This window comes from Pseudophryne corroboree, chromosome 9, assembly GCF_028390025.1.
Source record: "Pseudophryne corroboree isolate aPseCor3 chromosome 9, aPseCor3.hap2, whole genome shotgun sequence".
NCBI lineage: Eukaryota > Metazoa > Chordata > Amphibia > Anura > Myobatrachidae > Pseudophryne > Pseudophryne corroboree.
In genome coordinates this window covers 419627391-419699479 of record NC_086452.1, presented here as the reverse complement: position 1 = coordinate 419699479, position 72089 = coordinate 419627391, and the positions used below count along the sequence as shown (strand labels likewise).

The 72089-nt window shown below is 50.1% G+C and overlaps 1 protein-coding gene across 1 annotated transcript; it reads left to right on the top strand.

The window, feature by feature from the left end:
* Window positions 1-34839: 34839 nt before the first annotated feature.
* LOC134957100 (kelch-like protein 10) lies at window positions 34840-55616 on the top strand. The gene is made up of 5 exons (XM_063938838.1): window positions 34840-35081; window positions 41044-41533; window positions 42808-43425; window positions 51140-51289; window positions 55191-55616. Exons 1-5 carry the CDS (start codon window positions 34936-34938, stop codon window positions 55488-55490), a joined length of 1704 nt encoding a protein of 567 aa, XP_063794908.1. The 5' UTR covers window positions 34840-34935; the 3' UTR covers window positions 55491-55616.
* The last annotated feature ends 16473 nt before the right edge of the window (window positions 55617-72089 follow it).

Here is a 72089-nt window from a genome sequence, read left to right as displayed (position 1 = left end):
CCAGAAATGGAAGAAACTAAGACTGTCTTGGTTCGGCAGGATTAACGTTGTCAAAATGAACGCCCTCCCTAGGATATTATTCTTTCTCCAGACCCTTCCGATACACATCCCCCTACTTTGGCTCCGAGACGTCCAGAATCTTATTCGCGCGTTTGTTTGGGGACGTAAGACACCTAGGTTTAAACACGACATTTTATTTAGGAGAAAACATCAAGGGGGGCAACAACTCCCACATATTTCTAACTACTACCACGCAGTACATTTGAATAGGATTCTGGAATGGACGCGTGCTAAAGACCGAAAACAATGGGTCCTGCTAGAGGAGGGCTGTCTTCCACATTATATTGAAATAGCACCTTGGCTTCCTACCCTTCCGAAGGTTACACACCCCACGGTCTCCCCCACGCTTAAATTATGGGCCACGCTGAGATCCCAGAACCATATATCCTCCAAATGGTCCCCCCTAACCTCCCTTCTCCATAACTCCGAATTTGCTCCAGGTCTTCACGGGACAGCTTTTGCTCCATGGGCGGAAGCCGGGATTTTTAGAGTCGGTCAGCTGGTGAGCTCGGGTAGGGTGCGCTCCTTTTCAGATGTTCAGTCTTCTTGGAACCTTCATAGTGCTGAGTTTTGGAGGTTCCGGCAGGTTCATCATTTCATATCATCTTCTAAGAACCTCCCTGACATAACTAGGGATCTCACTGGGTTTGAAAGACTATGCACTTCTCCTAGTTCTCCCACACATACTATCTCGCAAATCTATGCGCTTATCATGGAAAACCTTTTCCCGCAACCTCCTACCTTCATAGCTTCCTGGGAGAGAGAATTGGCAGGGCTACCCACGCAGATTAACTGGGATTCCGTATTCAACAACGCCCAGGCGAGTTCTCTATGCCTATCGACATTAGAGACCCTCTATAAACTTATATATAGGTGGTATAGGACTCCTCTTGTTCTCAATAAAATGTTTCCCTCTCTCTCGAATCTGTGTTGGAGATGTAAAAATGCCCCAGGGAGTTTTATACACATTTGGTGGGACTGCCCTCTTATAACTCCATTTTGGGCAGAGGTATTCGAGTGTTCCGAACAGATAGTGGGCGATGAGATCCCGAAAGACCCGGGTTTTTGGCTCCTCAATCACACCACCGCACAAACACACTCCTATAAACACTCCCTGTTGAGACATCTTAGCAACGCAGCAAAAGCGATTGTTCCAATTCTTTGGAGATCCATCTCACCACCCTCGATTAAATTATGGTTCACAAAGATCGATTACTTTTTAGATATGGAAGACCTTGTCTCCTTCTCATCTGGGAAAACCGTTAACTTTACAGCTATCTGGTTTCCCTGGTACGATTTTAAGGACTCACCTTTGTATCGATCCTACATGGTGACATAACCCACCTCATATTCATATTCATACTTATATTCAAATTCATATTCCGATTATGATATCTTTCTAATATGTCTCAGACCCTTAATTGAGGGAGAACCCCCCTCCGTCCCCCAAACAAGCCGTCCCAGACACTCACCCCTGACTCTACTTGTTCTAAATTTCCCCCTCTTTTCTTTCTTCTTTCTTCTCTTCTCTCTCTTTCCCATTTTCCTATGCTGTTTTGTTAAAATGTTCCTCATTTATAAGTTCGGATGTTGTAAGCAAAGCAGACAAGTTATTTTCATACTTTGGGCGCTCTATGTGTAGCGTGCTGATATGCAATGTTTTTTGTCCCCCCCTTCTTTTTTTGGAAAAGTATTGCTGTAATGTTTTGTCTGCTGCTTTAATTAATAAAAAACAGTTTACACAAAAAAAAGAATAATAAAACAGACAGAAAGTGCTAAAAAAAAAAAACATAGCATTCAAAACCACAGGATGAGAAACGGGATGTAATCAATTTGCCGGGTATCGGGATCCCGTCAGTCAGGATATAGACGCCAGAATCCCGACAGCCGACAATACCAACAGCCGTAATCCTGGCGCCCAGGGACTAATTCCACTCGTGGGTATCCACGACACTCATAGAGTGAGAATAGAACCTGTGGCCAGCGCAGCGAGCCCGCAAGGGGACTCTTAGCACTCGCCCCGCTGCCGGCATTCCGTTATTCTTACGTTACAAAACACTTGAGTTCAAACTGATGTCTGTCAACATGATAACTGCCTCTGGTCAGGGCTATTGTCTAGTGAGTTTCTGATGAGTTTTCAGTAAGTTTCTGGCAAGTTTTTCCTTTCTTACCTGCCACAAATCACTGAAACGTGGTTGATTTTCATACTACAGGCCAAGTAAGAGTTATGGCCCTCATTCCGAGTTGTTCGCTCGCTAGCCGCTTTTAGCAGCAGTGCACACGCTAAGCCGCCGCCCTCTGGGAGTGAATCTTAGCTTAGCTGAATTGCGAACGAAGTATTCGCAATATTGCGAAAATACTTTTCTTAGCAGTTTCTGAGTAGCTCGAGACTTACTCTTCCAGTGCGATCAGTTCAGTGCTTGTCGTTCCTGGTTTGACGTCACAAACACACCCAGCGTTCGCCCAGACACTCCTCTGTTTCTCCTGCCACTCCCGCGTTTTTCCCAGAAACGGCAGCGTTTTTTCACACACACCCATAAAACGGTCAGTTTCCGCCCAGAAACACCCACTTCCTGTCAATCACACTCCGATCACCAGAACGAAGAAAAAACCTCGTAATGCCGTGAGTAAAATACCAAACTTCTTAGCAAATTTACTTGATGCAGCCGCAGTGCGAACATTGCGCATGCGCAGTTAGTGGAAAATCGCACCGATGCGAAGAAAAATAACGAGCGAACAACTCGGAATGAGGGCCTATATTCTGTCCACTTTTACCTCAAAGTCATCTGATGTAATAGAAGCTGATTTTGAGGCTTGAAGTGGTCCTGGAGAGGTTGGGGAACTCAGCACCCGCGCGCCGAAGGCACTCACTGCAAATAAGGGGGCGCGGCCTCAATAGGAAGGCCACACAACAGTACCAATTCAAAATAACGCCTCACAATCTTATTCACATTGCCCCACATATTAGTGCCTTTTTACACACACAATTCCCACAGTAGAAGTAGTGCGCCCCCCCCCCCCCCCCCCCCCAGAGCTATAGGGATTTTTAGAATGTGTTTAAATTTAGATGAAATGTGCAATATAGCAGAATATGTTGAACAACCTTTGCTCATCTCTCTTTTGTCTTCCATCCGCCTTGCCCCACATAGCGCTGATGGGAGCCGCGCCTCTGAGGGGAGGGGACTCGGAGTGAAGAGTCTGAAGACCCGGCCAGTGGGATCGTGCTGACAGTCAGTGCCCCGTCCTGTGCTGTCACCTAGCTTGCCGCTGCCTGTCAGCTGTTGACAGGCGCAGAAAGCAGCGGAGCGCGGGGTGAGCTCCTATTGAGCCTGGCGCCTGCAGCACTTAGTGCCGGGGAGGAGGAGGTGTGGACGTCGCTGCTGACATGTCTCTGTCAGGTCTTTGGATGGGATCAGGGTGCAGCTGGGAGTGCAGGGCTCTATTTGGTGTCACCCCATTGAAGGTTTACACCCGGGTGGGGGCTGCACCCCCCGCACCCCCCTTATGACGCCACTGCTTCCATGTGTCCTATCTGCTTTCTTTGTCTGTCACTCTCCTCATGTGTCCATATCTTCATCCTAGCCTAGGTATCCCTTACTCCCTATATGCTCTCCTTTGTGTCTGATCATCTAAATCTTTCTTTCCTTTACTTACCCCCTACACCTCTCACTGCCTGTGCCTCACTCCCCCATCTCACCCCCTGTACCTCTCATCCCCTCCCCATCTTACCCCCTGTTCCTCTCACTCCTCCATCTCACCCTGGCGCCTCTCACTCCCCCATTTCACCTCCTGTTCCTCTCACTCCCCCATCTCACCCTGGCGCCTCTCACTCCCCCATCTCACCCCCTGCACCTCTCACTCCCTGTGACCCTTTCAGCCTCTGCTTCTATCTCACCCCTGTGCCTCTCACTCTCCGATCTCACCCCCTGCTCCTCTCACACCCCCATGTCACCCCCTGCTCCTCTCACAATCCCATCTCACCCCCCCCATCCTACCCCCTGCTGCTCTCACTCTCCCATCTCACCCCCTGCATGTCTCACTCTCCCATCTCACCCCCTGCTCCTCTCTCTCCGATCTCACCGCCTGCTCCTCTCACACTCCCATGTCACCCCCTGCTCCCCTCACTCTCTCATCTCACCCCCTGCTCCTCTCACTCCCCCATCTTACCCCCTGCTGCTCTCACTCTCCCATCTCACCCCCTGCTTGTCTCACTCCCCCATCTTACCCCCTGCTGCTCTCACTCCCCCATCTCACCCCCTGCACCTCTCACTCTCCCATCTCATCCCCTGCTCCTGTCACTCTCCCATCTCATCCCCTGCTCCACTCTCACCACTACCTCCCAATCTTACCCCCGCTTCTCTCATCATTCCCCCCACCTATCTCACCCCCTGCTTCTCTCATCATCCCCATGCCGTCTCACCCCCTGCATCTCTCATCATCCCCCTGCCGTCTCACCCCCTGCTTCCCTCATCATCCCGCCTGCCATCTCACCCCTTGCTTCTATCATCATCCCCCTGCCGTCTCACCCCCTGCTTCTCTTATCATCTCCCTGCCATCTCACCCCCTACTTCTCCTCACCCCCTGCCGTCTCACCCCCTGCTTCTCTCATCATCTCCCTGCCATCTCACCCCCTGCCATCTCACCCCCTGCTTCTCTCATAATTTCCCTGCCATCTCACCCCCTGCTTCTCTCATCATCCCCCCTGCCGTCTCACCCACTGTCTCTCATCAGCCCCCTACCTGCTCACCCCCTGCTTCTCTCATCATCCCCCTGCCATCTCACCCCCTGCATCTCTCATCATCCCCCTGCCATCTCACCCCCTGCATCTCTCATCATCCCCCTAACGTCTCACCACCTGCTTCTCTCATCATCCCCCTGCCGTCTCACCCCCTGCTTCTCTCATCATCCCCCTGCCATCTCACCACCTGCTTCTCTCATCATCCCCCTGCTGTCTCACCCCCTGCTTCTCTCATCATCCCCATGCCGTCTCACCCACTATCTCTCATCAGCCCCCTACCTGCTCACCCCCTGCTTCTCTCATCATCCCCCTGCCATCTCACCCCCTGCATCTCTCATCATCCCTCTGCCGTCTCACCACCTGCTTCTCTCATCATCCCCCTGCCGTCTCACCCCCTGCTTCTCTAATCATCCCCCTGCCGTCTCACCCCCTGCTTCTCTCATCATCCCCATGCCGTCTCACCCCCTGCTTCTCTCATCATCCCCCTGCTATCTAACCCCCTACTTTTCTCATCATCCCCCTGCCATCTCACTCCCTGCATCTCTCATCATCCCCCTGCCATCTCACCACCTGCTTCTCTCATCATCCCTCTGCCGTCTCACCCCCTACTTCTCTCATCATCCCCCTGCCATCTCACCCCCTATCTCTCATCATCCCCCTGCCATCTCACCCCCTGCATCTCTCATCATCCCCCTGCCGTCTCACCCCCTGCTTTTCTCATCATCCCCCTGCCGTCTCACCCCCAGCTGCTCTCATCAACCCCCTGCCATCTCACCCCCTGCTTCTCTCATCATCCCCCTGCCGTCTCACCCCCCGCTTCTCTCATCATCCCCCTGCCATCTCACCCCCTGCTTCTCTCATCATCCCCCTGCCGTCTAACCACCTGCTTCTCTCATCATCCCCCTGCCGTCTCACCCCCTGCTTCTCTCATCATCCCCCTGCCGTCTCACCCCCTGCTTCTCTCATCATCCCCATGCCGTCTCACACCCTGCTTCTCTCATCATCCCCCTGCTATCTAACCCCCTACTTTTCTCATCATCCCCCTGCCATCTCACCCCCTGCATCTCTCATCATCCCCTGCCATCTCACCACCTGCTTCTCTCATCATCCCTCTGCCGTCTCACCCCCTACTTCTCTCATCATCCCCCTGCCATCTCACCCCCTATCTCTCATCATCCCCCTGCCATCTCACCACCTGCATCTCTCATCATCCCCCTGCCGTCTCACCCCCTGCTTTTCTCATTATCCCCCTGCCGTCTCACCCCCAGCTGCTCTCATCAACCCCCTGCCGTCTCACCCCCTGCTTCTCTCATCATCCCCCTGCCGTCTCACCCCCCGCTTCTCTCATCATCCCCCTGCCATCTCACCCCCTGCTTCTCTCATCATCCCCCTGCCGTCTCACCACCTGCTTCTCTCATCATCCCCCTGCCGTCTCACCCCTGCTTCTCTCATCATCCCCCTGTCGTCTCGCCCCCTGCTTCTCTCATCATCCCCCTGCCATCTCACCCCCTATCTCTCATCATCCCCCTGCCATCTCACCCCCTGCATCTCTCATCATCTCCCTGCCATCTCACCACCTGCTTCTCTCATCATCCCCCTGCCGTCTCACCCCCTGCTTCTCTCATCATCCCCCCTGCGTCTCACCCACTATCTCTCATCAGCCCCCTACCTGCTCACCCCCTGCTTCTCTCATCATCCCCCTGCCATCTCACCCCTGCATCTCTCATCATCCCCCTGCCATCTCACCACCTGCTTCTCTCATTATCCCCCTGCTGTCTCACCCCCTGCTTCTCTCATCATCCCCCTGCCGTCTCACCCCCCTGCTTCTCTCATCATCCCCCTGCCGTCTCACCCCCTGCTTCTCTCATCATCCCCCCTGCCATCTCACCCACTATCTCTCATCAGCCCCCTACCTGCTCACCCCCTGCTTCTCTAATCATCCCCCTGCCATCTCACCTCCTGCATCTCTCATCATCCCCCTGCCATCTTACCACCTGCTTCTCTCATCATCCCCCTGCCGTCTCACCACCTGCTTCTCTCATCATCCCCATGCCATCTGACCCCCTGCTTCTCTCATCTCCCTGCCATCTCACCACCTGCTTCTCCCATCATCCCCCTGCCGTCTCACCACCTGCTTCTCTCATCATCCCCCTGCCGTCTCACCCCCTACTTCTCTCATCATCCCCATGCCGTATCACCCCGTGCTTCTCTCATCATCCCCCTGCCATCTCAATCCCTATCTCTCATCATCCCCCTGCCATCTCACCCCCTGCTTCTCTCATCATCTCCCTGCCATCTCACCACCTGCTTCTCTCATCATCCCCATGCCGTCTCACCCAACTGCTTCTCTCATCATCCCCATGCCATCTCACCCCCTGCTTCTCTCATCATCCCCCTGCCGTCTCACCCCCTGCTTCTCTCATCATCCCCCTGCCGTCTCACCCCTGCTTCTCTCATCATCCCCCTGTCGTCTCGCCCCCTGCTTCTCTCATCATCCCCCTGCCATCTCACCCCCTATCTCTCATCATCCCCCTGCCATCTCACCCCCTGCATCTCTCATCATCTCCCTGCCATCTCACCACCTGCTTCTCTCATCATCCCCCTGCCGTCTCACCCCCTGCTTCTCTCATCATCCCCCCTGCGTCTCACCCACTATCTCTCATCAGCCCCCTACCTGCTCACCCCCTGCTTCTCTCATCATCCCCCTGCCATCTCACCCCTGCATCTCTCATCATCCCCCTGCCATCTCACCACCTGCTTCTCTCATTATCCCCCTGCTGTCTCACCCCCTGCTTCTCTCATCATCCCCCTGCCGTCTCACCCACCTGCTTCTCTCATCATCCCCCTGCCGTCTCACCCCCTGCTTCTCTCATCATCCCCCCTGCCATCTCACCCACTATCTCTCATCAGCCCCCTACCTGCTCACCCCCTGCTTCTCTAATCATCCCCCTGCCATCTCACCTCCTGCATCTCTCATCATCCCCCTGCCATCTTACCACCTGCTTCTCTCATCATCCCCCTGCCGTCTCACCACCTGCTTCTCTCATCATCCCCATGCCATCTGACCCCCTGCTTCTCTCATCTCCCTGCCATCTCACCACCTGCTTCTCCCATCATCCCCCTGCCGTCTCACCACCTGCTTCTCTCATCATCCCCCTGCCGTCTCACCCCCTACTTCTCTCATCATCCCCATGCCGTCTCACCCCCTGCTTCTCTCATCATCCCCCTGCCATCTCAATCCCTATCTCTCATCATCCCCCTGCCATCTCACCCCCTGCTTCTCTCATCATCTCCCTGCCATCTCACCACCTGCTTCTCTCATCATCCCCATGCCGTCTCACCCAACTGCTTCTCTCATCATCCCCATGCCGTCTCACCCCCTGCTTCTCTCATCATCCCCCTGCCGTCTCACCCAACTGCTTCTTTCATCATCCCCCCTGCCGTCTCACCCCCTGCCGCCAGACCCCCTGCTTTTCTCATGATCCCTCCTGCCGTCTCACCCCCTGCTTTTCTCATCATCCCCCTGCCATCTCACCCCCTGCTTCTCTCATCATCCCCCTGCCATCTCACCCCCTGCATCTCTCATCATCCCCCTGCCGTCTCACCACCTGCTTCTCTCATCATCCACCTGCCGTCTCACCCCCTGCTTCTCTCATCATCCCCCTGTCGTCTCACCCCCTGCTTCTCTCATCATCCCCCTGCCATCTCACCCCCTATCTCTCATCATCCCCCTGCCATCTCACCCCCCTGCATCTCTCATCATCTCCCTGCCATCTCACCCAACTGCTTCTCTCATCATCCCCCTGCCGTCTCACCCCCTGCTTCTCTCATCATCCCCCTGCCATCTCACCCCTTGCTTCTCTCATCATCCCCATGCCGTCTCACCCCCTGCTTCTCTCATCATCCCCCTGCCATCTCACCCCCTATCTCTCATCACCCCCCTGCCATCTCACCCCCTGCATCTCTCATCATCCCCCTGCCGTCTCACCACCTGCTTCTCTCATCATCCCCCTGCCGTCTCACCCCCCTGCTTCTCTCATCATCTCCCTGCCGTCTCACCCCCTATCTCTCATCACCCCCCTGCCATCTCACCCCCTGCATCTCTCATCATCCCCCTGCCGTCTCACCACCTGCTTCTCTCATCAGCCCCCTACCTGCTCACCCCCTGCTTCTCTCATCATCCCCCTGCCATCTCACCCCCTGCATCTCTCATCATCCCCCTGCCATCTCACCCCCTGCATCTCTCATCATCCCCCTAACGTCTCACCACCTGCTTCTCTCATCATCCCCCTGCCGTCTCACCCCCTGCTTCTCTCATCATCCCCCTGCCATCTCACCACCTGCTTCTCTCATCATCCCCCTGCTGTCTCACCCCCTGCTTCTCTCATCATCCCCATGCCGTCTCACCCACTATCTCTCATCAGCCCCCTACCTGCTCACCCCCTGCTTCTCTCATCATCCCCCTGCCATCTCACCCCCTGCATCTCTCATCATCCCTCTGCCGTCTCACCACCTGCTTCTCTCATCATCCCCCTGCCGTCTCACCCCCTGCTTCTCTAATCATCCCCCTGCCGTCTCACCCCATGCTTCTCTCGTCATCCCCATGCCGTCTCACCCCCTGCTTCTCTCATCATCCCCCTGCTATCTAACCCCCTACTTTTCTCATCATCCCCCTGCCATCTCACCCCCTGCATCTCTCATCATCCCCCTGCCATCTCACCACCTGCTTCTCTCATCATCCCTCTGCCGTCTCACCCCCTACTTCTCTCATCATCCCCCTGCCATCTCACCCCCTATCTCTCATCATCCCCCTGCCATCTCACCCCCTGCATCTCTCATCATCCCCCTGCCGTCTCACCCCCTGCTTTTCTCATCATCCCCCTGCCGTCTCACCCCCAGCTGCTCTCATCAACCCCCTGCCGTCTCACCCCCTGCTTCTCTCATCATCCCCCTGCCGTCTCACCCCCCGCTTCTCTCATCATCCCCCTGCCATCTCACCCCCTGCTTCTCTCATCATCCCCCTGCCGTCTAACCACCTGCTTCTCTCATCATCCCCCTGCCGTCTCACCCCCCGCTTCTCTCATCATCCCCCTGCCGTCTCACCCCCTGCTTCTCTCATCATCCCCATGCCGTCTCACCCCCTGCTTCTCTCATCATCCCCCTGCTATCTAACCCCCTACTTTTCTCATCATCCCCCTGCCATCTCACCCCCTGCATCTCTCATCATCCCCTGCCATCTCACCACCTGCTTCTCTCATCATCCCTCTGCCGTCTCACCCCCTACTTCTCTCATCATCCCCCTGCCATCTCACCCCCTATCTCTCATCATCCCCCTGCCATCTCACCCCCTGCATCTCTCATCATCCCCCTGCCGTCTCACCCCCTGCTTTTCTCATCATCCCCCTGCCGTCTCACCCCCAGCTGCTCTCATCAACCCCCTGCCGTCTCACCCCCTGCTTCTCTCATCATCCCCCCGCCGTCTCACCCCCCGCTTCTCTCATCATCCCCCTGCCATCTCACCCCCTGCTTCTCTCATCATCCCCCTGCCGTCTCACCACCTGCTTCTCTCATCATCCCCCTGCCGTCTCACCCCTGCTTCTCTCATCATCCCCCTGTCGTCTCGCCCCCTGCTTCTCTCATCATCCCCCTGCCATCTCACCCCCTATCTCTCATCATCCCCCTGCCATCTCACCCCCTGCATCTCTCATCATCTCCCTGCCATCTCACCACCTGCTTCTCTCATCATCCCCCTGCCGTCTCACCCCCTGCTTCTCTCATCATCCCCCCTGCGTCTCACCCACTATCTCTCATCAGCCCCCTACCTGCTCACCCCCTGCTTCTCTCATCATCAACCTGCCATCTCACCCCTGCATCTCTCATCATCCCCCTGCCATCTCACCACCTGCTTCTCTCATTATCCCCCTGCTGTCTCACCCCCTGCTTCTCTCATCATCCCCCTGCCGTCTCACCCCCCTGCTTCTCTCATCATCCCCCTGCCGTCTCACCCCCTGCTTCTCTTATCATCCCCCCTGCCATCTCACCCACTATCTCTCATCAGCCCCCTACCTGCTCACCCCCTGCTTCTCTAATCATCCCCCTGCCATCTCACCTCCTGCATCTCTCATCATCCCCCTGCCATCTTACCACCTGCTTCTCTCATCATCCCCCTGCCGTCTCACCACCTGCTTCTCTCATCATCCCCATGCCATCTGACCCCCTGCTTCTCTCATCTCCCTGCCATCTCACCACCTGCTTCTCCCATCATCCCCCTGCCGTCTCACCACCTGCTTCTCTCATCATCCCCCTGCCGTCTCACCCCCTACTTCTCTCATCATCCCCATGCCGTCTCACCCCCTGCTTCTCTCATCATCCCCCTGCCATCTCAATCCCTATCTCTCATCATCCCCCTGCCATCTCACCCCCTGCTTCTCTCATCATCTCCCTGCCATCTCACCACCTGCTTCTCTCATCATCCCCATGCCGTCTCACCCAACTGCTTCTCTCATCATCCCCATGCCGTCTCACCCCCTGCTTCTCTCATCATCCCCCTGCCGTCTCACCCCCTGCTTCTCTCATCATCCCCCTGCCGTCTCACCCCTGCTTCTCTCATCATCCCCCTGTCGTCTCGCCCCCTGCTTCTCTCATCATCCCCCTGCCATCTCACCCCCTATCTCTCATCATCCCCCTGCCATCTCACCCCCTGCATCTCTCATCATCTCCCTGCCATCTCACCACCTGCTTCTCTCATCATCCCCCTGCCGTCTCACCCCCTGCTTCTCTCATCATCCCCCCTGCGTCTCACCCACTATCTCTCATCAGCCCCCTACCTGCTCACCCCCTGCTTCTCTCATCATCCCCCTGCCATCTCACCCCTGCATCTCTCATCATCCCCCTGCCATCTCACCACCTGCTTCTCTCATTATCCCCCTGCTGTCTCACCCCCTGCTTCTCTCATCATCCCCCTGCCGTCTCACCCCCCTGCTTCTCTCATCATCCCCTTTCCGTCTCACCCCCTGCTTCTCTCATCATCCCCCCTGCCATCTCACCCACTATCTCTCATCAGCCCCCTACCTGCTCACCCCCTGCTTCTCTAATCATCCCCCTGCCATCTCACCTCCTGCATCTCTCATCATCCCCCTGCCATCTTACCACCTGCTTCTCTCATCATCCCCCTGCCGTCTCACCACCTGCTTCTCTCATCATCCCCATGCCATCTGACCCCCTGCTTCTCTCATCTCCCTGCCATCTCACCACCTGCTTCTCCCATCATCCCCCTGCCGTCTCACCACCTGCTTCTCTCATCATCCCCCTGCCGTCTCACCCCCTACTTCTCTCATCATCCCCATGCCGTCTCACCCCCTGCTTCTCTCATCATCCCCCTGCCATCTCAATCCCTATCTCTCATCATCCCCCTGCCATCTCACCCCCTGCTTCTCTCATCATCTCCCTGCCATCTCACCACCTGCTTCTCTCATCATCCCCATGCCGTCTCACCCAACTGCTTCTCTCATCATCCCCATGCCGTCTCACCCCCTGCTTCTCTCATCATCCCCCTGCCGTCTCACCCAACTGCTTCTTTCATCATCCCCCCTGCCGTCTCACCCCCTGCCGCCCGACCCCCTGCTTTTCTCATGATCCCTCCTGCCGTCTCACCCCCTGCTTTTCTCATCATCCCCCTGCCGTCTCACCCCCTGCTTCTCTCATCATCCCCCTGCCATCTCACCCCCTGCATCTCTCATCATCCCCCTGCCGTCTCACCACCTGCTTCTCTCATCATCCACCTGCCGTCTCACCCCCTGCTTCTCTCATCATCCCCCCTGTCGTCTCACCCCCTGCTTCTCTCATCATCCCCCTGCCATCTCACCCCCTATCTCTCATCATCCCCCTGCCATCTCACCCCCTGCATCTCTCATCATCTCCCTGCCATCTCACCCAACTGCTTCTCTCATCATCCCCCTGCCCGTCTCACCCCTGCTTCTCTCATCATCCCCCTGCCATCTCACCCCTTGCTTCTCTCATCATCCCCATGCCGTCTCACCCCCTGCTTCTCTCATCATCCCCCTGCCATCTCACCCCCTATCTCTCATCACCCCCCTGCCATCTCACCCCCTGCATCTCTCATCATCCCCCTGCCGTCTCACCACCTGCTTCTCTCATCATCCCCCTGCCGTCTCACCCCCTGCTTCTCTCATCATCTCCCTGCCGTCTCACCCCCTATCTCTCATCACCCCCCTGCCATCTCACCCCCTGCATCTCTCATCATCCCCTGCCGTCTCACCACCTGCTTCTCTCATCATCCCCCTGCTGTCTCACCCCCCGCTTCTCACATCATCCCCCTGCCGTCTCACCCCCTGCTTCTCTCATCATCCCGCCTGCCGTCTCACCCACTATCTCTCATCAGCCCCCTACCTGCTCACCCCCTGCTTCTCTCATCATCCCCCTGCCATCTCACCCCCTGCATCTCTCATCATCCCCCTGCCGTCTCACCACCTGCTTCTCTCATTATCCCCCTGCCCGTCTCACCCACTGCTTCTCTCATCATCCCCCTGCCGTCTCACCACCTGCTTCTCTCATCATCCCCCTGCTGTCTCACCCCCTGCTTCTCTCATCATCCCCCTGCCGTCTCACCCCCTGCTTCTCTCATCATCCCCGTGCCGTCTCAACCCCCGCTTCTCACATCATCCCCCTGCCGTCTCACCCTCTGCTTCTCTCATCATCCCCCCTGCCGTCTCACCCACTATCTCTCATCAGCCCCCTACCCGCTCGCCCCCTGCATTTCTCATCATCCACCTGCCATCTCACCACCTGCATCTCTCATCATCCCCCTGCCGTCTCACCACCTGCTTCTCTTATTATCCCCTGCCGTCTCACCCCCTGCATCTCTTATCATCTCCCTGCCATCTCACCCCCTACTTCTCCTCACCCCCTGCTTCTCTCATCATTTCCCTGCCATCTGACCCGCTGCTTCTCTCATCATCCCCCCTGCCGTCTCACCCACTATCTCTCATCAGCCCCCTACCTGCTCACCCCCTGCTTCTCTCATCATCCCCCTGCCATCTCACCCCCTGCATCTCTCATCATCCCCCTGCCGTCTCACCCCCTACTTCTCTCATCATACCCCCTGCCGTCTCACCCACTATCTCTCATCATCCCCCTGCCGTCTCACCCCCTGCTTCTCTCATCATCCCCCTGCCGTCTCACCCCCTGCATCTCTCATCATTCCCCTGCCATCTCACACCCTACTTTTCTCATCATCCCCCCTGCCATCTCACCCCCTGCTTCTCTAATCATCCCCCTGCCATCTCACCCCCTGCATCTCTCATGATCTCCCTGCAGTCTCACCCCCTGCTTCTCTCATCATCCCCCTGCCGTCTCACCACCTGCTTCTCTCATCATCCCCCTGCCGTCTCACCCCCTGCTTCTCTCATCATCCCTCTGCCATCTTACCACCTGCTTCTCTCATCATCCCCCTGCCATCTCAATCCCTATCTCTCATCATCCCCCTGCCGTCTCACCCCCTGCTTCTCTCATCATCCCTCTGCCATCTTACCACCTGCTTCTCTCATCATCGCCCTGCCCGTCTCACCCCCTGCTTCTCTCATCATCCCCCCTGCCGTCTCACCCCCTGCTTCTCTCATCATCCCCCTGCCATCTTACCACCTGCTTCTCTCATCATCCCCCTGCCATCTCACCCCCTGCTTCTCTCATCATCCCCCTGCCGTCTCACCACCTGCTTCTCTCATCATCCCCCTGCCGTCTCACCCCCTGCTTCTCTCATCATCTCCCTGCCATCTCAATCCCTATCTCTCATCATCCCCCTGCCATCTCACCCCTTGCATCTCTCATCATCCCCCTGCCATCTCAATCCCTATCGCTCATCATCCCCCTGCCGTCTCACCCCCTGCTTCTCTCATCATCCCCCTGCCGTCTCACCCCCTGCTTCTCTCATCATCCCCCTGCCATCTTACCACCTGCTTCTCTCATCATCCCTCTGCCATCTCACCACCTGCTTCTCTCATCATCTCCCTGCCATCTCACCACCTGCTTCTCTCATCATCCCCCCTGCCGTCTCACCCCCTGCCGCCCCACCCCCTGCTTTTCTCATGATACCTCCTGCCGTCTTACCCCCTGCTTCTCTCATCATCCCCCTGCCATCTCACCCCCTGCATCTCTCATCATCCCCCTGCCGTCTCACCACCTGCTTCTCTCATCATCCCCCTGCCGTCTCACCCCCTGCTTCTCTCATCATCCCCCTGCCATCTCACCCCCTATCTCTCATCATCCCCCTGCCATCTCACCCCCTGCATCTCTCATCATCCCCCTGCCGTCTCACCACCTGCTTCTCTCATCATCCCCCTGCCATCTCATCCCCTGCTTCTCTCATCATCCCCCCTGCCGTCTCACCCCCTGCTTCTCTCATTATCCCCCTGCCGTCTCACCCCCTGCTTCTCTCATCATCCCCCTGCCATCTCACCCCCTATCTCTCATCATCCCCCTGCCATCTCACCCCCTGCATCTCTCATCATCCCCCTGCCATCTCACCACCTGCTTCTCTCATCATCCCCCTGCTGTCTCACCCCCTGCTTCTCTCATCATCCCCCTGCTCCTCTCATCATCACCCTGCTTCTCTCATCATCCCCATGCCTTCTCACCCCCTGCTTCTCTCATCATCTCCATGCCGTCTCACCACCTGCTTCTCTCATCATCCCCCTGCCGTCTCACCCCCTGCTTCTCTCATTATCCCCCTGCCGTCTCACCCCCTGCTTCTCTCATTATCCCCCTGCTGTCTCACCCCCTGCTTCTCTCATCATCCCCCTGACGTCTCACCCCCTGCTTCTCTCATCATCCCCCTGCCGTCTCACCCCCTGCTTCTCTCATCATCCCCCTGCTATCTAACCCCCTACTTTTCTCATCATCCCCCTGCCGTCTCACCCCCTGCTTCTCTCATTATCCCCCTGCTGTCTCACCCCCTGCTTCTCTCATCATCCCCTGACGTCTCACCCCCTGCTTCTCTCATCATCCCCCTGCCGTCTCACCCCCTGCTTCTCTCGTCATCCCCCCTGCCGTCTCACCCACTATCTCTCATCAGCCCCCTACCTGCTCACCCCCGGCTTCTCTCATCATCCCCCTGCTGTCTCACCCCCTGCTTCTCTCATCATCCCCCTGCCATCTCACCCCCTGCATCTCTCATCATCCCCTGCCGTCTCACCACCTGCTTCTCTCATTATCCCCCTGCCGTCTCACCCCCTGCTTTCTCTCATCATCCCCTGCCGTCTCACCACCTGCTTCTCTCATCATCCCCCTGCTGTCTCACCCCCTGCTTCTCTCATCATCCCCCTGCCGTCTCACCCCCTGCTTCTCTCATCATCCCCCTGCCGTCTCACCCCCCTGCTTCTCTCGTCATCCCCCTTGCCGTCTCACCCACTATCTCTCATCAGCCCCCTACCTGCTCACCCCCTGTTTCTCTCATCATCCCCCTGCTGTCTCACCCCTGCTTCTCTCATCATCCCCCTGCCATCTCACCACCTGCATCTCTCATCATCCCCATGCCGTCTCACCACCTGCTTCTCTCATTATCCCCCTGCCGTCTCACCCCCTGCTTCTCTCATCCTCCCGCTGCCGTCACCCCCCCCTGCTCTCTCATCATCCCCCTGCCGTCTCACCCCCTGCTTCTCTCATCATCCCCCCTGCCGTCTCACCCACTATCTCTCATCAGCCCCCTACCTGCTCACCCCCTGCTTCTCTCATCATCCCCCTGCCATCTCACCCCCTGCTTCTCTAATCATCCCCCTGCCATCTCACCCCCTGCATCTCTCATGATCTCCCTGCAGTCTCACCCCCTGCTTCTCTCATCATCCCCCTGCCGTCTCACCACCTGCTTCTCTCATCATCCCCCTGCCGTCTCACCCCCTGCTTCTCTCATCATCCCTCTGCCATCTTACCACCTGCTTCTCTCATCATCCCCCTGCCATCTCAAACCCTATCTCTCATCATCCCCCTGCCGTCTCACCCCCTGCTTCTCTCATCATCCCTCTGCCATCTTACCACCTGCTTCTCTCATCATCCCCCTGCCGTCTCACCCCCTGCTTCTCTCATCATCCCCTGCCGTCTCACCCCCTGCTTCTCTCATCATCCCCCTGCCATCTTACCACCTGCTTCTCTCATCATCCCCCTGCCATCTCACCCCCCTGCTTCTCTCATCATCCCCCTGCCGTCTCACCACCTGCTTCTCTCATCATCCCCTGCCGTCTCACCCCCTGCTTCTCTCATCATCTCCCTGCCATCCTCAATCCCTATCTCTCATCATCCCCCTGCCATCTCACCCCTTGCATCTCTCATCATCCCCCCTGCCATCTCAATCCCTATCTCTCATCATCCCCCTGCCGTCTCACCCCCTGCTTCTCTCATCATCCCCCTGCCGTCTCACCCCCTGCTTCTCTCATCATCCCCCTGCCATCTTACCACCTGCTTCTCTCATCATCCCTCTGCCATCTCACCACCTGCTTCTCTCATCATCTCCCTGCCATCTCACCACCTGCTTCTCTCATCATCCCCCCTGCCGTCTCACCCCCTGCCGCCCCACCCCCTGCTTTTCCTCATGATCCCTCCTGCCGTCTTACCCCCTGCTTCTCTCATCATCCCCCTGCCATCTCACCCCCTGCATCTCTCATCATCCCCCTGCCGTCTCACCACCTGCTTCTCTCATCATCCCCCTGCCGTCTCACCCCCCGCTTCTCTCATCATCCCCCTGCCATCTCACACCCTATCTCTCATCATCCCCCTGCCATCTCACCCCCTGCATCTCTCATCATCCCCCTGCCGTCTCACCACCTGCTTCTCTCATCATCCCCCTGCCATCTCATCCCCTGCTTCTCTCATCATCCCCCCTGCCGTCTCACCCCCTGCTTCTCTCATCATCCCCTGCCGTCTCACCCCCTGCTTCTCTCATCATCCCCCTGCCATCTCACCCCCTATCTCTCATCATCCCCCTGCCATCTCACCCCCCTGCATCTCTCATCATCCCCCTGCCATCTCACCACCTGCTTCTCATCATCCCCCTGCTTCTCTCATCATCCCCCTGCTCCTCTCATCATCCCCCTGCTTCTCTCATCCCCATGCCTTCTCACCCCCTGCTTCTCTCATCATCTCCATGCCGTCTCACCACCTGCTTCTCTCATCATCCCCCTGCCGTCTCACCCCCTGCTTCTCTCATTATCCCCCTGCCGTCTCACCCCCTGCTTCTCTCATTATCCCCCTGCTGTCTCACCCCCCTGCTTCTCTCATCATCCCCCTGACGTCTCACCCCCTGCTTCTCTCATCATCCCCCTGCCGTCTCACCCCCTGCTTCTCTCATCATCCCCCTGCTATCTAACCCCCTACTTTTCTCATCATCCCCCTGCCGTCTCACCCCCTGCTTCTCTCATTATCCCCCTGCTGTCTCACCCCCTGCTTCTCTCATCATCCCCCTGACGTCTCACCCCCTGCTTCTCTCATCATCCCCCTGCCGTCTCACCCCCTGCTTCTCTCGTCATCCCCCCTGCCGTCTCACCCACTATCTCTCATCGGCCCCCTACCTGCTCACCCCCTGCTTCTCTCATCATCCCCCTGCTGTCTCACCCCCTGCTTCTCTCATCATCCCCCTGCCATCTCACCCCCTGCATCTCTCATCATCCCCCTGCCGTCTCACCACCTGCTTCTCTCATTATCCCCCTGCCGTCTCACCCCCTGCTTCTCTCATCATCCCCCTGCCGTCTCACCACCTGCTTCTCTCATCATCCCCTGCTGTCTCACCCCCTGCTTCTCTCATCATCCCCCTGCCGTCTCACCCCCTGCTTCTCTCATCATCCCCTGCCGTCTCACCCCCTGCTTCTCTCGTCATCCCCCCTGCCGTCTCACCCCACTATCTCTCATCAGCCCCCTACCTGCTCACCCCCTGCTCTCTCATCATCCCCCTGCTGTCTCACCCCCCCTGCTTCTCTCATCATCCCCCTGCCATCTCACCACCTGCATCTCTCATCATCCCCCTGCCGTCTCACCACCTGCTTCTCTCATTATCCCCCTGCCGTCTCACCCCCTGCTTCTCTCATCCTCCCGCTGCCGTCACCCCCCCCTGCTTCTCTCATCATCCCCCTGCCGTCTCACCCCCTGCTTCTCTCATCATCCCCCCTGCCGTCTCACCCACTATCTCTCATCAGCCCCCTACCTGCTCACCCACTGCTTCTCTCATCATCCCCCTGCCATCTCACCCCCTGCATCTCTCATCTTCCCCCTGCCGTCTCACCCCCTTCTTCTCTCATCATCCCCCTGCCATCTTACCCCCTGCTTCTCTCATCATCCCCCCTGCCGTCTCACCCACTATCTCTCATCAGCCCCCTACCTGCTCACCCACTGCTTCTCTCATCATCCCCCTGCCGTCTCACCCCCTGCTTCTCTCATTATCCCCCTGCTGTCTCACCCCCTGCTTCTCTCATCATCCCCCTGACGTCTCACCCCCTGCTCTCTTCATCATCCCCCTGCCGTCTCACCCCCTGCTTCTCTCATCATCCCCCTGCTATCTAACCCCCTACTTTTCTCATCATCCCCCTGCCGTCTCACCCCCTGCTTCTCTCATTATCCCCCTGCTGTCTCACCCCCTGCTTCTCTCATCATCCCCCTGACGTCTCACCCCCTGCTTCTCTCATCATCCCCCTGCCGTCTCACCCCCTGCTTCTCTCGTCATCCCCCCTGCCGTCTCACCCACTATCTCTCATCAGCCCCCTACCTGCTCACCCCCTGCTTCTCTCATCATCCCCCTGCTGTCTCACCCCCTGCTTCTCTCATCATCCCCCTGCCATCTCACCCCCTGCATCTCTCATCATCCCCCTGCCGTCTCACCACCTGCTTCTCTCATTATCCCCCTGCCGTCTCACCCCCTGCTTCTCTCATCATCCCCCTGCCGTCTCACCACCTGCTTCTCTCATCATCCCCCTGCTGTCTCACCCCCTGCTTCTCTCATCATCCCCCTGCCGTCTCACCCCCTGCTTCTCTCATCATCCCCCTGCCGTCTCACCCCCTGCTTCTCTCGTCATCCCCCCTGCCGTCTCACCCACTATCTGTCATCAGCCCCCTACCTGCTCACCCCCTGCTTCTCTCATCATCCCCCTGCTGTCTCACCCCCTGCTTCTCTCATCATCCCCCTGCCATCTCACCACCTGCATCTCTCATCATCCCCCTGCCGTCTCACCACCTGCTTCTCTCATTATCCCCCTGCCGTCTCACCCCCTGCTTCTCTCATCCTCCCGCTGCCGTCACCCCCCCTGCTTCTCTCATCATCCCCCTGCCGTCTCACCCCCTGCTTCTCTCATCATCCCCCCTGCCGTCTCACCCACTATCTCTCATCAGCCCCCTACCTGCTCACCCACTGCTTCTCTCATCATCCCCCTGCCATCTCACCCCCTGCATCTCTCATCATCCCCCTGCCGTCTCACCCCCTTCTTCTCTCATCATCCCCCTGCCATCTTACCACCTGCTTCTCTCATCATCCCCCTGACGTCTCACCACCTGCTTCTCTCATCATCCCCATGCCGTCTCACCCCTGCTTCTCTCATCATCTCCCTGTCATCTCACCACCTGCTTCTCTCATCATCCCCCTGTCGTCTCACCACCTGCTTCTCTCATCATCCCCCTGCCGTCTCACCCCCTACTTCTCTCATCATCCCCATGCCGTCTCACCCCCTGCTTCTCTCATCATCCCCCTGCCGTCTCACCCAACTGCTTCTCTCATCATCCCCATGCCGTTTCACCCCCTGCTTCTCTCATCATCCCCCTGCCATCTCAATCCCTATCTCTCATCATCCCCCTGCCATCTCACCACCTGCTTCTCTCATCATCCCCCTGCCGTCTCACCCAACTGCTTCTCTCATCATCCCCATGCCGTTTCACCCCCTGCTTCTCTCATCATCCCCCTGCCGTCTCACCCAACTGCTTCTTTCATCATCCCCCCTGCAGTCTCACCCCCTGCCGTCCGACCCCCTGATTTTCTCATGATCCCCCCTGCCGTCTCACCCCCTGCTTTTCTCATCATCCCCCTGCCGTCTCACCCCCTGCTTCTCTCATCATCCCCCTGCCGTCTCACCCCCTGCTTCTCTCATCATCCCCCTGCCGTCTCACCCCCTGCTTCTCTCGTCATCCCCCCTGCCGTCTCACCCACTATCTCTCATCAGCCCCCTACCTGCTCACCCCCTGCTTCTCTCATCATCCCCCTGCTGTTTCACCCCCTGCTTCTCTCATCATCCCCCTGCCATCTCACCACCTGCATCTCTCATCATCCCCCTGCCGTCTCACCACCTGCTTCTCTCATTATCCCCCTGCCGTCTCACCCCCTGCTTCTCTCATCCTCCCACTGCCGTCACCCCCCCTGCTTCTATCATCATCCCCCTGCCGTCTCACCCCCTGCTTCTCTCATCATCCCCCCTGCCGTCTCACCCACTATCTCTCATCAGCCCCCTACCTGCTCACCCACTGCTTCTCTCATCATCCCCCTGCCATCTCACCCCCTGCATCTCTCATCATCCCCCTGCCGTCTCACCCCCTTCTTCTCTCATCATCCCCCTGCCATCTTACCACCTGCTTCTCTCATCATCCCCCTGACGTCTCACCACCTGCTTCTCTCATCATCCCCATGCCGTCTCACCCCTGCTTCTCTCATCATCTCCCTGTCATCTCACCACCTGCTTCTCTCATCATCCCCCTGCCGTCTCACCACCTGCTTCTCTCATCATCCCCCTGCCGTCTCACCCCCTACTTCTCTCATCATCCCCATGCCGTCTCACCCCCTGCTTCTCTCATCATCCCCCTGCCGTCTAACCCAACTGCTTCTCTCATCATCCCCATGCCGTTTCACCCCCTGCTTCTCTCATCATCCCCCTGCCATCTCAATCCCTATCTCTCATCATCCCCCTGCCATCTCACCACCTGCTTCTCTCATCATCCCCCTGCCGTCTCACCCAACTGCTTCTCTCATCATCCCCATGCCGTTTCACCCCCTGCTTCTCTCATCATCCCCCTGCCGTCTCACCCAACTGCTTCTTTCATCATCCCCCCTGCCGTCTCACCCCCTGCCGTCCGACCCCCTGATTTTCTCATGATCCCCCCTGCCGTCTCACCCCCTGCTTTTCTCATCATCCCCCTGCCGTCTCACCCCCTGCTTCTCTCATCATCTCCCTGCCATCTCACCCCCTGCTTCTCTCATCATCCCCCTGCCGTCTCACCCCCTATCTCTTATCTTCCCCTGCCTTCTCACCCTCTGCTTCTCTCATCATCCCCCCTGCCGTCTAACCCCCTGCTTCCCTCATCATCCCCCTGCTTCTCTCATCATCCCCCTGCCATCTCACCGCCTGCTTCTCTCATCATCTTCCCGCCGTCTCACCCCCTGCTTCCCCCATCATTCCCCCTGCTGGCTCACCTCCGGCATCTCTCATCATCCCTTCCGCCTATCTCGCCTCCGGCTTTTTCATCATTCCCCCCGGCCCCGCCATCTCATCCCCTGCTGCTCTCATCCTCCCCCACATCCTACCGCCCCGCCCCGCCATCCTCCGTCGTCGGGGCCTGGAGCATCAGGTCGCGGCTGTTGGCAGCGGGCGCCAGATAATCCTGACTCACATCCACGGATCGGCTGCCTGGCAGTGCTGCTGCCTCAAATTCAAAAGAAGGGACCGCTCTTTTGAAGCAATCACGGATCGCAGGCCATCAGCCAATGAAGAGCTGTCACTTGGCAGCTTCTCATTGGCTGGTGGTCCACGAGCCATGATTGGCTCAGAAGCTGGTCCCACTTGCAGAGATTGGCTGGCAGCTGCTTTTGCTGCTTCCAACTTTACAAGGGACCTAAAGCATTTACTTGTTGGTGGCTGGGCGGAGGAGGAACTGGTTCCGCCTTCAATTAGAAGTGGCGGTACTCAGATCTGCCCCGTTCCGGCCCACTTTAAACCCTGGTAATTGGCATTATGGATGTTTGGCATAATGTGTAAGGGGAATTACAGTATGTGGCATAATGTGGCCAAGTCCCTATTGTCATGTAGGCACTTCCCTAGTTTTGTGTGACCACGCCCCCTCATGACACATGACTACGTTTTTACTATCAGTACCACTAAGAAAAAATTTCTACTTGCACCACTGGTAATACGTGTAACTTGTAACTAGTGAAGAGTGATTCTGGCAGATGTCTTGAGCAGGATCGGCTCCAGAGGTGGGGCTGCAGGTCAGTTAAAATTTTAAATTTTGGGAGAAACACCAACTGCCAGTGAGTCAGTTTGAAATGGCAGTTGGTGTGGCTCCAATATTTGAAATTTGAACTGACCTGCAGCCCAACCTCTGGAGCCGCCACTGAGTGTAACTATAGTTACATTGTATTACATACATCGACTTGAAACTCTCAACAGTAAAAATCTGTAGTTTTTCAAAATCAGAGGCTATTACATTTACTCCCAAGCATTAAAATTGTCTTCAATTACAGTTGGCGGCTTTAAGTGCAAATTCTCCAAAATGTCATTGTGATTTCTGGAGAATTTAAGCACCAAGAAAATTCACAACGTATTATGGCCCTCATTCCGAGTTGATCGCTCGCAAGGCGATTTTAGCAGAGTTGCTCACGCTAAGCCGCCGCCTACTGGGAGTGAATCTTAGCTTCTTAAAATTGCGAACGAAGTATTCGCAATATTGCGATTACACACCTCGTAGCAGTTTCTGAGTAGCTTCAGACTTACTCGGCATCTGCGATCAGTTCAGTGCTTGTCGTTCCTGGTTTGACGTCACAAACACTCCCAGCGTTCGCCCAGACACTCCTCCGTTTCTCCGGCCACTCCTGCGTTTTTTCCGGAAACGGTAGCGTTTTTTCCCACACGCCCATAAAACGGCCTGTTTCCGCCCAGTAACACACATTTCCTGTCAATCACATTACGATCGCCAGAACGATGAAAAAGCCGTGAGTAAAATTACTAAGTGCATAGCAGATTTACTTGGCGCAGTCGCAGTGCGAACATTGCGCATGCGCACTAAGCGGAAAATCGCTGCGATGCGATGAAATTTACAGAGCGAACAACTCGGAATGAGGGCCAATATTCCACTTTAGGCATAGGCACTGTCCTTTCGGCTCGGATCCACAAAATGTGGGTGGGTTCGGATTTCTGGAGAACCGAACCGCTCATCTCTAACTAAAAAAATTATTCAATTCCTATGAGCTAATCGGTGTCTTCTATACTAGCCACATAATTTATCTTAGAACTTTAACTAATACCTAATATAAGCTTAACGTACTAAAAATAAAGACACATACACATAACTGTGGCAGAAATTGGTCAGCTAGTTATGATGTAATCAATTATACCTGTATGGTGGCAAAGAAAGGACGGCCAGAACTGAGCAAACAAAACAAAAAACCCCACTAGCAACAGGGAATGGAGGGTGGGAAATCGAAACACTGCATAAATTATTTATTTATTACCAGTATTTATATAGTGCACACATATTCTGCAGCACTTTACAGAGAATAGTTGGCCATTTATATCAGTCCCAGCCCCTTAGTTGAGCTTACACTCTATATTCCCTATCCCATGTACACACACGCTAGGGATAATTTTGCTGGGAGTCAGTTATCCTACCAGTATATTTTTGGATAGTGGGAGGAAACTGGAGTACCCAGAGGACCCCCATACAAATACATGGAGAATATACAAACTCCACACAGTTAGGGTCAATGTGAGAAGTGAACCGATGACCTCAGTGCTGTGAGGCAGTAATGCTAACCATTACACTGTCCGTGCTGCCCATCACCTAACCTACCTCCTACCATCTACCATAGGCTGGCACTACCATGTGACCGGCACCAGGGCCAGCCCTCATCCTTGTGGTTTAATTCACATCAGGCCTTCAGTTCTTCTATTGTACCGGTACTGGCAGGGCCGGTGCAAGGTCTCTCTGCAGCCTAGGCAAGGCTTCAGCCTAATGCCCGATAACCTGCAAACCCCACCACCACCACCACCACCTCTCGGAGGGGAGATGCAGGTGGCCACTAGGTGAGCTGGGGTGAATTGCATCTTTATACATATACAGATAAAAGGGACAGCACTCAAGGACTTTTAAAGTGAAAAAAAAAATATTGTAAACAAAGTCACAAAATTTTGTAACTTTGTTCACAATGTACTTTCACTTCAAAACCTTGAGTGACGACCATCTTTCTGCCTATGTACTGTATACAATCTAGCTGGCATGTTAGGAATCATATAGTACACTGAGGCAAATGTCATATTTTTGCTGAGTGCCGTTATACTGTAAGCTCATTATTGTGTTGCATCCCCCTATGTTTAAGTTCATTACTGACTCCCCCCTTCCTCCATGTGTACTGTATTGTGCCCCAGTGACTGTGTTTTTCCTATTATGCTGTTCACAAGTGCAAACCACCCATCGGGTTGTAAGATCTGCACTGTCTGTGGTCCCACAGAAACCCCCATGGGTTACTTACCGAAAAGTTGCTTTCTTGTTTTCTCTTGTAATTGACATGGTTGCCCTTACAGGCGGCAGCAACAGCATTACAGCAACTACAGACTGCTGGAGAGCTAGGATCCAGGGGCGTACAGCCTAATAGCGGGGGCTGCACCTGATTAGACCTACCGCAGCAGCAGCCAGCACAGTGTAAAAGGAGGAAACCGCATACAGAGACATCCTTAATTTTTTTCTAGATTACTTCAGTGGCTCCCTCCAGTAGCGGGTGAAATCTGCCTAATGGTAGAGCCGGCCCTGGGTACTGGTATTTACTATGACCACTATTAAGCTACATCTCCCGGCATAAATCAAGTGCACATGCTAACGATTTCTCCCGACATCACACTGGCACATATATCACTGTTTTCTCCTTGCGCTGCATCTACTCAGTTTTAGCACCTCAGTTAAATAGGTTTATACGGACATAGTTGCCTACCCTGCCTCATTCTACAGGAGACTCCCTGAAATAGTAGCAATCTCCCTGACTCCCTGAATAGTCCAGCAAGCTCCCTGATTGCACCTTACACCCATTTTGTAGCTGTTATATTCTTGGAGAAAAAAAGAATTCAGAGATATATACATTCAAATGGGATCATCAGTTTCCTTTCCCTTCATTGGTTATAAGGCACAGTGATCCCTATGGCTACTAGAGATGAGCGGGTTCGGTTTCTCTGAATCCGAACCCGCCAGAACTTCATGTTTTTTTTTACGGGTCCGAGCGACTCGGATCTTCCCGCCTTGCTCGGTTAACCCGAGCGCGCCCGAACGTCATCATGACGCTGTCGGATTCTCGCGAGGCTCGGATTCTATCGCGAGACTCGGATTCTATATAAGGAGCCGCGCGTCGCCGCCATTTTCACACGTGCATTGAGATTGATAGGGAGAGGACGTGGCTGGCGTCCTCTCCGTTTAGACACTTGATTTACTAATTTTGGGGAGCATTAGGAGTACTCAGTAGTGTACAGTGCAGAGTTTTGCTGATAGTGACCAGTGACCACCACTTTTATTTATAATCCGTTCTCTGCCTGAAAAAAGCGATACACAGCACACAGTGACTCAGTCACATACCATATCTGTGTGCACTGCTCAGGCTCAGGCCAGTGTGCTGCATCATCTATATATATTATATATCTGTCTGACTGCTCAGCTCACACAGCTTATAATTGTGGGGGAGACTGGGGAGCACTACTGCAGTGCCAGTTATAGGTTATAGCAGGAGCCAGGAGTACATAATATAATCCGTTCTCTGCCTGAAAAAAGCGATACACAGCACACAGTGACTCAGTCACATACCATATCTGTGTGCACTGCTCAGGCTCAGGCCAGTGTGCTGCATCATCTATTATCTATATATAATATTATATATATCTGTCTGACTGCTCAGCTCACACAGCTTATAATTGTGGGGGAGACTGGGGAGCACTACTGCAGTGCCAGTTATAGGTTATAGCAGGAGCCAGGAGTACATAATATTATATTAAAATTAAACAGTGCACACTTTTGCTGCAGGAGTGCCACTGCCAGTGTGACTAGTGACCAGTGACCTGACCACCAGTATATAATATTAGTAGTATACTATCTCTTTATCAACCAGTCTATATTAGCAGCAGACACAGTACAGTGCGGTAGTTCACGGCTGTGGCTACCTCTGTGTCGGCACTCGGCAGCCCGTCCATAATTGTATATACCAGTGACCTAACCGTGGTTTTTTTTTCTTTCTTTATACATACATACTAGTTACGAGTATACTATCTCTTTATCAACCAGTCTATATATTAGCAGCAGACACAGTACAGTGCGGTAGTTCACGGCTGTGGCTACCTCTGTGTCGGCACTCGGCAGCCCGTCCATAATTGTATATACCACCTAACCGTGGTTTTTTTTTCTTTCTTTATACATACATACTAGTTACGAGTATACTATCTCTTTATCAACCAGTCTATATATTAGCAGCAGACACAGTACAGTGCGGTAGTTCACGGCTGTGGCTACCTCTGTGTCGGCACTCGGCAGCCCGTCCATAATTGTATATACCACCTAACCGTGGTTTTTTTTTCTTTCTTTATACATACATACTAGTTACGAGTATACTATCTCTTTATCAACCAGTCTATATATTAGCAGCAGACACAGTACAGTAGTTCACGGCTGTGGCTACCTCTGTGTCGGCACTCGGCAGCCCGTCCATAATTGTATATACCACCTAACCGTGTTTTTTTTTTCTTTCTTTATACATACATACTAGTTACGAGTATACTATCTCTTTATCAACCAGTCTATATATTAGCAGCAGACACAGTACAGTAGTTCACGGCTGTGGCTACCTCTGTGTCGGCACTCGGCAGCCCGTCCATAATTGTATATACCACCTAACCGTGGTTTTTTTTTCTTTCTTTATACATACATACTAGTTACGAGTATACTATCTCTTTATCAACCAGTCTATATATTAGCAGCAGACACAGTACAGTAGTTCACGGCTGTGGCTACCTCTGTGTCGGCACTCGGCAGCCCGTCCATAATTGTATATACCACCTAACCGTGGTTTTTTTTTCTTTCTTTATACATACATACTAGTTACGAGTATACTATCTCTTTATCAACCAGTCTATATATTAGCAGCAGACACAGTACAGTGCGGTAGTTCACGGCTGTGGCTACCTCTGTGTCGGCACTCGGCAGCCCGTCCATAATTGTATATACCACCTAACCGTGGTTTTTTTTTCTTTCTTTATACATACATACTAGTTACGAGTATACTATCTCTTTATCAACCAGTCTATATATTAGCAGCAGACACAGTACAGTGCGGTAGTTCACGGCTGTGGCTACCTCTGTGTCGGCACTCGGCAGCCCGTCCATAATTGTATACTAGTATCCAATCCATCCATCTCCATTGTTTACCTGAGGTGCCTTTTAGTTGTGCCTATTAAAATATGGAGAACAAAAATGTTGAGGTTCCAAAATTAGGGAAAGATCAAGATCCACTTCCACCTCGTGCTGAAGCTGCTGCCACTAGTCATGGCCGAGACGATGAAATGCCAGCAACGTCGTCTGCCAAGGCCGATGCCCAATGGCATAGTACAGAGCATGTCAAAACCAAAACACCAAATATCAGTAAAAAAAGGACTCCAAAACCTAAAATAAAATTGTCGGAGGAGAAGCGTAAACTTGCCAATATGCCATTTACCACACGGAGTGGCAAGGAACGGCTGAGGCCCTGGCCTATGTTCATGGCTAGTGGTTCAGCTTCACATGAGGATGGAAGCACTCAGCCTCTCGCTAGAAAACTGAAAAGACTCAAGCTGGCAAAAGCACCGCAAAGAACTGTGCGTTCTTTGAAATCCCAAATCCACAAGGAGAGTCCAATTGTGTCGGTTGCGATGCCTGACCTTCCCAACACTGGACGTGAAGAGCATGCGCCTTCCACCATTTGCACGCCCCCTGCAAGTGCTGGAAGGAGCACCCGCAGTCCAGTTCCTGATAGTCAGATTGAAGATGTCAGTGTTGAAGTACACCAGGATGAGGAGGATATGGGTGTTGCTGGCGCTGGGGAGGAAATTGACCAGGAGGATTCTGATGGTGAGGTGGTTTGTTTAAGTCAGGCACCCGGGGAGACACCTGTTGTCCGTGGGAGGAATATGGCCGTTGACATGCCAGGTGAAAATACCAAAAAAATCAGCTCTTCGGTGTGGAGGTATTTCACCAGAAATGCGGACAACAGGTGTCAAGCCGTGTGTTCCCTTTGTCAAGCTGTAATAAGTAGGGGTAAGGACGTTAACCACCTCGGAACATCCTCCCTTATACGTCACCTGCAGCGCATTCATAATAAGTCAGTGACAAGTTCAAAAACTTTGGGTGACAGCGGAAGCAGTCCACTGACCAGTAAATCCCTTCCTCTTGTAACCAAGCTCACGCAAACCACCCCACCAACTCCCTCAGTGTCAATTTCCTCCTTCCCCAGGAATGCCAATAGTCCTGCAGGCCATGTCACTGGCAAGTCTGACGAGTCCTCTCCTGCCTGGGATTCCTCCGATGCATCCTTGCGTGTAACGCCTACTGCTGCTGGCGCTGCTGTTGTTGCCGCTGGGAGTCGATGGTCATCCCAGAGGGGAAGTCGTAAGCCCACTTGTACTACTTCCAGTAAGCAATTGACTGTTCAACAGTCCTTTGCGAGGAAGATGAAATATCACAGCAGTCATCCTACTGCAAAGCGGATAACTGAGTCCTTGACAACTATGTTGGTGTTAGACGTGCGTCCGGTATCCGCCGTTAGTTCACAGGGAACTAGACAATTTATTGAGGCAGTGTGCCCCCGTTACCAAATACCATCTAGGTTCCACTTCTCTAGGCAGGCGATACCGAGAATGTACACGGACGTCAGAAAAAGACTCACCAGTCTCCTAAAAAATGCAGTTGTACCCAATGTCCACTTAACCACGGACATGTGGACAAGTGGAGCAGGGCAGGGTCAGGACTATATGACTGTGACAGCCCACTGGGTAGATGTATGGACTCCCGCCGCAAGAACAGCAGCGGCGGCACCAGTAGCAGCATCTCGCAAACGCCAACTCTTTCCTAGGCAGGCTACGCTTTGTATCACCGCTTTCCAGAATACGCACACAGCTGAAAACCTCTTACGGCAACTGAGGAAGATCATCGCGGAATGGCTTTACCCCAATTGGACTCTCCTGTGGATTTGTGGCATCGGACAACGCCAGCAATATTGTGTGTGCATTAAATATGGGCAAATTCCAGCACGTCCCATGTTTTGCACATACCTTGAATTTGGTGGTGCAGAATTTTTTAAAAAACGACAGGGGCGTGCAAGAGATGCTGTCGGTGGCCAGAAAAATTGCGGGACACTTTCGGCGTACAGGCACCACGTACAGAAGACTGGAGCACCACCAAAAACTACTGAACCTGCCCTGCCATCATCTGAAGCAAGAAGTGGTAACGAGGTGGAATTCAACCCTCTATATGCTTCAGAGGTTGGAGGAGCAGCAAAAGGCCATTCAAGCCTATACAATTGAGCACGATATAGTAGGTGGAATGCACCTGTCTCAAGTGCAGTGGAGAATGATTTCAACGTTGTGCAAGGTTCTGATGCCCTTTGAACTTGCCACACGTGAAGTCAGTTCAGACACTGCCAGCCTGAGTCAGGTCATTCCCCTCATCAGGCTTTTGCAGAAGAAGCTGGAGGCATTGAAGGAGGAGCTAACACGGAGCGATTCCGCTAGGCATGTGGGACTTGTGGATGCAGCCCTTAATTTGCTTAACAAGGATTCACGGGTGGTCAATCTGTTGAAATCAGAGCACTACATTTTGGCCACCGTGCTCGATCCTAGATTTAAAGCCTACCTTGGATCTCTCTTTCCGGCAGACACAGGTCTGCTGGGGTTGAAAGACCTGCTGGTGACAAAATTGTCAAGTCAAGCGGAACGCGACCTGTCAACATCTCCTCCTTCACATTCTCCCGCAACTGGGGGTGCGAGGAAAAGGCTCAGAATTCCGAGCCCACCCGCTGGCGGTGATGCAGGGCAGTCTGGAGCGACTGCTGATGCTGACATCTGGTCCGGACTGAAGGACCTGACAACGATTACGGACATGTCGTCTACTGTCACTGCATATGATTCTCTCAACATTGATAGAATGGTGGAGGATTATATGAGTGACCGCATCCAAGTAGGCACGTCACACAGTCCGTACTTATACTGGCAGGAAAAAGAGGCAATTTGGAGGCCCTTGCACAAACTGGCTTTATTCTACCTAAGTTGCCCTCCCACAAGTGTGTACTCCGAAAGAGTGTTTAGTGCCGCCGCTCACCTTGTCAGCAATCGGCGTACGAGGTTACATCCAGAAAATGTGGAGAAGATGATGTTCATTAAAATGAATTATAATCAATTCCTCCGCGGAGACATTGACCAGCAGCAATTGCCTCCACAAAGTACACAGGGAGCTGAGATGGTGGATTCCAGTGGGGACGAATTGATCATCTGTGAGGAGGGGGATGTACACGGTGATATATCGGAGGGTGAAGATGAGGTGGACATCTTGCCTCTGTAGAGCCAGTTTGTGCAAGGAGAGATTAATTGCTTCTTTTTTGGGGGGGGTCCAAACCAACCCGTCATATCAGTCACAGTCGTGTGGCAGACCCTGTCACTGAAATGATGGGTTGGTTAAAGTGTGCATGTCCTGTTTTGTTTATACAACATAAGGGTGGGTGGGAGGGCCCAAGGACAATTCCATCTTGCACCTCTTTTTTCTTTTCTTTTTCTTTGCATCATGTGCTGATTGGGGAGGGGTTTTTGGAAGGGACATCCTGCGTGACACTGCAGTGCCACTCCTAGATGGGCCCGGTGTTTGTGTCGGCCACTAGGGTCGCTAATCTTACTCACACAGTCAGCTACCTCATTGCGCCTCTTTTTTTCTTTGCGTCATGTGCTGTTTGGGGAGGGTTTTTTGGAAGGGACATCCTGCGTGACACTGCAGTGCCACTCCTAGATGGGCCCGGTGTTTGTGTTGGCCACTAGGGTCGCTAATCTTACTCACACAGTCAGCTACCTCATTGCGCCTCTTTTTTTCTTTGCGTCATGTGCTGTTTGGGGAGGGTTTTTTGGAAGGGACATCCTGCGTGACACTGCAGTGCCACTCCTAGATGGGCCCGGTGTTTGTGTCGGCCACTAGGGTCGCTAATCTTACTCACACAGTCAGCTACCTCATTGCGCCTCTTTTTTTCTTTGCGTCATGTGCTGTTTGGGGAGGGTTTTTTGGAAGGGACATCCTGCGTGACACTGCAGTGCCACTCCTAGATGGGCCCGGTGTTTGTGTCGGCCACTAGGGTCGCTAATCTTACTCACACAGCTACCTCATTGCGCCTCTTTTTTTCTTTGCGTCATGTGCTGTTTGGGGAGGGTTTTTTGGAAGGGCCATCCTGCGTGACACTGCAGTGCCACTCCTAGATGGGCCCGGTGTTTGTGTCGGCCACTAGGGTCGCTAATCTTACTCACACAGCTACCTCATTGCGCCTCTTTTTTTCTTTGCGTCATGTGCTGTTTGGGGAGGGTTTTTTGGAAGGGACATCCTGCGTGACACTGCAGTGCCACTCCTAGATGGGCCCGGTGTTTGTGTCGGCCACTAGGGTCGCTTATCTTACTCACACAGCGACCTCGGTGCAAATTTTAGGACTAAAAATAATATTGTGAGGTGTGAGGTATTCAGAATAGACTGAAAATGAGTGTAAATTATGGTTTTTGAGGTTAATAATACTTTGGGATCAAAATGACCCCCAAATTCTATGATTTAAGCTGTTTTTTAGTGTTTTTGGAAAAAAACACCCGAATCCAAAACACACCCGAATCCGACAAAAAAAATTCGGTGAGGTTTTGCCAAAACGCGTTCGAACCCAAAACACGGCCGCGGAACCGAACCCAAAACCAAAACACAAAACCCGAAAAATTTCAGGCGCTCATCTCTAATGGCTACATGCATTTTAAAGAAGGTTTCACGTGGCCACTTACAGTATATGGAACCTCTTGTAAGACACAATACACAAACAAATCCTGAAAAATATCAGTGTCTTTTCTTCAACAAGTAGCTCTTACTAACTGTGGGGCTCACCTATCTTTGGACAGTTTCATTCATTCCTCTTTGCAGCACCTCTCAAGCTCTATCAGGTTGGATGGGAAGCGTCGTGCACAGACATTTTCAGATCTCTCCAGAGATGTTCAATCGGATTCAAGTCTGGGCTCTGGCTGGGCCACTCAAGGACATTCACAGAGTTGTCCTGAAGCCACTCCTTTGATATCTTGACTGTGTGCTTAGGGTCGTTGTCTTGCTGAAAGATGAACCGTCACCCTAGTCTGAGGTCAAGAGTGCTTTGGAGTATATTTTCATCCAGGATATCTCTGTACATTGCTGCATTCATCTTTCCCTCTATCCTGACTAGTCTCCCATTTCCTGCCACTGAAATCATCCCCAGAGCATGATGCTGCCATCACCATGCTTCACTGTAGGGATGGTATTGGCCTGGTGATGAGCGGTGACTGGTTTCCTCCAAACATGATGCTTGGCATTCACGCCAAAGAGTTCAATCTTTGTCTCATCAGACCAGAAAATTCTGTTTCTCATGGTCTGAGAGTCCTTCGGGTGCATTTTAGCAAACTCCAGGCGGGCTGCCATGTGCTTTTTACTAAGTGGCATCCGTCTGGCCACTCTACCATACAGGCCTGATTGGTGGATTGCTGCAGAGATAGTTGTCCTTCTGGAAGGTTCTCCTCTCTCCACAGAGGAATGCTGTAGCTCTGACAGAGTGACCATACGGTTCTTGGTCACCTCCCTGACTAGGGCCCTTCTCCACGATCGTTCAGTTAAGATGGCCGGCCAGCTCTAGGAAGAGTCCTTGTGGCTCAGAACGTCTTCCATTTACGGATGATGGAGGCCACTGTGCTCATTGGGACCTTCAAAGCAGCAGATATTTTTCTGTACCCTTCCCCAGATTTGTGCCTCGAGACAATCCTGTCTCGGAGGTCTACAGACAATTCCTTTGACTTCATGCTTGGATTGTGCTCAGACATGCAAGTGTGGGACCTTATATAGACAGGTGTGTGCCTTTCCAAGTCATGTCCAATCAACTGAATTTACCACAGGTGGACTCTAATTAAGCTGTGGGAACATCTCAAGGATGATCATTGGAAACTGGATGCACCTGAGCTCAATTTTGAGCTTCATGGCATGGCTGTGAATACTTATGTACATGTGATTTCTTAGATTTTTATTTTTAATAAATTTGCAACAATCTCAAAAAAACTTTTTTCACATTGCCATTATGGGGTATTGTGTGTAGAATTTTGAGGGGAAAAAATTAATTTATTCCATTTTGGAATAAGGCGGTAACATAACAAAATGTGGAAAAAGTGAAGCACTGTGAATACTTTCCCGAATCTGGATGCACTGTATATGGATTTTCCCCCATTGTACAAAATGCCCAGTATTTATACAGCTAACTAAGGGGTCTATTTACTAAGCTTTGGACGGAGATAAAGTGGACGAAGATAGTGGCAGTTGTATTAAGCCTGGAGAAGTGCTAAAGAAGGGATAAATGGAAGGGGATAATGCACCAGCCAATAATTACGGGTTTGAAAAATGACAGTTAGGAGCTGATTGGCTGGTGCATTATCACCTTCCACTTTTTACTTCTTTACCACTGCTTTATCACTTCTCCAGGCTTAATACATCTGCTCTATGATAGTACCAGCCAATGAGCTCCTAAATGCCATGTCACAAGCTGTGTTTAAAAAATGACAGGAGCTGGTTGGTTTGTACTTTATCTCCATCTAAGGCTTAGTAAATAGACCCCCAAAGTAGGATATAGAATAACTATTAGGAAAATCAGAAATTTTTTCGATCATCGCCCATCATGAAATCCCTCCTTCACTTGGTCCTGCAGAATGTATACGAAGAGTTCCTATGGTTATCTACATTATGATGTCACCGTAGAACCTCATCACCCACAATATTCCATGACAGTTGGTGGGAAGGAGAAGATGCTGGGATAGCACAGGTTATCCTCAGACGGTGTAGTGGACAAGGAAAAAGACACCTCAGTACCCCAAACCAGCAGCATGAAGCGCAAAATAAGCCCTATGGCCTTCTCTATATTTAACGAGTTGAGACTGGAGGGAAAACTGTGCGATGTTGTAATCAAAGTCAACGGACATGAGTTCAATGCTCATAAGAACATTCTTTGTGGCTGCAGTCCTTATTTTAGGTCAGTATATATAGTGACTTGTTACAGTAAGTAGCAGAATCTTGTGGAGGACCGTGGACAGGCAGTCCCATTTGGAGGTGTGGGACTGCCATTGGCAGACAGCTGGCTTCCTGTAGAAAGCCACTCCCTGCCTAGCTGGCTTCTATGGATTGCAGCTGATGCAGTCCATAAAACTCGGGGTTTACGCATGCACACTCAAGCCTCTGCACTCTGCGCCTTTCAGCTCTACTGCGCAGGTGTCGGGACCCAGGACACGGGAGTCGGACGGTCCTCACCTGGCATAGCGCCAGCCCCCCACCTAAAAAAGGTAGGAGCAGCCGCTGAGTGCTACTATGTATTAAACCTTATAGAGTGATAAAATGGAGAGAGATAAAGTACCAGTATCAGCTGACAGGAGCTGATTGGTTGATAGTTTATATCTTTCCACTTTATCACTCTCTAAGGATTAGGAAATCTGCCTCTCAGAGGGTAAATTAGCACTAGGAAAATCATTAACAATAAGATATAGGTATGTGGGGTCCCGCTCTTCTCCCTGTCCTCCTTTCCATCCTGATTTTAAAATTTGATGTGGAAACATGGAAACTGAGTGTAGCCAGCCCATACTAACTAGACTTTTTGGAGCCCTGTGCCGAAAGAGAATTGGTACCCCCCCAACCAAAAATAGTGACATAAGGCACATGTCCTCATGAGAAATGGCATGACAAAATTGATCCCAGAGAAGGCCCATGCTATGATGGCCCTTCCCACATTTTATATATATATATATATATGTTATATACACATTTATAGAACACTGCCAGAAAATGGAGTTGGACACAAATCCTCTTTATACCACGTTCATGCACTTATGGGGTCATTCCGAGTTGATCGCTCGCTATCTATTTTTTTCAGCGCTGCGATCAGATAGTCGCCGCCTATGGGGGAGTGTATTTTAGCTTTGCAAGTGTGCGATCGCATGTGCAGCCAAGCGGTACAAAAAAGTTTTGTGCAGTCTCTGAGTAGCTCAGAGCTTACTAAGCCACTGCGATAACTTCAGCCTGTCCGGTCCCGGAAATTGACGTCAGACACCCACCCTGCAAACGCTTGGACACGCCTGCGTTTTTCCAACCACTCCCTGAAAACGGTTAGTTGACACCCATAAACGCCTTCTTCCTGTCAATCTTCTTGCGATCAGCTGTGCGAATGGATTCTTCATTAAATCCATTGCCCAGCTCCGATCCGCTTTGTACCCATACGACGCGCCTGCGCATTGCTGTGAATACGCATGCGCAGTTTTGCTGAGTTTTGACCTGATCGCAGCGCAGCAAAAAATAGCTAGCGTGCGATCAAGTCGGAATGACCCCCTTAACTTGAGAGCACGTTGTTATTCAGCTACAGTACCCTTTTTTTAAATAACACATTTCAATATACTGCCATACCCTGGATTCATACCCATAATATGTTGCATTTTAGTCAAACTCATTGATCTATGTGAGATTTCTAACTATAAACAGCATTGCAATTGTGCAGATCTATGTAGTGTGCACTGTGCAGCCACACATCCAATCCCTTGCAGCCACACACTACATGGATATGCTCAGCTGCAATGCTAATCTTTCTTCCATAAAGTACAAGGTACGCATCAAATAGTTAGAATTTTCTAGCTTTCTATGTAAGGGCAGATAGCTCAATGAATAGAGTGTCTGACTGCTATGCCACAGACAATGGGTTTGAATCCCGGGTATGTCAGCATCTTGAAAAATAATAAAGGACAGTAAGACTGAATAACAAAGAGCTCTCAAGTTAAGTTAATTAATTTTGTATAGGTACTAGCAATGGAAGGGGGGGCAGGGATAGGAGAAAGGGTGGTCAGGAGATGCTGGGCTTCAAAAAGGGCGGAAGCTACAAGTGAAAGTAATTAAAACAGACAATTAACAAGTGTTGCCAACCGCACCCCCTACCCTCCAGCGCTATGTGCAGTGGCACACTCTGAACGTACTGTACCTAGTTACAGCCCTGAGCCAGACATGCATGAGCTTTATGCCTATGTATATTTATGTTTATAGCAGTCATTTATTATGCAAAGTGCATGTACATAAGGGGCTGCTATCACACTCAGCTTATACCATTGTGTTGACTTCTGCTTGCTAGTAGTTTTAAACATCTTAACGGCTGATGAATGACCTTGTGCATGAATCAATAACCCAAACAATTTATCTTACATAAAATAACGATACGGAGACTAAAGTCCCATAGGACGGGGGGGCGCTCATTGAGCAACGTGCTAGATTGAGCCAATCTAGCACCGGCAATAGCGATGCGAGGGGCCGCGCATCACTATCGCTGTGGGGGGTACACACAAGTGATCTGTGCTGAAAATCTAAGCAATCTAGTCAGATTGCTTAGATTTTAAGCATGGATCTCTCCGTGAGCACCCCCCTTTAGATTTCGCAGAGAAATGTTAGCTGATTTATTTAAACCATTATAAACTTTAACTAGCTGTAAAGAAAATGATTAGATAATGGTGTCAAAGAAAGAATGGCTAGAACTCATTCCCCAAACTGCAAAACTGCAACACACTTTCCAAACAAACTAACAACAAAACGGTATCCACTCAACCTTCTACCATGACTATTCGTCTGGTTGATGTCACTGGCCCCGTCTAGGTGGTCCAGCCATTATACACAGTCAACGAAGGTGAGCGCACCAAACAACTATGAATCAATCAACAAACAATCCATCTATGACCTAAAACAGATAACCTGACGTTCTTTCCCGCCAAAAACAGCTAACGCAAAAGCTACCCACACACAAAAAAAGGGAAGGAAGGGCGGGAAGACCAGAAAAAAGAGGCTGACTCCTCCTCCACCTAGCCCTAAAGAATGAAACAACCCTCTCTATCCCTGTATCCCTATTGGATCATCCTATCACCTGATACCCACAATGCCATTCCCAGCCTCAGATGTTTAACCCTCTCCATTCCTATTTAGTCACTACGCTCCTCAATCACCCAACATTCCTGAATTCCATAGCGGGACATTTCTAAACTGGTGAGACCCAACTCTCTCATTCTATTTTGACTAATGCCAGCGACTGTATCCCAGCAGTCTCCTCCTGGGCTTTAGGTGGGAGCCTAGAGTGTTTCATGGATCATCTGGCGCAGGGACGATTTTAGGCATACATTGGCTACGCAGCTGAGTAGGGCGCTACATAGAGGAGATAGCCCTGCCTCAGCTGCACCAGCAACATTTTACCATGTCTGCCCCCCTGGGTAGTGCCTGCTCAGAGATTCGCACATCAGGAAGTGTTATTGACACCTGTGTCCGACATCACTGCCGCCGAGAGTGGTGAGTGGGTACTAATCAGGGCTGTAACTAGGTGTGCCGAGGGGGCACTGCACATAGCAATGCAGGGTTGTCAGAAGTTGTTAGTCATCTGTTTTAATTACTTTCACTTGCAGCTTCCTCCCTTTTTGAAGCCCAGCATCTCCAGACCACCCTTGTCTCCTACCCTGACTCCTTCGGTTGCTAATACCTATACAATATTCATGAACTCAACTTGAGATTTCTTTGTTATTCAGTCACACAGCCATTTATTGCATTTCAAGATGCTGACATACCCTGGATTCAAACCCACTGCCTGTGGCATTGCAGTCAGACAATATATTCATTGAGCTTCCGGCCCTTGCACCGGCCCTTGCACAGAAAGGTAGATAATTCTATGTTAGAGAAATCTTACTTTTCGAAGCTTGCCTTGTACTTTGTGAAAAAAATAATCAGCATTGCAGCTGAGCAGATCTATGTAGTGTGTGGCTGCAAGGGATTGGATGGGTGGCTGCACACTACATAGATCTGCTCAATTGCAATGCTGATTTTTTTTTTTTTTTTTTTTACAAAGTACCGGTAGTTTCATATGGTGTTCATAGGGCCTAATTCAGGTTGGATTGCAGTGTGCGATCCATCCGGAATTATTGAGAAAAAGATGCGGTCGCATGCACAGCGAATGTCCTGCGCATGTATGATGCCCCAGAATTGTGCCCCTGACCCCTGCTGGCAAACCTGCAGCAAGGGATGCCTGCAGGGTATCAGCTAACCCAGGACTGGGGGGGTTAATAAACTGCCGAGTGGGAAAAGAGATCCCGAGGATTGGCCGGGCCGGAGCGCGCTAGAGCAGAGGCGGGGGTTGGAGCCCAGTGTGTAGAGAGAAGAGGGAAGAAGCAGCCACGAGGAGGAGAAACAGTCCAGCGTGAGCACTACCGCTAAGAGCCGCCGGGATAGTGCCGCGCTGGACAGAAGAAGCCGGAGAGTGACGTTGTGCCCGGCCGCCGGGCAGAGAGAGAGGGTTACACTGCTGCCAGGGCTAGAGGCAGGCGGGGAGGCAGATCACGCTACCGCCGGCCGCCGGGGACAGTGCCGCCGGGGAGGAGGAGAGCCGCCAGTCACATCCGCAGCACAGGGGCGGACAGGACGCGTTACCGCTGGCCAGGAAAGGAGCTAAGCGCTGCTGACTACCGCCGTTGTGCCAGAGGAGCACCGTGGGAGCCGCAGCACAGGTCAGCCGTATTGCCCAAGCAGACAGAGGAAGGAAAGCTGGAGAGAGGAGACATCACCAGAGCACAGGTAGTTTCTCCCCCCAGCACTAAGCACTAGCAGTACTCCAACCTTCCCTTTTCCCTTGCTGATCAAAGAGACAACCCCCCAGCAGCAACAGAGACTTTATCAAAGGCAGTACCCTAAGTCATCACCGTGCCTTGACGCACAGCTTACACGTGCCGCAAATTTACCTAACTAGTCATCCCTTCCTGCAGTGACTTCACTGTACGAACTCAAGTTTGAACTCTCAGAATTTTGTGTAGGGTCAGAGACTCCCCTTATTGAGCTCATGGTGCCACCTAGTGGCTTGTTGGTATACTGTTTGCATATTCATGAAACCGCTTTTCTAAATGTCCGAGTGTTGAAGTTCCGAAATGCACTTGTGTTGATGTTGCGTTATGCTTATGTCCACCATGTCAATGGTATGTTATCAAAGTAATGTGCCTTATTGAATTGTACTAAATTTTACCCAACGGTAAATCAAGTCAAGTGAACCGGTGACTAAACCCCGTTTGCAATAAATCCTTATCACCGTGTCCTACGATTGCGATCCTTGTGCACTTTGGGGGGTGTTGTTCGTACTAGGGTATCTCCGTCCTTCTGCCCAGGTTCAATACAGGTGTTCTACGCAGATTTCGGCAGGCGTTGCAACAAGTAAGAACTGGATGACTAGACGGGCCGCAACCGGACAGACGTGAGAATCCAGGTACGCCCTGATATTACACATGCTCCCGCATTTTCTGCGGGGGTGCCTCAGAAAATGTGATTGCCTCTGCCTGTCAATCAAGCAGAGGCGGGGAGTGGGCGACTGGCAGCATGCTGGACGGCCTTGATGTAGCAATTTGCTATCCTTACTGAATTAGGCCCATAGTTTTTATACAGGATCAAATAGCTTAATAGCTACTAGGGTCTTTGACTGGAATGCAACAGGTTATAGGTTTGAATACTGGGTACATTGAATGTGTTACTTAATAAAGGGTATTGTAACTGAATAGCAATGAGCTCTCAAGTTAAGTGCATGAAAGTGGTATAAAGAGGATTTGTGTCCAAATTCCTTTTCTTGAAGTGGTCTATAATTGTGTGTGTATTACACACACACACACACACACACACACACACACACACACACACACACACACACACTATTGGAAAAATGGGGGGAGGGCACCATTTCTCTCTCGGGCACAGGGCACCAAAAAGTCTAGGTACGGCTCTGGTACTAATTACCCGTGCCTGATATAGGGGCCGGGGAGGAGTGAGTAAGTCCGCCGCTGCCCCCCATACCCTATCAGGTGTGTCCACCTACTGGTACTGCCATAATAGCATGATACAGAATGCATGATGTGTGGGACAGTTACAAAGTAATAATGCTATTCCTCTCCTCCTGGCAGAGCTCTGTTTTCCAGTAGTTGGAGCAACTCAGAAAAGAAACTATATAACATCCCTGGCATCTCCCCGGATATGATGAGACTAATCATAGAGTATGCGTACACCCGGTCTATGACCATCACCACCAACAACGTGGAGGAACTCCTCATTGCAGCTGACCAGCTAAACATCATGGGCATTGTACAAGCTTGCTCCGAGTTCATGATAGGCCAACTGTGTTTGGAAAATTGCATTGGCATTTGTAAGTTCACAGAATATTATTACTGCCCGGACCTCCGACAGAAAGCCTACCTGTACATCCTGCACAACTTTGAAGATATAGTGAAGACCTCACACGAGTTCCTGGAGCTGTCAGCGATGGAGCTTAGAGACTTCATAGAGAAAGATGAGCTGAACATTAAGCAGGAGGACGTTCTGTTTGAGGCCATCATTAAGTGGATTGACCATGATACAACAGCACGGAAGCAGTTTATCTCCATCCTTCTCTCTGAGGTATATCCATCTTTCTCCCAATTTGTTCCCGCTAAGCTGCGTGATCTGGAACTGGTACTGCTAAAAACTTTTCAAATTTAAAAAATAATCCATTGTGTGGGGTTGCACTGAACACCACATTCACAACATTTATTATTTATTATTCACGTGCAAAAGTCGAAAGCGTGCTGTTTTTCTATTTGGACAAATGCGCATAATAACCAGGACCTCCTGATTACCAATTCAGTTATCTTATTTACTTTTCTGTATAATCAGCGTAGAGGTACAAATTTCAGTTCGGGGGACGGTTTCAGTGGTGCATGCAGGGGGGTTCTGAGCACCTAGAAACCCTCCCTGACTGCCCACAACTGGAGCGCTGCCCCCTCACAGCATAATACTGTGACTTGCTGTGTCATTTTGGCTCCATTCCCTCCCATACACCTGGTCCGTTCAAATCTCAGTGACCAGACTGAGACATATGTACTAACTGTAGACGAGAGTTGACAACCTGATTCAGAGGTGGTCAGAGTAGCATTCGCTATTGTGATATTTTTGGGATTCGCAACTGTGGTAATAGGAAAATGCTTTTTTGTGTTTTCTCCTTGCAGCAGAGAGTTCAAGCCCTGAGACGCCTACTTTCACTGCCTGTGGAAAATGTAACTGCTTCAGTGGTTCTGAACACTTTACCAACAATGCACCATTGCAAGCACCACTGACATCTGCTAGAGCCTATGGGCTGCTCAGTGTTTTCATCACAAATTCCCCTAAATATGGCCTCGCATTTGGGAATACAGCCGTGCTCACTGACACACTTGTGACACTCCCATGACAAGCCCATGACACACCTTTTTGTGCAAACACTTTGGGCCACCTCCTAGTCTCCGCCCCGGAAACACCCATAATTGTGTGCCACCATCTCCACTGCAAGCGTCTCCATACACAACAGCAGTTGAGCTATTTTTTTGCTACATCGATGTGTGAAACCTCCAGAAAATGATGCATGTGTACCAATGAGTGTACCTAGAGACTGCTGTTGTGTATGGCGTTTCTTACAACTCCATACACAACAGCAGTCTTTAGGTACACTCATTGGTATACATGCACCATTTTCTGGAGGTTTCACGCATCAATGTAGCAAAGAAATAGCTCAACTGCGCAAACACCAACATTGCATCCAGTTTTTTTAATCAGGCACAAAATGTGTTAGCAATTTTTCCCTCATCCCTCACATTTTCCATTGTATGCATTGTATGTCTACTAATGTGCAACTTATGCAATGTTACGTTCCTCGCTAGGTTCGTTTGGCCTTAATGAATCCAGAATACTTCATGAACAGCATCAAAACCCACGACTATGTAAAAAATAGCGAAGAATGCAAGACAATTATTATTAAAGCTCTCACAGATATGTATGACCTTAACATGCATGGCGTCATCAACTATGACTGTACAAAACCGCTGACTAGACCACGCCTCCCTAATGCCATCTTATTGGCTATTGGTGGCTGGAGTTCTGGTTTTCCGACAAATGCCATTGAGTCTTACGACGCCCGTGCTGACAGATGGGTTAATGTCACATGCCATGCGGAGACCCCCAGAGCCTATCATGGAACGGCCTACTTGAAAGGCTATGTGTACATCATTGGAGGGTTTAACAGCATGGACTACTTTAACAGTGTGAAACGCTTTGATCCGTTCAAGAAAATATGGCAGGAAGTGGCCCCGATGCACTCTAAGCGATGTTATATCAGCGTCACCGTCCTTGATAACCACATCTACGCTATGGGTGGCTATGACGGCCATGTTCGGCTAAATACTGCTGAGCGTTATGAACCAGAGAACAACCAATGGACTATGATTGCCCCTATGCATGAGCAGAGGAGTGACGCCAGTGCTACCACGCTCGATGGAAAGGTAAGAAGATAATGCCGTTCCTGCACTAGGCACTTTCAAATTTACAAGATATTATGGCTTCTGCTTTCATCCATTTTCTATGGCTGAGATGGATCAATTTTCCGTCATCTCTGCAGTTTAATAATTGGTCACCTGTTGCTTTGTGAGGGTCGATTTTGATGGTTTTGCATTGCATTCAAATGGGAATATTGGACACTTTGTCTGCATTGTGGTAATCTGTAACCCTGCTTTAGGCAAAATGCCAGGAGCTGGAGGCACATTTTGCCATCAGTGACCCAAGAGCTTTATATATTCAGCTCTAAACTGTCAAGAAGATAAGGACCTTTTATATCTCGGGTGTTTGTTGGACTGGTAGATGGATAAGCTTGAGCGGAGCGGGTTGTCACCAGCCGATGAGTATATGTAAGTACCAAGTAGCAGTGTAAGATGATGGAACAGAGGTTATATTAACAGGTAATCACAGGTCTCAAGGTATTCTTCCACTGCGGCACTCTATAACACAGTCTCACACAGTTCATGCTCAGTAATAGCCTCGGCGGCCATCTTAGTACAGGGAATGAAGCTTCCCTTGGAGTGTAGCAACATGTAGTCTGCGTAGTAGCACACTCCATTGAAGAGGAGTGACTAAGCTGTAGTGAGCATTTTCATGTATCCAGAAATCTTTGAGGGCGTGTCCACTTGTAGAAAAGTGTTAAGGCCAGTACTGACGGGAGAGATGTGTGCTGAGCGATCTTAACACAGGCCGCTCAGCACACATCTCTGCCCTGCTCAGCACAGCGCGCTGTGCTGAGCGAGGGGGGGATGACAACAGGGGTCCGCTCACTTCACACAGCGCTGAAGTGAGCGACCCGCTAGATTGAGCACCGGCGATAGCAATGCGTGGGGCCGCGCATCGCCATCGCTGGGGGGCATACACACAACAGATCCGTGCTTAAAATCTAAGCAATCTAGTCAGATTGCTTAGATTTTAAACACGGATCTCTCCGTGTGTACCCCCTTTAGGGCTTACTGGACAGCTGCTTTTGGAAGTGGCGCCTCAGATTCCTAATTTGTACTGAGCCATTGCAATTATTGATGAATAGGCAGTGTCAAAGAGTGCCTTACATTTATCTGTGTAAATAGAAACACACACCTTGTATTGGCAGATGCCTACAAGTTGGTATGTGCGTAGCAGATTTGAGCAAGAAAGTAAATCAACTCATTGATGCCAAACCAGAGTAGGTTTTATTAAAAAATAACAGGATACAGGTGATAAGTGTACATCTGTACAGCACTGTGATGTTTCAGTAACACAGTGACAGGCTTGGGCACATGCAGACCATTTTTTTGAGCCAAGTAAACAACATGCACCTGCAGTCTAATCAGTCTGACCTTTAAATCTGGTGACTTAGACATGTGATGTTATTGAGACCGATGAGTCAAGTCCAATAATACAGATATGTGATGTGGCTGATGAGTCATGTACAATAACACTCAGATAAGAAACAGCTTGTAGACTTTTAACCATTTAACTACATGTCAACACCATATACTCAAACAAAACACATACATTTTATATTCTTACTTCATTGATTGACTTATTCAATTATAATTCAAATCTGCTTGATATACTATTTATTAAGAATATCCAGTATGTCAGTGGTTACCCTGAGAAGCTTCTTGAAGACCCTGGTCTGAATACAAAACAACTGTCACTATAAAAATAAATAAGTAAATAAGGGTTTGGAGAAATTGACAATTTAATATGGTTGGGAACCTTCTCTGGTACAGTCAAAACAATGGAATTAAGTTGAGCCAATCAATGGTGCAAGGCCCGCTCGAGTGAAGTTTCTTCACTCCCTACATCACCCGGCGCCATAGCAACGCATGCTAATATGGACAATCTCGTCCATATTGGCCTGCATGCATAAGCGACGGCGCACCAACGATGAACGAGCGCAGGGGCGCGCATTGTTCATCGTTGGTGCCTACACACTGCACGATATGAATGAGTTCTCGTTCATTAATGAACGAGAACGTTCATTTCGTGCAGTGTTATTTGTCAGTGTGTAGGACCCTTAAGTCTCTTGCGATTGGCAACCTATGTGTACTGTAGGAGCTAATATGAAGATACTGTACTTTTATTTTTCCTTGTGTTGAGCTTATTAGTACAATAATATTTAATATTTAGTTCATATATTTAATATTTTAGTTAATGGCTCCCTTATCCATACATGTATCATTATTTCACACTCAGTGACAGGGCTGCCATCAGAAATTGTGGGGCCCTGGACTTCTAGACCAGGCTGGGCCCCCTCCACCCACCACCACCCTCCATCTTCCAAGGCCTCCACAGCAAATATTAAAGATTACATAAAATACAAAGACCACTATAGAACCAGAGAACCTGTGGCTATCCAGCTACTGCAGCACTACAAGTCCTAGCATAGACAGACACAGCTTGAACCCTCTGCAGACCAAGCCCTGCACACACTATTGTTCCAGCCCCCTTCTGCCTTAGTCAGCAATTAAACTTACCCTTCTTCCGTTCCACTCTGCTCCTCTGGCACAGCAACTCCTCTATCTTTCAGTGAGGCAGCGTGACATCATAATGTCACATGCAGCATATAATCAGGAATGGGCAAAGCCTAATATTCTTGGTAAGTGGATATAGATTTTGGCGCCCCTTCGTGGAACAAATAGTTATCTTTTACATAACTGTCATTCGCTGGTTGTGGGAAATATCGGGTGTACAGTAATAATGTAACAATGACACAAAGGAAATTTTAGATCAAAAGCCCCACATGAGAAAAAACACACACATTGGCCACCACATAATAAAAAAAACAACCACATAAAATATGCATGAAGAAAAGAAAAAAAACCATGTAGCCCCCCCATAGGAAAATAATAAAACACACATAGTCCTCCACAGGAAAAGAATAAAAGACACACACAGGCCCCCACATGAGGAAAAAAACACACATTGGTCACCACATGAAAAACAAACACTTAAACGTTGCATGAAAAAAAAAAAAAACATGCATAGGCTTCCACTGGAAAAACAAACAAATACATAGGCAAATATGTCAGACCCACATTGAGTGATATAAATATAATTCAAGCTGAACACCATAACCTCATACTTAATTTCATGGTCATAATGTGAATCCATTTTAATGGAGAAAGCAGATATGTGTGGTATGGGGATGTAGTTGGCATCCTGACGGTCACAATCCTGACTATCAGAATATTGGTGTCAGGACTCAGAATCCCATGGTGATTAGCTTTAGGCTATGGAAGGGGAGGTTAGGATTAGGCTGCCAAGGGGGACTGTTAAGGTAAGGCTGCAGGGAGACGGTTAGGGTTTGGTTGTTGGAGGGGTGGGTTAAGGCTGGGGTTAGCGAAGATTGCCAACATTTTCACAGCAGGGACACTGTTGCCATCATTCAGACAGTGGGGATTCCATACCCAACCCATGGAATGTGCTTGTGCTCCAACTAAACCTATAAGTGTTATTCTATGACATAGGACAATAAATAGGCTGGCAGTAAACAGACTGGTCATAGGGTCTAATTAAGACCTGATCGTAGATGTGCTAAATTTTGCACATCAACGATCAGCTTCCCTGACATGCGGGAGGACACCCAGCACAGGGCTAGTCCGTTCCGCATGTCAGGCCCTACCCCGCCGCTCAAGTACAAAAGCATCACACAGCGGCAATGCTTTTGTACTTGAACAGTAGCTTCTGCGCGAGGGAGCTACTCATCACTTTCTGGGTCGCAGCGGCTGCGTGTGATGTCACGCAGCTACTGCGGGCCGCCCCCCCCCCCCCCCCCCCGCACGGTCCGAGCACGCCTGTGTTGCCCGGACCACGCCCCTAAAACGGCAGCCAAACGCCCCCGGCCCGCCCCCCCCCCCCCACCCAGCGACCGCTTCTGCCTGTCAATCAGGCAGAGGCTATCGCAGGGCTGAGACGGACGTCGGCTGTCTGGCATGCGCCGGCGCATGCGCAGTTCAGACCTTATCGGTTGCTGTGCGAAAACGCACAGCAGAAATCAGGTCTGAATTAGTCTTCTCACCAATATCTTTAGTCCCAGCCTATATATGATCACATGTCAAAGATTAATGCTTTTTACCAAACAGCTAATTCATTTTCCTTACAAAACTAAAATCAGTGCCCCCACAAACTGTTGCAGCACTGTGACCCCACACATTAAATTAGCCCTTTGCAGACATTACACCAGCCCAGTGCCACAAAATTACACCAGCCCTGTTCATCCCCAAATTCTATAAGCCTTTTTCTCCACACATTCGATCAGTCCTATATCCCCCTACATCATATCAGCACTATGTCCCCTAACATATCAACCCTTTGTCCCCTACATCATATCAGCTCTATGTCCCCCTTACATAGCAGCCCTATGCCCCCCTAACATAGCAGTCCTAGGTACCCCTAACATAGCAGCCCTGTATCCCCCTACATCATATCAACCCTGTGTCCCCCTAACATAGCAGCCCTGTCTTCCTACATCACATCAGCCCTATGTCCCCTAGCATATCAACCCTATGTCCCCCTACATCATATTAACCCTATGTCCCCCTACATCATATCAGCTCTATGTCCACCTTACATAGCAGTCCTATGCCCCCCTAACATAGCAGCCCTAGGTACCCCTAACATAGCAGCCCTATATCCCCCTACATCATATCAGCCCTTTATCCCTCTAACATAGCAGCCCTATGACCCCCTACATCATATCTGCTCTATGTCCCCCTAACATAGCAGCCCTAGGTACCCCTAACATAGCAGCCCTATGTCTTCCTACATCCCATCATCCCTATGCCCCCCTAACATATCAGCCCCATGTCCCACTAATATAGCAACCCTATATCCCCTTAACATAGCAGCCCTATGTCCCCCTAACATATCAGCCCTATGTCTTCCTACATCACAGCAGCCCTATGTCCCCTACATCATATCTGCCCTATGTCCCCCTAACTTATCAGCCCTATGTCCTCTACATCATATCTGCCCTATGTCCCCCTAACATATCAGCCCTATGTCACCCTACATCATATCGGCCCTATGTCCCCCTAACATGTCAGCCCTATGTCCTCTACATCATATAAGCCCTATGTCCCCCTATCATATCAGCCCTATGTCCCTTTACATCATATCAGCCCTATGTCCCCTTAACATATCAGCCCTATGTCCCCCTTACATAGCAGACCTATGTCCCACTACATCATATCAGCCCTATGTCCCCCTACATCATATCAACCCTAAATCCCCCTAACATATCAGCCCTACGTCCCCCTAACATATCAACCCTATGCCCCCCTACATCATATCAACCCTATGTCCCCTAACATATCAACCCTATGTCCCCCTACATCATATCAGCCCTATGTCCCCCTTACATAGCAGTCCTATGCCCCCCTAACATAGCAGCCCTAGCTACCCCTAACATAGCAGCCCTATATCCCCTTACATCATATCAGCCCTTTATCCCTCTAACATAGCAGCCCTATGTCTTCCTACATCATATCTGCTCTATGTCCCCCTAACATAGCAGCCCTAGGTACCCCTAACATAGCAGCCCTATATCCCCTTACATCATATCAGCCCTGTATCCCTCTAACATAGCAGCCCTATGTCTTCCTACATCATATCTGCTCTTTGTCCCCCTAACATAGCAGCCCTAGGTACCCCTAACATAGCAGCCCTATATCCCCTTACATCATATCAGCCATGTATCCCTCTAACATAGCAGCCCTATGTCTTCCTACATCATATCTGCTCTATGTCCCCCTAACATATCAGCCCTAGGTACCCCTAACATAGCAGCCCTATGTCTTCGTACATCACATCAGCCCTATGTCCCCCAAACATATCAGCCCCATGTCCCCCTACATCATATCTGCCTCATATCCCCTTAACATAGTAGCCTTATGTCCCCCTAACATATCAGCCCAATGTCCCCCTACATCATAGCAGCCCTATGTCCCCTACATCTTATCTGCCCTATGTCCCGCTAACATATCAGCCCTATGTCCTCTACATCATATAAGCCCTATGTTCCCCTATCATATCAGCACTGTGTCCCTTTACATCATATCAGCCCTATGTCCCCCTACATCATATCAGCCCTAAATCCCCCTAACATATCAGCCCTATGCCCCCTTACATAGCAGTACTATGCCCCCTACATCATATCTGCCCTATGTCCCCCTAACATATCAGCCCTATGCCCCCCCACATCATATCAGCCCTATGTCCCCTTAACATATCAGCCCTATGTCCCCTTAACATATCAGCCCTATGTCCCCTTACATAGCAGTACTATGCCCCCCTACATCATATCTGCCCTATGTCCCCCTAACATATCAGCCCTATGCCCCCCCACATCATATCAGCCCTATGTCCCCTTAACATATCAGCCCTATGTCCCCTTAACATATCAGCCCTATGTCCCCTTAACATATCAGCCCTATGTCCCCCTAACATAGCAACCCTATGGACCGCTGACATAACAGCCCTAGGTACCGCTAACATAGCAGCCTTATGTCCCCTTAACATATAAGCCCTATGTCCTCCTAACATATCAGCCCTATGTCCCCTTAACATATCAGCCCTATGTCCCCCTAACATATCAGCCCTATGTCCCCCTAACATATCAGCCATATGTCCCCCTAACATATCAGCCCTATGTCCCCCTAACATATCAGCCCTATGTCCCCCTAACATATCAGCCCTATGTCCCCCTAACATAGTGGCCCTATGGCCCACTGACATATCAGCCCTATTCTCCCCTACATCATATCTGCACTTTGTCCTCCTGATGTATCAGCTCAATGTCCCCTACATCATATCAGCCCTATGTCCCCCTAACATACTGTATCAGCCCTATGTCCCCCTAACATAGCAGACCCATGTCCTCCTACAGTGGGCGCAATCCTGTAGCAGATGTTTCTTCTCATAGCTGAGTGGGTCAAGACAAAGCTGCCTCCCACACCTCGCCCTCCCCAGCCACTCCTCCAATCTTTGCCAATGTATCTGTATATTGAGTCACTCGGGCCAGGCAGTAAGAGAGAAGAATCAGTCTGCATGGACATCAGCAGCCGCATTTGACAGACAGGTCACGGAATCAGCACAGCAACAGTGGGAGATGATGCCCTTACAGCTTAGAGGCTGCTTATGTGTAATGGGCTGACTGGCACTGCGTATAATAAACTTTATTGTATGGGGGCAGGCCGCAGCCGGCATCATGTAGCGCAAACATGTCAAACTCATGGTCATCCAGCTGTTGTGAAACTACAAGTCCCAGCATGCTTTACCAGCTGATCAGTGGAAGGTATGCTGGCAAAGCATGCTGGGACTTGTAGTTTCACAACAGCTGGAGGGCCACGAGTTTGACATGCCTGATGTAGCGGCTGGTAGGATGGGGGCCCTTGCTTAACATTGTTGCACAGGCGGTGGGAGGATGGGGCCTCCTTCCACTATGCAACAGTAGCGGGGGGCAAGCGGGAGGAGCAGGCCACGCCCTCCCCTCTCTGTCAGAGCTTCTGGTCCGGGGACAGTAGTTTGACAGTAGCCCCCCCCTGATGGTGGCCCTGCTCAGTGACACACTAGAATGGATGTGTTCGGTAATGCAAATCATTGATGCTACTTGTAAGTATAGAAATTGTCAGTGTTGTGAATATGTTTTTTGAATCATTTGTTTCTGTGCAGGTCTATATTTGTGGTGGATTTAATGGTATGGAATGTTTGTTCACTGCTGAGGTCTACAGTCCTGAGATCGGGCAATGGAACATTATCGCCCCAATGGAAAGTCCACGTAGTGGCCTTGGAGCTATTGCCTATAGAGACCAAATTTATGTGGTAAGATGGAAATAATATTAAACACTAGTTTATATATCATAGTCTGCTACATAAACCCTACCCTAGGTCCATCAATCATGAGAAAACTTAAGGTCCATACACACTTGACGATGCACACATCGTTAACGACCGTCGTTAACGACTTCCCTTGAACAGCTGAGCAAACGACATGAGCATACACACTACCAACGACCAAAGACGAAAGACCAAAGACGAAAGACCAAAGACCATAGACCATTCATCGTTGAAGCATCCAAGCTGAACAGTTTATTAAAATAATGAGCTGGGAACAGGGCTGGTGAACAGTGGCTTGGTCGTTGGTCTTTCACACCATACACATTCAACGACGTCTCTGGTCGGTAACGACCATAGTGGAAATTGAGCATACATGCTCCACAGATAAGCGAGGGTCGTTAACGTGCCGCGGGGCCGCGCATCGGTGGTCGTCGGATGCATACACACTTGACGATATAATGAGCGACGTCGTTGATGAGGGCTGAAATGAACGACGTCGTTCATTTTATCGTCAAGTGTGTATGGGCCTTTAGGGTTACACCACATCCATGCAATGCAAAAGGTGTTGGCCATTTAGAAAATAGGCTTATGGTTTACAGCTGTTGTTTGGCCGCCACTTGTATGTAATGACTCTCTTTATTTTAGCAAATCATTGGAAAGAGGTCATAAAGCTCTAGAACAACCTAAAGTGGTGGACACTTAAAATGGCTATCCTAAAGGGGACCAATCAGAAGCTGCAATGTCCATGATTGTGGATTCTCATTGGTTCTCCAACTCACCTCTCTGTGCCAGGGCTAAGACACTTACCATGTGGCTGCGGGAAGTATTAGCTCCAGGTCGCAGTTCAACTGTATGTAACATTTGGCTAATTTCACATAAAAATGGTTGTGTTCACTCTCATTCATCATTACCTTCATGTTTGCAAGCATAACACGTAGCTGTTTGAACTTGCGTTTACAGTATTTAAATTTGAAGGTGCTTTAATAAAACAAATCTATATAGCTGATAAAGAGGCAATTACTATATATTTTCATAATATTTAAAATTTTCAGCAGTACTAGCTTATACAGTATGTGTCACCTTTTTATACCCAGATCATAAGTCCAAGTTGGAGCTTTGGGGAAATCCTATTAGGCCCGGTAAAACATCGGGTGCGAAAAACGTATGTTTTTCGCAATTTTTTCCGATGTTCCACCGATTTTCTTTTTTATAGACTATTGCCTGTAAAAAAATGCCCTTTCTCCCGAAAACACACAGGTTCAGTGAAACCTGTGTGTTTTCGTTAGAATCAGCCCTGTTTTCGCACGGAAACGGGGCTGTTTCTGGGGATTTGGTTTTGCTTGCCTGAGGCAGGCGAAACAAAATTCACGATAACTAGGACGACCTGCAGCATCCCATGCAGCAGCAGCAGGCTGGGACTACAGGCATCCGGAAGCTGTCCTTGGTGCGGTGACCCCCAGCAGAGAAGCCGGGGCAGCGCCGTGACTGCATTCCCCCTCTCCTCTGCCCCCGGCAGCCGTCGCATGACGGGGGAGCGGCCATGTGACCGGGAGAGCCGGAGGAGCAGCGTTGCACCGAGTGCTGTCAGGAGCCGGCACCCTGTGCTGCTCGTGCTGGCTTCTCTGGGGTACTAGGATAGCCCGGCCGGGACAATTAGCCCCGGTAAATTACCGGGGCTAATTGGATACCCCCCCAGGGATGGGTGGTTGCAGTGCCACCATGGCCACAGAGGCGCCAAGAGGAGAGGGCATTCTTTACTTGGGCCCCGGCTTGTAGGAGGGGCCTGGCAGGGAGTGGGGGGGGGGGGGGGGCAGGTCCGTAACAGGCATCTCTGCGCACATTGGGAAGGGAAAAGGAATATACAGCTGCTGCAAGCCTGCAACAGTGGCAGTGATGACCAGTCAGTCCTCTCTGTCCCTGTCCCCAGCAGCCTGAACTCCTTGTGACATCACTGGATCTGCCCCACTACACTTATTGCACAGAGAGGGGGAGGGGACACTTGGACCCAGACCACAGATTGGACACGTCAGTGCAGGTGGGGGTGAGATGGGGCACAGAGAGGAAAGGAAACAGAGAGAGGTGGGCACAGAGCATGGATCAGAAAGGGTACCGGGGCACCGAGAGAGGGAGAGCAGGTACTACTTATCACTGAAGCACAGCAGCCTATCTGTCTAGCCCAGCACACGCTGCAGTGTGTACACGGAGACTGCTGTCACACTCAGAGCCGGCCCTAATCAATATGATGCCCTAGGCAAGATTATGGCTGGTACCCCCTAGCACTGCTGCTAGTTCCACCTCTGATCCTGCACCCCTTTCTCATCCCCATCACCCCTCAGTCATAGCAGTCCTCATTTTGGAGCTGCTACCACCTATATTTTAAATAGGAACAGTACGCATATTCGGTGGCAAGGCCTAAAAGGAGTGTTTTCTTTCGGAAGGGGCATGGCCACACAATAGTAAACCCAATTCAAATTACGCCACACAGCAGTACAACTGTATTCACATTTCATGCAATAGTGTCCCTTATTCACATTACATCACATAGTAGTACCACTTTACCTTATATACATTCCTAATCCCAGTAGTGCTCCTTACTCACATGACATCACACTGAATTTCTCCTTATTTACATTACACCACACCATATTGCTCTTTATTCACATTAGACCACACAGTAGTGGCCTTTTCTATACGTTACGCCACACAGTAGAGCACCTTATACACATAATGTCACACATTAGTAATGCCTTTATATATATATAATACCACACAGTAATGCCCCCACACATTATTAATGTCCTTATAAACATAATACACCTTACACATTATGGCAACCTTTATTAATGCTCTTATACACATAATGTCCCTTACACATCACACATTATTAATGCATTTATACACATCACACACATAATATCTTTTACACATAATACCTCTTACACATATGCCGAACACTATTGCAACCTACCCACACACAGAACTCACACGACCACTAACACTGTGACCTCTGTCTCTGCTTGGATACAGATGTGTCCTCATACATCTTGCCTCAATATACCATGCAGCTCCCGTCCAGCTCTGCATAGTTGGATGCCTTTTTTTTTGCAGAAAATGCATCTTATTTTCATTGCTATGTGACTAGGATGCACAAGCAGCTTCTACTGATTAAAATTATATGTAGCATGCCTATATTATGTGTGCGACTGTAGCTGTATCTGCATACGAAATGCTACATTATAGTGATTTCCAGGAAACCACTGTTATGTAGCATTTCGTATACAGATGCAGCCGAAGTCACACACAGACTATAGACATGCTGCATATCATTTTAATGAGCAGAATCTGCTTGTGCCCCTAGGCATTTGTCTAGTTTGCCTATGCCTAGGACCAGCTCTGGTCACACTGATGATCCCCTCCCTCCACAGCACCGCTTCATGGATCTGCAAATATTGTTTACTATACACACCTCAGCAATTAGGCCAAACTCAAAAAAAAAGTACCAGGCTAGGCTCTCTACAGCCCTGGATGTCCAAATCCCCAATGCACCATGCCATAACTTGTGCCATAAGTGGGCTGAGTCACAAAGACACGATTGGCTGATTCGCCCTACTCAGAGTCTGGGAGGACTCTCTGAAAGTATGCTTTTGCTCTTGTTTCTGAAACCTTACTCTGTCCTGATTTCAGTTCAAACACTACGTTAAATCCCCACAAAAAAAAGACCACATTATATGGTTTTCCAAGCTCTAGCACAAATTTCTTATAGTTCATCACTTAATTTTTTACCATGACGTCCTTCTGGTGGGTGCCATACCTGTATTACTTGTCATTAGGCAGTATATTTATTAAGTTATTGCCAGTATTGAATTACTGCTTATTCTATTTACAGGTCGGTGGTTTTGATGGAGTTAATCGTCTACGTAGTGTTGAGGCTTACAGTCCCACAAGTAACACCTGGCATATAGTACCCTCTATGTTCCATCAACGCAGTAACTTTGGCATTGGGGTAGTGGACGATCGTCTTTTTGTGGCGGGGGGCTTCAATGATTTCACTACCTCCTATGTTGAGTGTTATGATGAGAAGTCAGGTGAGTGGTACGATGTCCAAGACATGAATTTCTACCGCAGTGCCCTCAGCTGCTGTGTGGTGCCAGGACTTACAAATGTTCGGGGGTATACTGTCCGCTAAAAAGAATATGTCAGAGATGAAGTTATGGCCTCAGTGTCTACTAACTGAACGTTTAACATCACTTTTGAAAAGACAATATTTAAAATGTCATCAAACCAACTAATAATAAAAATGTACAATCTCAAATGCTAACATAATTATGTAATTTTTCTTAATGGCTTGAAAGATACCTTGTAATAGTTTGTGTTACCGCAATTTTTTATGTATTTATTTATGTGTGGTATAAACATTAACACAGGATAGGTTGTAACCGTCTGGTGACGAATCTTCAAGGAGTTACTTGTCCCCGTTCTTCTCAGCAGCACTCTCATTACTTCCCACTTCACACCACAGCAGAGAAGTAAAGACCCCCACCCCTTCAGACACAGAAATACCATAAAAGCTAAGATGGGGCTCTTCACTTAAGGTATATATATATTATTTAATCTTCAGGTACTATAAAAACAAACTTTTTTAAGTATAAACATTTTTAACTATAAAACTAATGAAGCGTTACACATATCCATTTAAGGGGACATTATGCATCTGCAACATAAAAAATCACCCTATTATCATGGAACAGTATTTTAACCGTGAAAGGTTTTTTATTTATTTATTTCTTTTTTGCAAAGAATTAAGGTAAAATGAAAAAATAAATGTCTGGTATGGTTCAAATTTGTTCTTATAATGTTGCTTGCTGTATTTTTTCTCATGAAAACAAAAAAAAAGCCTCTAAGTTGAAAACAATAAATTTTTAGTGCCTGTTTATGGAAATATTCATCCAGAAACAAAAAATGTCCTCAGATTTTATAATTAAATATTTTCATTTACTTTGGACTTTGCTACATACCTAGAACGTTAGTCTTTTTCACTAACTGAATTTAACTGATTTTAATGCATAGTGTTAAAGTTGGAAAATCCCCCTGGACACAAAGGCTCAAGACACTGCATACAGATGTACTTAGCTCTGTAAGCTTTGGCCAGTGATTTCCCACACTGAACAAGATTTCACGGGGTGCCTTTGACATGGCTCTGCGCTTCAACAGGGGTGGAGTCTCACTTGGTCTTCCTCTTTGACATTGCTCCAAAGAGCTAACGTTGATCAATGCTAGAGCAATGGATGCTTTGAAATTAGTGATGTGCACCAGAAATTTTTCGGGTTTTGTGTTTTGGTTCCGCGGCCGTGTTTTGGATTCGGACGCGTTTTGGCAAAACCTCACCGAAAATTTTTTGTCGGATTCGGGTGTGTTTTGGATTCGGGTGTTTTTTTCAAAAAACCCTAAAAACAGCTTAAATCATAGAAATTGGGGGTCATTTTGATCCCATAGTATTATTAACCTCAATAACCATAATTTCCACTAATTTCCAGTCTATTCTGAACACCTCACAATATTATTTTTAGTCCTAAAATTTGCACCGAGGTCGCTGGATGGCTAAGCTAAGCGACACAAGTGGCCGACACAAACACCTGGCCCATCTAGGAGTGGCACTGCAGTGTCAGGCAGGATGGCCCTTCAAAAAAATTGTCCCCAAACAGCACATGATGCAAAGAAAAAAAGAGGCGCACCAAGGTCGCTGTGTGACTAAGCTAAGCGACACAAGTGGCCGACACAAACACCTGGCCCATCTAGGAGTGGCACTGCAGTGTCAATCAAGACAGGATGGCACTTCCCAAAAATTGTCCCCAAACAGCACATGATGCAAAGAAAAAAAGAGGCGCACCAAGGTGGCTGTGTGACTAAGCTAAGCGACACAAGTGGCCGACACAAACACCTGGCCCATCTAGGAGTGGCACTGCAGTGTCAGGCAGGATGGCCCTTCAAAAAAATTGTCCCTAAACAGCACATGATGCAAAGAAAAAAAGAGGCGCACCAAGGTCGCTGTGTGACTAAGCTAAGCGACACAAGTGGCCGACACAAACACCTGGCCCATCTAGGAGTGGCACTGCAGTGTCAATCAAGACAGGATGGCACTTCCCAAAAATTGTCCCCAAACAGCACATGATGCAAAGAAAAAAAGAGGCGCACCAAGGTGGCTGTGTGACTAAGCTAAGCGACACAAGTGGCCGACACAAACACCTGGCCCATCTAGGAGTGGCACTGCAGTGTCAGGCAGGATGGCCCTTCAAAAAAATTGTCCCCAAACAACACATGATGCAAAGAAAAAAAGAGGCGCACCAAGGTCGCTGTGTGACTAAGCTAAGCGACACAAGTGGCCGACACAAACACCTGGCCCATCTAGGAGTGGCACTGCAGTGTCAATCAAGACAGGATGGCACTTCCAAAAAATTGTCCCCAAACAGCACATGATGCAAAGAAAAATGAAAGAAAAAAGAGGTGCAAGATGGAATTGTCCTTGGGCCCTCCCACCCACCCTTATGTTGTATAAACAGGACATGCACACTTTAATGAACCCATCATTTCAGCAACAGGGTCTGCCACACGACTGTGACTGAAATGACTGGTTGGTTTGTGCCCCCACCAAAAAAGAAGCAATCAATCTCTCCTTGCACAAACTGGCTCTACAGAGGCAAGATGTCCACCTCATCATCATCCTCCGATTCCTCACCCCTTTCACTGTGTACAGCCCCCTCCTCACAGATTATTAATTCGTCCCCACTGGAATCCACCATCTCAGGTCCCCGTGTATTTTCTGGAGGCAATTGTTGCTGGTGAATGTCTCCACGGAGGAATTGATTATAATTCATTTTGATGAACATCATCTTCTCCACATTTTCTGGAAGTAACCTCGTACGCCGATTGCTGACAAGGTGAGCGGCTGCACTAAACACTCTTTCGGAGTACACACTGGAGGGAGGGCAACTTAGGTAGAATAAAGCCAGTTTCTGCAAGGGCCTCCAAATTGCCTCTTTTTCCTGCCAGTATACGTACGGACTGTCTGACGTGCCTACTTGGATGCGGTCACTCATATAATCCTCCACCATTCTTTCCATGGTGAGAGAATCATATGCAGTGACAGTAGACGACATGTCAGTAATCATTGGCAGGTCCTTCAGTCCGGACCAGATGTCAGCACTCGCTCCAGACTGCCCTGCATCACCGCCAGCGGGTGGGCTAGGAATTCTTAGCCTTTTCCTCGCACCCCCAGTTGCGGGAGAATGTGAAGGATGAGATGTTGACGGGTCACGTTCCGCTTGACTTGACAATTTTCTCACCAGCAGGTCTTTGAACCTCTGCAGACTTGTGTCTGCCGGAAAGAGAGATACAACGTAGGTTTTAAATCTAGGATCGAGCACGGTGGCCAAAATGTAGTGCTCTGATTTCAACAGATTGACCACCTGTGAATCCTGGTTAAGCCAATTAAGGGCTCCATCCACAAGTCCCACATGCCTAGCGGAATCGCTCTGTTTTAGCTCCTCCTTCAATGTCTCCAGCTTCTTCTGCAAAAGCCTGATGAGGGGAATGACCTGACTCAGGCTGGCAGTGTCTGAACTGACTTCACGTGTGGCAAGTTCAAAGGGTTGCAGAACCTTGCACAACGTTGAAATCATTCTCCACTGCGCTTGAGTCAGGTGCATTCCCCCTCCTTTGCCTATATCGTGGGCAGATGTATAGGCTTGAATGGCCTTTTGCTGCTCCTCCATCCTCTGAAGCATATAGAGGGTTGAATTCCACCTCGTTACCACCTCTTGCTTCAGATGATGGCAGGGCAGGTTCAGGAATGTTTGGTGGTGCTCCAGTCTTCTGTACGCGGTGCCTGAATGCCGAAAGTGGCCCGCAATTCTTCGGGCCACCGACAGCATCTCTTGCATGCCCCTGTCGTTTTTTAAATAATTCTGCACCACCAAATTCAATGTATGTGCAAAACATGGGACGTGCTGGAATTTGCCCAGATGTAATGCACGCACAATATTGCTGGCGTTGTCCGATGTCACAAATCCCCAGGAGAGTCCAATTGGGGTAAGCCATTCTGCGATGATCTTCCTCAGTTGCCGTAAGAGGTTGTCAGCTGTGTGCCTATTCTGGAAAGCGGTGATACAAAGAGTAGCCTGCCTAGGAACGAGTTGGCGTTTGAGAGATGCTGCTACTGGTGCCGCCGCTGCTGTTCTTGCTGCGGGAGGCAATACATCTACCCAGTGGGCTGTCACAGTCATATAGTCCTGAGTCTGCCCTGCTGCCCTGTCCGTGGTTAAGTGGACATTGGGTACAACTGCATTTTTTAGGACACTGGTGAGTCTTTTTCTGAGGCCTGTGTACATTTTCGGTATCGCCTGCCTAGAGAAATGGAACCTAGATGGTATTTGGTACCGGGGACACAGTACCTCAATCAAGTCTATAGTTGCCTCTGAATTAACGATGGATACCGGAACCACGTTTCTCACCGCCCAGGCTGCCAAGGCCTGAGTTATCTGCTTTGCAGCAGGATGACTGCTGTGATATTTCATCTTCCTCGCAAAGGACTGTTGGACAGTCAATTGCTTACTGGAAGTAGTACAAGTGGTCTTCCGACTTCCCCTCTTGGATGACGATCGACTCCCAGCAGCAACAACAGCAGCGCCAGCAGCAGTAGGCGTTACACTCAAGGATGCATCAGAGGAATCCCAGGCAGGAGAGGACTCGTCAGACTTGACAGTGATATGGCCTGCAGGACTATTGGCTTTCCTGGGTAAGGAGGAAATTGACACTGAGGGAGTTGGTGGTGTGGTTTGCAGGAGCTTGGTTACAAGAGGAAGGGATTTAGTGGTCAGTGGACTGCTTCCGCTGTCACCCAAAGTTTTTGAACTTGTCACTGACTTATGATGAATGCGCTGCAGCTGACGTATAAGGGAGGATGTTCTGAGGTGGTTAACGTCCTTACCCCTACTTATTACAGCTTGACAAAGGCAACACACGGCTTGACACCTGTTGTCCGCATTTGTGTTGAAATAATTCCACACCGAAGAGCTGATTTTTTTTGTATTTTGACCAGGCATGTCAATGGCCATATTCCTCCCACGGACAACAGGTGTCTCCCCGGGTGCCTGACTTAGACAAACCACCTCACCATCAGAATCCTCCTTGTCAATTTCCTCCCCAGCGCCAGCAACACCCATATCCTCATCCTGGTGTACTTCAACAGTGACATCTTCAATTTGACTATCAGGAACTGGACTGCGGGTGCTCCTTCCAGCACTTGCAGGGGGCGTGCAAATGGTGGAAGGCGCAAGCTCTTCCCGTCCAGTGTTGGGAAGGTCAGGCATCGCAACCGACACAATTGGACTCTCCTTGGGGATTTGTGATTTTGAAGAACGCACAGTTCTTTGCTGTGCTTTTGCCAGCTTAAGTCTTTTCTTTTTTCTAGCGAGAGGATGAGTGCTTCCATCCTCATGTGAAGCTTAACCACTAGCCATGAACATAGGCCAGGGCCTCAGCCGTTCCTTGCCACTCCGTGTCGTAAATGGCATATTGGCAAGTTTACGCTTCTCCTCAGACGCTTTTAATTTAGATTTTTGGGTCATTTTACTGAACTTTTGTGTTTTGGATTTTACATGCTCTCTACTATGACATTGGGCATCGGCCTTGGCAGACGACGTTGATGGCATTTCATCGTCTCGGCCATGACTAGTGGCAGCAGTTTCAGCACGAGGTGGAAGTGGATCTTGATCTTTCCTTTTAACCTCCACATTTTTGTTCTCCATTTTTTAATGTGTGGAATTATATGCCAGTATCAATAGCAATGGCCTACTACTATATTTACTGCGCAAAACTAAAATGCACCACAGGTATAGAATGTAGATGGATAGTATACTTAATGGATGACGACACAGAGGTAGGTACAGCAGTGGCCTACCGTACTGCTATATATAGTATACTGGTGGACACTGTCAGCAAACTGCAAAACTAAAATGCACCACAGGTATAGAATGTAGATGGATAGTATACTTAATGGATAACGAGTGACGACACAGAGGTAGGTACAGCAGTGGCCTACCGTACTGCTATAAGTATATATATAATAAACTGGTGGACACTGTCAGCAAACTGCAAAACTGTCTAAAATGCACCACAGGTATAGAATGTAGATGGATAGTATACTTAATGGATGACGAGTGACGACACAGAGGTAGGTACAGCAGTGGCCTACCGTACTGCTATAAGTATATATATAATAAACTGGTGGACACTGTCAGAAAACTGCAAAACTGTCTAAAATGTACCACAGGTATAGAATGTAGATGGATAGTATACTTAATGGAAGACGAGTGACGACACAGAGGTAGGTACAGCAGTGGCCTACCGTACTGCTATATATAGTATACTGGTGGACACTGTCAGCAAACTGCAAAACTAAAATGCACCACAGGTATAGAATGTAGATGGATAGTATACTTAATGGATGATGAGTGACGACACAGAGGTAGGTACAGCAGTGGCCTACCGTACTGCTATAAGTATATATATAATAAACTGGTGGACACTGTCAGCAAACTGCAAAACTGTCTAAAATGCACCACAGGTATAGAATGTAGATGGATAGTATACTTAATGGATGACGAGTGACGACACAGAGGTAGGTACACAGCAGTGGCCTACCGTACTGCTATATAGTGATGAGCGGGTTCGGTTTCCGAGAAACCGAACCCCCCCGAACTTCACCCTTTTTACACGGGTCCGAGCCATACTCGGATTTTCCCGTATGGCTCGGTTAACCAGAGCGCGCCCGAACGTCATCATCCCGCTGTCGGATTCTCGCGAGATTCGGATTCTATATAAGCAGCCGCGCTTCGCCGCCATTTTCACACGTGCATTGAGATTGATAGGGAGAGGACGTGGCTGGCGTCCTCTCCGTTTATAATTGTAGAAGAGACAGTTGATTGCTTGTTTTATTACTAATTGTGGGGAGGATTGGGGAGCAGCTGTTAGGACTCGGAGTAGAGTGCAGAGTTTTGCTGATAGTGACCACCAGTTTTTTTTTATCCGTTCTCTGCCTGAAAAAAACGCTCCATACCATATCTGTGCTCAGTGTGCTGCATGATATATCTGTGCTGAGTGCTCACACTGCTTAATTGTGGGGACTGGGGAGCAGCTATAGCAGGAGTACAGTGCACAGTTTTGCTGACAGTGACCACCAGTATACGTTTGTCTGCCTGAAAAACACTCCTGTGGTGGCTTTTTTTTATACTAGTTTAGCAGTCTGCTGACAGTGTCCACCAGGTCCATTATACTGTATATAGCAGTACGGTAGGCCACTGCTGTACCTACCTCTATGTCGTCAGTCACTCGTCATCCATTAATAATAATAAGTATACTATCCATCCATCTACATTGTATACCTGTGGTGGCTTTTTTTCTTTATACTAGTTTAGCAGTTTGCTGACAGTGTCCACCAGGTCCATTTATTATACTGTATATAGCAGTACAGTAGGCCACTGCTGTACCTACCTCTGTGTCGTCACTCGTCGTCCATAAGTATACTATCCATCCATCTACATTGTATACCTGTGGTGGCTTTTTTTTTATACTAGTAGTACTAGTTTAGCAGTCTGCTGACAGTGTCCACCAGGTCCATTATACTGTATATAGCAGTACGGTAGGCCACTGCTGTACCTACCTCTGTGTCGTCACTCGTCGTCCATAAGTATACTATCCATCCATCTACATTGTATACCTGTGGTGCCTTTTTTTCTTTATACTAGTAGTACTAGTTTAGCAGTCTGCTGACAGTGTCCACCAGGTCCATTATACTGTATATAGCAGTACGGTAGGCCACTGCTGTACCTACCTCTGTGTCGTCACTCGTCGTCCATAAGTATACTATCCATCCATCTACATTGTATACCTGTGTTGCCTTTTAGTTGTGCGCATTAAAATACAAACAAAAATGTGGAGGTTAAAAAAATAGGGAAAGATCAAGATCCACTTCCACCTCATGCTGAAGCTGCTGCCACTAGTCATGGCCGAGACGATAAAATGCCATCAACGTCGTCTGCCAAGGCCGATGCCCAATGTCATAGTACAGAGCATGTAAAATCCAAAACACAAAAGATCCGTAAAATGACCCAATAATCAAAATTAAAAGCGTCTGAGGAGAAGCGTAAACTTGCCAATATGCCATTTACGACACGGAGTGGCAAGGAACGGCTGAGGCCCTGGCCTATGTTCATGGCTAGTGGTTCAGCTTCACATGAGGATGGAAGCACTCATCCTCTCGCTAGAAAAAAGAAAAGACTTGCGGCAAAAGCACAGCAAAGAACTGTGCGTTCTTCGAAATCACAAATCCCAAAGGAGAGTCCAATTGTGTCGGTTGCGATGCCTGACCTTCCCAACACTGGACGGGAAGAGCTTGCGCCTTCCACCATTTGCACGCCCCCTGCAAGTGCTGGAAGGAGCACCCGCAGTCCAGTTCCTGATAGTCAAATTGAAGATGTCAGTGTTGAAGTACACCAGTATGAGGATATGGGTGTTGCTGGCGCTGGGGAGGAAATTGACAAGGAGGATTCTGATGGTGAGGTGGTTTGTTTAAGTCAGGCACCCGGGGAGACGCCTGTTGTCCGTGGGAGGAATATGGCCATTGACATGCCTGGTCAAAATACAAAAAAAATCAGCTCTTCGGTGTGGAATTATTTCAACACAAATGCGGACAACAGGTGTCAAGCCGTCTGTTGCCTTTGTCAAGCTGTAATAAGTAGGGGTAAGGACGTTAACCACCTCGGAACATCCTCCCTTATACGTCACCTGCAGCGCATTCATCATAAGTCAGTGACAAGTTCAAAAACTTTGGGCGACAGTGGAAGCAGTCCACTGACCACTAAATCCCTTCCTCTTGTAACCAAGCTCCTGCAAACCACACCACCAACTCCCTCAGTGTCAATTTCCTCCTTACCCAGGAAAGCCAATAGTCCTGCAGGCCATGTCACTGGCAAGTCTGACGAGTCCTCTCCTGCCTGGGATTCCTCCGATGCATCCTTGAGTGTAACGCCTACTGCTGCTGGCACTGCTGTTGTTGCTGCTGGGAGTCGATCGTCATCCCAGAGGGGAAGTCGGAAGACCACTTGTACTACTTCCAGTAAGCAATTGACTGTCCAACAGTCCTTTGCGAGGAAGATGAAATATCACAGCAGTCATCCTGCTGCAAAGCGGATAACTGAGGCCTTGGCAGCCTGGGCGGTGAGAAACGTGGTTCCGGTATCCATCGTTAATTCAGAGCCAACTATAGACTTGATTGAGGTACTGTGTCCCCGGTACCAAATACCATCTAGGTTCCATTTCTCTAGGCAGGCGATACCGAAAATGTACACAGACCTCAGAAAAAGACTCACCAGTGTCCTAAAAAATGCAGTTGTACCCAATGTCCACTTAACCACGGACATGTGGACAAGTGGAGCAGGGCAGACTCAGGACTATATGACTGTGACAGCCCACTGGGTAGATGTATTGCCTCCCGCTGCAAGAACAGCAGCGGCGGCACCAGTAGCAGCATCTCGCAAACGCCAACTCGTTCCTAGGCAGGCTACGCTTTGTATCACCGCTTTCCAGAATACGCACACAGCTGAAAACCTCTTACGGCAACTGAGGAAGATCATCGCAGAATGGCTTACCCCAATTGGACTCTCCTGGGGATTTGTGACATCGGACAACGCCAGCAATATTGTGCGTGCATTACATCTGGGCAAATTCCAGCACATCCCATGTTTTGCATATACCTTGAATTTGGTTGTGCAGAATTATTTAAAAAACGACAGGGGCGTGCAAGAGATGCTGTCGGTGGCCCGAAGAATTGCGGGCCACTTTCGGCGTTCAGGCACCGCGTACAGAAGACTGGAGCACCACCAAAAATACCTGAACCTGCCCTGCCATCATCTGAAGCAAGAGGTGGTAACGAGGTGGAATTCAACCCTCTATATGCTTCAGAGGATGGAGGAGCAGCAAAAGGCCATTCAAGCCTATACATCTGGCCACGATATAGGCAAAGGAGGTGGAATGCACAGGGCCGGCTCTACCATTAGGCAGCTTTAGGCGGCTGCCTAGGGGTGCCAGTCACTGGAGGGCACCACTGAATTCATCTAGCAAAAAACTGAAGGATGTCTCTGTATACGGGTTAGTAATGAACTTACAGACAGGGGGATGGAACACAATAAGGAACATACAAATATATGTATGTCTGTGCATATGTATACCCAGGGCCAGTTCTAGACTTTGTGGCGCCCAATGCAAAAGTTTCCTTTGTCGCTCCTCCCCCGACGGTGAAACAGGGTTAGTGCACGCCGCAGACGCGCGCAAAAAATGGGGGCGTGGCTTCATAGGAAAGGGGCGTGGTCAGTTTTGCTCCCTGTAGTTTTGCCCCCTGTAGAGTTGTGCACCCTGTAGAGCTGTGTCCACAGTAGCTGTTGTGCCCCCAGTAGCTGTTATGCCCCCTTCAGCTGTGCCCCCAGTAGCTGTTATGCCCCTGCAGCTGTGCCCCCAGTAGTTGTGCCCACTGCAGCTGTGCCCCCAGTAGCTGTTATGCCCCCTGCAGCTGTGCCCCCATTAGTTGTGCCCCCTGCAGCTGTTGTGCCCCCTACAGCTGTGCCCCCTGCATCTGTGCCCCCTGCAGCTGTTGTGCCCCAGTAGTTGTGCCCCCTGCAGCTGTGCCCTCATTAGTTGTGCCCCCCTTAGTGTGCCCACCAGTAGCTGTGCCCCTAGTAAAAAAATAAAAAATACTTACCAGCCCCGTTTCTGCTTCCCGACCACTGCACTCCGTCTCCGCCGCCGCTCCTCTGATCTATGGGAGAGACGTCATGACGTCTCTCCCATAGCGCCGCACAGAAAGGTCCTCTCCACGAAGGTAAACTAGACGCTACCTCACTGCGCATCTAGATTCCCTTCGCGGAGAGGACCTTGTCATAACCACCGCCACTGCCATCGTAGTTAGTAGCGGCGCCCCGGGCAAAAGTGCTGCTTGCCCGTGGCAAGAGCCGCTACTGGGTATACCCATGCCATTAAAAAGATGTTGTTGGCACCCTGGTGGATGGGATGTTGGCGTTCAGAATACCGGCACCAAAATTCAGACACCTGTCAGTATGCCGACACCAGAATACCCACAGCCGGAATCTGTATAGCCGGCATTCTGAATGGTAGTATGCCGGTGAGGGTTAGGGTTAAGCTGTCAAATTTTGTGACTTGCTTACAATATACTTTATCTCTTTAAGGGGTATATGCAATTGCGGTCGAATTCCCAAAAATATCGAAAAACGGGACATTTTCGCCAAAAAAAAAATTCGACAATGCAATTCAGTATTTTTCGTCAAAAAAACTGACTTTCCAAATTCGACTTTTTGAAATTCGACATTTGTCAAATTCGACATTTCTGCAATGGTACAAATGCGGCAATTTGACAAAAGTATATTCAATTGAAGTTTGGAAATTCGACAACAGTGCTTTTAGACAGTAAATTCGTCATTTTTAATCCGCCACACTTTGCTGGCGGAATGTAATAATTTTTTTTAAAAACATGTTTTTTTTGTGTGTTTTTTTATTGGTAATAGCATATCTATTTATATTAGAAGGGATTAGGTACATGGTTTGTCTATTTAGGAGGCACAAGTATTATTTATATATTTTTAAAAATATTATTTTTTATTTTTTATTTTTTTTAAATGGAATGGGGTAAAAATCAGAAAAAAAAATGTGTGGGGTCCCCCCTCCAAAGCATAACCAGCCTCGGGCTCTTCGAGCCGGTCCTGGTTCTAAAAATCCGGAGGGAAAACTGACAGGGGATCCCCCGTATTTTTAAAACCAGCACCGGGCTCTGCGCCTGGTGCTGGTGCAAAAAATACGGGGGACAAAAAGAGTAGGGGTCCCCCGTATTTTTTAGCATCGGGCTCCACTAGCTGGGTAGATAATGCCACAGCTGGGGGTCACTTTTATACAGCGCCCTGCGGCCGTGGCATTAAATACGCAACTAGTCACCCCTGGCCGGGGTACCCTGGAGGAGTGGGGACCCCTTCAATCAAGGGGTCCCCCCCTCCAGCCACCCAAGGGCCAGGGGTGAAGCCCGAGGCTGTCCCCCCATCTAAGGGCTGCGGATGGGGGGCTGATAGCCTTTTGAAAAATGAAAGAATATTGTTTTTTCCAATAGTACTACAAGTCCCAGCAAGCCTCCCCCGCAAGCTGGTACTTGGAGAACCACAAGTACCAGCATGCGGGAGAAAAACGGGCCCGCTGGTACCTGTAGTTCTACTGGGGAAAAAATAACCAAATAAAAACAGGACACAGACACCGTGAAAGTAAAAATTTATTTCATACATGCGACACATACATACTTACCTATGTTGACACGCCAACTCTGGGCTCATCTGCAATGTCGCCGACGATCCGGGGTACCTGTGAATAAAATTATACTCACCTGATCCAGTGTCCTGTGGTCTTTTATTATAATCCACGTACTTGACACAAAAAAAAAACGAACACCCGGACCAGGCGGACTGAAAGGGGTCCCATGTTTACACATGGGACCCCTTTCCCCGAATGCAGAAACCCCCCGTGACTCCTGTCACAGAAAGGTCCCTTCAGCCAATCAGGAAGCGCCACTTCGTGGCACTCTCCTGATTGGCTGTATGCGCGTCTGAGCTGGCAGACAGCGCATCGCACAGCTCCCTCCATTAGTTTCAGTGGTTGGAACTTTGCGGTCAGCTGACCGCAAAGTTCCCACCATTGAAAGTAATGGAGGGGGCTGTGCAATGCGCGTCTGAGCAAGGACGCGCAGAGCCAATCAGGTGAGTTTAAACCAGCACCAATCAGGTGCTGGTTTTAAAAATACGGGGGATCCCCTGTCAGTTTTCCCCCCGGATTTTTAGAACCAGGACCGGCTCGAAGAGCCCGAGGCTGGTTATGCTTAGGAGGGGGGACCCCACGCAATTTTTTTTTCGGTTTCTTTACCGTTTTCCCCTGTTTTTTTTAACATTTTTAAAAACCTAATCAAAATCCGTCAAATCGGCCGTTTTTCGACAGCGGGACTGTCGAATCCGTTTTTTATTGAATATGTTGAATTCCGGCACCCACCTGATGGAATTCGACGGTCGAATTGTGTCGAATTAAAAAACGGGCGAAAAGATGCAATTCACCCCAGCCCACCTAGTGGCCACCTGCATCTCTCCTCCGGGAGGTGGTGGTGGTTGTGGAGGTTTGCAGGTTAGGGGGGCGCTAGGTTGAAGCTTTGCCTAGGGTGCAGAGAAACCTTGCACCGGCCCTGGGAATGCACCTGTCTCAAGCGCAGTGGAGAATGATTTCAACGTTGTGCAAGGTTCTGCAACCCTTTGAACTTGCCACACGTGAAGTCAGTTCAGACACTGCCAGCCTGAGTCAGGTCATTCCCCTCATCAGGCTTTTGCAGAAGAAGCTGGAGACATTGAAGGAGGAGCTAAAACAGAGCGATTCCGCTAGGCATGTGGGACTTGTGGATGGAGCCCTTAATTGGCTTAACCAGGATTCACAGGTGGTCAATCTGTTGAAATCAGAGCACTACATTTTGGCCACCGTGCTCGATCCTAGATTTAAAACCTACGTTGTATCTCTCTTTCCGGCAGACACAAGTCTGCAGAGGTTCAAAGACCTGCTGGTGAGAAAATTGTCAAGTCAAGCGGAACGTGACCCGTCAACATCTCATCCTTCACATTCTCCCGCAACTGGGGGTGCGAGGAAAAGGCTAAGAATTCCTAGCCCACCCGCTGGCGGTGATGCAGGGCAGTCTGGAGCGAGTGCTGACATCTGGTCCGGACTGAAGGACCTGCCAATGATTACTGACATGTCGTCTACTGTCACTGCATATGCAGTGGCGTAAGTTCGTCCCAGTCGCCCGGAGGCATGATACATTTTGGTGCCCCCCTACACATACACACACATACCATATGTAGCTATCCCGCACCCAGGGTGAACAGTAGAAGGGTGCTCAGGTACCTTTCCCAATAGTAATATAGATACACATAGAAAGTGGACGCATTCCAAGTCAGTCATTACAATAAAACAGACACCAGCATACCATTATAGTACACCTACAGTGCTCCCTCACCCACCAGGTCTCCATGGAGATGCTTTGGCGCAGCGGTGTGCCAATATAATTAGTGTTCACTGTAGTATTTTTTTTTTAGGGCAGGGTGCTGATCACGGGGAGGGCACATTTTTCATTCGTGAGGGTAAATTTTTAAGTTAAATGGGCAAACTTAGGTACATACTATAATGCTTGGTGCTCCCATTCCTATGGGCAAAACATGGACAGTGCGCACCGAAGGTGCGCAGCAAAAATCTAGGGGCGTTGTTTCGTGGGGAAGGGGCGTGGCCACATAATAGTGTCAATTCACATTACACCACACGGTAGTGCCCCTAATACACATTGCACCAGTTAGAACCTCCTATACAAACTGCGCCAGGTAGAGGCTAGAGCACGTTATACATATTGCGCCAGATAGAGCACATTATACACATTGCGCCAGATAGAGCACATTATACACATTGCGCCAGATAGAGCACATTATACACATTGCGCCAGATAGAGCACATTATACACATTGCGCCAGATAGAGCACATTATACACATTGCGTCAGGTAGGGAGCACTGAGGCACATTGCACCAGGTAGAGAGCACTGAGGCACACTGCACCAGGTAGAGAGCACTGAGGCACACTGCACCAGGTAGAGAGCACTGAGGCACACTGCACCAGGTAGAGAGCACTGAGGCACACTGCACCAGGTAGAGAGCACTGAGGCACACTGCACCAGGTAGAGAGCACTGAGGCACACTGCACCAGGTAGAGAGCACTGAGGCACACTGCACCAGGTAGAGAGCACTGAGGCACACTGCACCAGGTAGAGAGCACTGAGGCACACTGCACCAGGTAGGGAGCACTGAGGCACACTGCACCAGGTAGGGAGCACTCAGGCACACTGCACCAGGTAGGGAGCACTCAGGCACACTGCACCAGGTAGGGAGCACTCAGGCACACTGCACCAGGTAGGGAGCACTAATGGCACACTGCACCAGGTAGGGAGCACTAATGGCACACTGCACCAGGTAGGGAGCACTGAGGCACACTGCACCAGGTAGAGCACTGAGGCACACTGCACCAGGTAGAGAGCACTGAGGCACACTGCACCTGGTAGAAAGCACTGAGATTAATGTTTACAGCTGCAAAATACTTACAAGGTTAATTTAGCCCAGGGGGACTCTCATGTACGTACCGGGTCCGGCGGCGCACGGCTGGATCCGGCGACGTGGCGGGGTCCGGCAGGCAGCAAACGGCGGGGCGGCAGGGCGCACAAAAACGGGCAGGGCGGGATTCAGCTGTCTAAAAAAGGGGCAGACACCTAGCGTGAACACTAGATATATATTAAAAAAAAGACAAACGCCTCATTCACTTAAACACACGTCTCACTTAAACACACACGCCTCTCACTTACATACACTTCTCACTTACACACACCTCTCACACACGTGCCTCTCACTTACACACACCTCTCACATACACATGCCTCTCACATACACATGCCTCTCACATACACATGCCTCTCACTTACATACACATGCCTCTCACTTATAGGCCCTACACACATAGCGATTTCACTGCACGATATGAACGATCTTGTTCATTAATGAACGAGATATCGTTCATATCGTGCAGTGTGGAGTCCCCAGCGATGAACGATGCGCGACCCCGCGCTCGTTCATCGCTGGGGCCATGTCGGCTGTGCATGCCGGCCAATATGGACGAGATCGTCCATATTTGCCTGCAAGTCTACGGAGCCGGGTGACGGGGGGAGTGAAGAAACTTCACTCCCCCCTTCACTGCCCCCCCCCCCCGCCGCTGGGTCGCTCGTCGGCCGTCGGGCACCTCGGCGGCGCATCGCCGAGTGTGTAGGGCCCCTTACATACACATGCCTCTCACACACACACACATGCCTCTCACTTACATACACATGCCTCCCACTTACATACACATGCCTCTCACACACACACACACACACATGCCTCTCACTTACATACACATGCCTCCCACTTACATACACATACATGCCTCTCACACACATGCCACTCTCACACACATCACACACACACATGCCTCTTTTACTTGAATGTACAACTTTCCTTAAAAACACACACACCTCACTTAAAAACAAGCACACACAAAACACAGTACTTCCCCCCAAATACACCTCTCCCCCACCCCCCACACAGTGCCTACCTTTGGCTATCATCCAGAGCATGGAGGAGCAGAGAGTTCTGAGCTTCCCTCGGCTGGCTTACTAAGGGCCCGGGAGGAGCTGTGCTCTGGAGCTCCCCCTAGCTGCAGCCAGTGCCATCTCTCTCTACAGGAGGCAGCTTCCGTGTCATTGACACAGCTCCTCCATCTGCAATAGCAGCGCAGTCCTCAGGCTGCGTGAGACAGTGGAGGAGATGCGCCCCCTTGTGGCCAGGAGCCCGGCGGCAGCCGACTCCACTGCCTCCCACAGTTCCGCCCCTGTGCATATGATTCTCTCACCATGGAAAGAATGGTGGAGGATTATATGAGTGACCGCATCCAAGTAGGCACGTCAGACAGTCCGTACGTATACAGGCAGGAAAGAGAGGCAATTTGGAGGCCCTTGCAGAAACTGGCTTTAGTCTACCTAAGTTGCCCTCCCTCCAGTGTGTACTCCGAAAGAGTGTTAA

Bases quoted from the DNA above. Each gene is read 5' to 3' on its own strand.
- LOC134957100 (XM_063938838.1), top strand. From the start codon at position 34,936: ATGAAGCGCAAAATAAGCCCTATGGCCTTCTCTATATTTAACGAGTTG. The intron at 41,534-42,807 runs GTATATCCATCT...GTTCCTCGCTAG, and splicing joins TCTCCATCCTTCTCTCTGAG to GTTCGTTTGGCCTTAATGAA. The intron at 43,426-51,139 runs GTAAGAAGATAA...GTTTCTGTGCAG, and splicing joins CTACCACGCTCGATGGAAAG to GTCTATATTTGTGGTGGATT.